Source organism: Haliotis rubra, unplaced genomic scaffold (genome assembly GCF_003918875.1).
Source record: "Haliotis rubra isolate DU_JTF1 unplaced genomic scaffold, ASM391887v1 Scf949, whole genome shotgun sequence".
Taxonomy (NCBI): Eukaryota; Metazoa; Mollusca; class Gastropoda; order Lepetellida; family Haliotidae; genus Haliotis; species Haliotis rubra.
Genome location: NW_025767689.1, coordinates 169883 through 241971, shown reverse-complemented (window position 1 = coordinate 241971; position 72089 = coordinate 169883). Strand labels below are relative to the sequence as shown.

The 72089-nt window shown below is 40.3% G+C and overlaps 3 protein-coding genes and 1 long non-coding RNA gene across 6 annotated transcripts in view; 3 read left to right on the top strand and 1 right to left on the bottom strand.

The window, feature by feature from the left end:
- The window catches only part of LOC124264864, a 4681-nt gene extending 3698 nt beyond the window's left edge, over positions 1-983 (bottom strand). Inside the window, exons 1-2 of the mRNA XM_046699644.1 lie at positions 828-983; positions 469-624 (exon numbers count right to left, since the gene is read on the bottom strand). Of these exons, the coding sequence (XP_046555600.1) occupies positions 469-624; positions 828-983 (312 nt within the window). The remainder of the gene's footprint in view (positions 1-468; positions 625-827) is intronic.
- Positions 984-22821: 21838 nt separating this feature from the next.
- Positions 22822-33964, top strand: LOC124264853 (protein mono-ADP-ribosyltransferase PARP14-like). 3 transcript variants are annotated; one of them, XM_046699635.1, is made up of 11 exons: positions 22822-23827; positions 24907-25004; positions 25275-25491; positions 28077-28200; positions 28629-28850; positions 29134-29218; positions 29477-29679; positions 30974-31385; positions 32400-32542; positions 33116-33305; positions 33617-33964. In XM_046699635.1, exons 5-11 carry the CDS (start codon positions 28644-28646, stop codon positions 33763-33765), a joined length of 1389 nt encoding a protein of 462 aa, XP_046555591.1. In that variant the 5' UTR covers positions 22822-23827; positions 24907-25004; positions 25275-25491; positions 28077-28200; positions 28629-28643; the 3' UTR covers positions 33766-33964. The 3 variants fall into 3 exon arrangements, with proteins under 3 accessions (XP_046555591.1, XP_046555590.1, XP_046555592.1); XM_046699634.1 differs by lacking the exon at positions 28077-28200; XM_046699636.1 differs by lacking the exons at positions 22822-23827; positions 24907-25004; positions 25275-25491 and having other exon boundaries at positions 25988-28200.
- Positions 33965-41552: 7588 nt separating this feature from the next.
- Positions 41553-55303, top strand: LOC124264851 (solute carrier family 23 member 2-like). Its single transcript, XM_046699632.1, has 12 exons — positions 41553-41615; positions 42182-42368; positions 46050-46207; positions 46705-46793; positions 47702-47763; positions 47948-48129; positions 48464-48584; positions 48794-48950; positions 51944-52197; positions 52776-53049; positions 54119-54214; positions 54793-55303. Exons 2-12 carry the CDS (start codon positions 42186-42188, stop codon positions 55005-55007), a joined length of 1791 nt encoding a protein of 596 aa, XP_046555588.1. The 5' UTR covers positions 41553-41615; positions 42182-42185; the 3' UTR covers positions 55008-55303.
- A 1725-nt stretch (positions 55304-57028) lies between these two features.
- LOC124264860 lies at positions 57029-68517 on the top strand. Its single transcript, XR_006895277.1, has 3 exons — positions 57029-57041; positions 64490-64493; positions 68412-68517. It is a non-coding gene; the product is annotated as an uncharacterized LOC124264860 (long non-coding RNA).
- Positions 68518-72089: the final 3572 nt, after the last annotated feature.

Here is a 72089-nt window from a genome sequence, read left to right as displayed (position 1 = left end):
TTGTCCACCACAGTGCACTGATTCTTGACTTATTGTTGTAAGGAGAATGGAATCCTGCTTCCCAGTGAGTTGAAGCTGCTGAGCCGTTGATTTCAATATCATGGTTCGCATAGATCCATCATCAAGGATTGCGTACGTCGATACTGTGCTGCAGGGACCATGTAGGATTACTGGCACAATCTTTAACATGATGAGTGCAGGATGTGATGGTTGATCCATGTAGTAAACTTTGGATGATGTCTGCTGAAGGGCATCATGTAAGACTGTTAGATGCAACTGCTTACAAATGTGACATGGCTTTCTCAAGGTGCATTCCCTTTCTTTGTGGTTTCGGCCACACCTGCTGCATCTGTTTTGACCCAGCCACTTGGAAATCTCACTTAATGACAGCTTCTTGAATTCAGGACACCCATTCAGGAAGTGGTCCCCACTAATACAATATGGGCAAAATGGCTTAGCTCTATTCACAGATGAAGTCTTGGCCTCCCTGGTCAGGAATAAAGCTGTTGGATTAGGTTGTCTATTGCCAAACCGAGGCGGTGGAGGCTTCCGATGCTCTCTTGGGGTCTCCGGCTTGTAGACTGTGGCAGCCTGGCTGGCAATGCGCATGGCACGTGATTTGGTCTGTAACCAGTCGGCTAAGTGACATAACGTATATGTCTGGTCACTGTCTGATCGAAGGATTGAGTCTTTGATACAGTGCTCTACAAAGCTGTCTCTGTAATTGGTGGCAATTTTCCAAGTAATCTGTCGACATGCGAACCGCATTTAAGCTCAGATCCATTTCCACTTTCCACTGACTTCAGCATTCCTACTAAAGAACGTACGGATAGAGCAAAACTGTCAAATGCATCGAGATCCCCGTACCTCAGTACAGGTGTTCCCATAAGGGCTCCTAATTCACTCTGAACAAGCTGTCGTGGCTGTCCATATCTCTCCTTCAATGCTTGGAGTGTGGTTGTGAAGGGCCTCTCGTCGTGCATGAAGCTAGTCTCTTAGGGGGACCTCCAAGCCTGTCAAGTAGAATTTGATATTTGAGTTGCTCTGTCAAGCCTGGATGGACGCTTACCAGATTATCCAGGGCTATTTTCAGTAGGGCAAAATCCCTTTCCTTTCCACTATTGAAGTTAGGTAGGTTTGGCCTTGGAATGAATAGTTGAGACATGATTGGTGTCACTTGTGGGTTGACAGGGTGGAAGTCATAGGGAATTGGATTAACATTCACAGTGTCACTCAAGGTTGAATTAGAGTTTATCAAATTCTGCCTGTGGGTTTCATAATGTGGATCAGCACAGTTTGGTTGTGAGTAACATGGTTGATAAGGGTACTTGTGTATTCTTGGTGATGCTTGGTCAATAAAGTTTGCAAACGATGTCTGGGCTGACATGGCTGCTGGTATGCTTGATGGCATCAAGACATGATTGTCGATCGCATCAGGACCTGGTATCCCAGAGGACATCACGATGGGAGAGTGGACCACACCCGGAGACATCATGACTGGTGTATGGACAGCACAGGAAGCTGGTACACTGGAGGATATCTGGACGGAAGAGTGGACAGCGCTGGAAGCTGGTACACTGGAAGGTGTCTGTACGGAAGAGTGGACAGCGCTGGGAGCTGGTACACTGGAGGGTGTCTGGACGGAAGAGTGGACAGCACTGGGAGCTAGTACACTGGAGGGTGTCTGGACGGAAGTGTGGACAGCACTGGGAGCTGGTACACTGGAGGATGTCTGGACGGAAGTGTGGACAGCTGGGAGCTGGTACTCTGGAAGATGTCTGACGGAAGTGTGGACAGCACTGGGAGCTGGTACACTGGAGGATGTCTGGACGGAAGTGTGGACAGCGCTGGGAGCTGGTACACTGGAAGATGTCTGGACGGAAGTGTGGACAGCACTGGGAGCTGGAGTACACTGGAGGGTGTCTGGACGGTAGGGTGGACAGCACTGGGAGATGGAACAGTGGTGCTCATCACAACAGGGGAATCTTCATTTATCATACAGTTAATGAAACTTGCCTCTTTTAATCTCGGCTTCCGCTTCCCGAATTCTCCTTAAGTGGGTGATCTTGGTTCCTAGTCGCCTCGTTCTCGTTGGGCTTCACGTTCTATCTCGTGAGCCCTCCTCTGCGTCTTTAGAATTTCCATTTCAGCCTCTTCCTGTGCCTTTCGTGCTATGCCGTCACATCTTGTTAATTCCTCCTGTGTGAGGATATCCTCCTCAAATCTTCTTTGCAATTCCTCTAGTTTGGATAATTTCTTTAGTTTTTCTAACCTTGCAGTTTGCTTGTCTGACAGCTGTGAGGTCACAGATCTTATTGATCCTTGGGAAGTTCTGCTACATACAGAGCTGTTGCCAGATATTGTGGATTTTGAATTTTCTGATTTCCTATTTCTTCCAGTTCTATTCACTGATTTCAATGACTCTACTGACTTTCTGCTTCTTTGAGTCACAGATTTGTTTGCTTCTGTTACAGCAACTTCCTCATCAACATCCATAGGTGGGTTTGATAACACATAGTCCTCCCTGAGGTGCAAGGGTAGTTTACTTTCCCTCTGTGACTGTCTTACCGGTGCTATTGGATCTTGAGAGGTGTGCTCCTTTGACGCCATTTTCCACTTTATATATCCGCCTCGCGGGACCATGAAAACACGGTGCAGGTATGCACGGGACCAGGTTAGACTTGTTCAGTGGTTCAAAGGAAAACCAAGGTCAGGTACCATTAACTTTGTATTCTGGTGAAGGGTACAACAGAGGCATGCACCACATGGGTGCCGCCATATTGGATCCTAAAAGTTGGAATGATGCAAAATGTAGGTTGAAACGGAATTGGCATGCTAAAACGAAATAAGATTCATAGATAAAGTAAATGACAATTGTGGTCTTAAAAGGACTTTGTAACAATTTGTGACCTTAAACAGCTGATTCGTATTCATGCGCGTATTGAACCTAACTTCTCCAGCGGTAATAACATAACTACGCTATGGAAATAGTACATCATAAAATCGCTTTAAAATACAACAAAATTATTATGCCTGGAATAATTAATTAACATTTGTTAATATGATAAAAATGATCTTTTAAATATATCATTGAACTTAATACGAGCTAAACATTTATTCGATCAAGTCAGTGCGACGGAACATCGTTCATTCACGACTGACGTGTTTTCTAGTGACGGGTGACGGTGTAGTGTTAAAACACACTCTGGCAAAAACCTGTCAATTTTTGGGAAAGTCAACGGTTTAAAGTTGGGAAATCTAAAAGACAACCATCCCACGAATACATGTAGAAAAAGTTTTCTGTCAAGAAACTCAACAAGTTTGAAGATTAAACAACATTTTGTTCTGTGGAAGGCGTGTTACACTCTCGTCTTAGTAGAGTACAGCAGTTCCAAGAAGGATAACTCTAGTCGGAATCCGAGTCTATGAAATGTGTCAATCGGCTACTGGGACCAACCTCTCAGATTGATTAGGAATGCATGGATATAAAAAGTCATCTTGAAGAAGAACATTTAGCACTGATTCCGGTAAGAAAGGAGCTGTTTTCTGGTTCGATGGCATGGACGCCGTGTCCGACTTACTTGTTACACTTTCAGATAACATCTTTAGTCGGTATCTTGCTGTTTCTATTTCCCCGAATTCAGTTTCAACAACAAACAGGTTGTGGGAATTCAAGGGCTGTAAAATTCTTATCACTCTTCCTATTTGGTCACCGTCAACTTTAACTAGGTAAGTGACCTTGATCGGGGTTAGCCTAACGGCGGCCATGTTTGTTTACAAACAATGCAAACGATTGTTTGGTGTTTTTTTTAAAGATTATATAATTTAAGAAGACTACTATTTATAACGCTGTTATATTCCAAAATAATAACGTCTAATAAAAAGAATATTCATATTCTTTAACCTTAATGTTTTCTTTTTTAGATCTCGGAATGTGTGATTACATTACTTGATGTCAATTTATCAATGAATCGATGAAACTTTATGAATGAACGTAGTGTGTGAAATTAGTTCCGGCATCCAATGAAAATGTACAAATATACGATCAACCAAACAACGTCGAGAATCACTAAATTGCACACTGTGCAAATATCAAAAAGATATTACACGGGGTCTCCTCACCCGTGAGGGTAATAAGTTCCCTTTATAGAGCCTTGTCATTTCTAAAGACGACACTTGGATACTCGGTAATCTGAAATTGTGTAGGGAACCTAATTTCCCTTTATAGAGCCTTGCCATTTTCTAAAGACGACACTTGGATAATCGGCAATCTGAAATTGTGTAGGGAACCTAATTTCCTTTACAGAGACTTGCCATTTTCTAAAGACGACACTTGGATACTCGGTAATCTGAAATTGTGTAGGGAACATAATTTCCCTTATAGAGCCTTGCCATTTTCTAAAGACGACACTTGGATAATCGGTAATCTGAAATTGTGTAGGGAACCTAATTTCCCTTACAGAGACTCTGCCATTTTCTAAAGACGACACTTGGATACTCGGTAATCTAAAATTGTGTAGGGAACACAATTTCCCTTAGAGAGCCTTGCCATTTCTAAAGAGGACACATGGATAATCGGTAATCTGAAATTGTGTAGGGAACCTAATTTCCTTATAGAGCCTTGCCATTTTCTAAAGACGACACTTGGATACTCGGTAATCTGAAATGTTGTAAGGAACATAATTTCCCTTGATCCACACTTAACACGTGAGGATTTGTGTCCGGTATAAAACACTGGGGATCGTCCCTATCCCGCACACAAAGAACGAGATGCTTATTACCCCAGGCTTTACCTCTGAAGGTCATCTGCACAAATGACTGTGCAAGTAGGCAGAGGGATTGATATTACTCCACCAATACTCGTCATCAGTTGCTGAAACGAGATGATTTTTAACACTGGTACTGCCATATAGGGTCTGCTGGAATATCGGGGCTTCCTAAGTGGTGTGTATTTTGGACATTTGACGAATAATATGACCACGTACGCAGGTGATTAGGTGCTACTCAGCTGGACTGTCGACCGATCAAGTGAGTTTTACGTAACGCCACTTTGAACAGTATTGATCCTTTATTGTGGTAACTATGAATGTCAGTACCTGAGAGTCATTAAACCCGAGTCATCCGTTTTCACTGGATGTAAAGGGCAAAACAGTTATGAAATTAAATGGTTGGATCACTGAAAACCAGTGATGACATCAGGTCTTAGACGTTTTCGATATTTTGACATTCAAGATTTCAGAAATGACAGGCAGTCAAGCACCATGATGTAACTAGGGATGCTATTGAATTCGATCCGCCAAATGTTCGGTCCTGGCACGATAAGGGAGACTACTCGAGATGTGCAGAGCAGCGTATGGCCCATTACAGAAAGTGAGTCACCGTTTCTCCTACGTATTTAGTGAACTCGACTATCCAAATGATATGACAATCGCCTAAATTATTCTTGTTCACATTATGCCCAAGGCAGCTTCAGTGCATTGTTTTATGAATCAGCTGTCATAATGAACCAACAGTCTTAGAAGGAAGGACATTTCCAATGGGGCACTGGTTTAATGTAACTTATTTATACCCACTTGAGTTTCCCACTTTTTTGCATTGGATCCTTAATGTAAAACCTAAAGACTGGCTTATAATCACTGTAAGGGATTAGAAGTGGTGTCACAGATTTGGTGAGTTGTATAAACTGGCTTAAAAGACGACAGTACTGAAATGATACTTTCTTGACATGGCAAGACGTAGGCTTTCAGAAGAATCATTTGCATGTATGACATATTGCAACATCGGTACTAACTTGATCAGTGACAACGCGGCTATTGAAGTGAAGTGAAAGATCGGCCAAGTCCTGGAAGACCTAGGGAGACTAGTAGCCGTGATCACTGAATCTTAATTCGTCTGGCAACCAAGATGCAATTCCATTTACCCATCTCATGCAATGGCGAACGGGACTTCCACCCTGCACCAGTACCAACAAAAGGAAATTGCGGGATGCTGGTCCTCGCAGATAGGCACAGGCAGGAACGTTTGACGTTGTGAAGGCACTGCGAAGACCGCATTCTGAGGACATGACTTGTTGAAAGCCGCTACCTTCTACAGGTTACCGACGGCCGTTGTCGTGTTAAGAAGCCGCAACCAGGTATATCACCAGGAGAGATGATTCATGCCACTTAACTATTTGGTGGTGGCTCAGTGATGGTGTGGGGTTGCATTACGTATGACTGCAAGTTGGATCTCATTCCAGTACCTGAGACACTCAGCGGTCACCATTATGAACAGGAACTATTGGATGCCGCCGTCATACCACATTTTTGATAACCGTCACCTTGCCAGTCCTCCGATATTTATAGACTGAACTGAACCCCATCAAACATATTTGGAACACCAAGTTCGAGTCCTAACAACAGTTTAGGAGAAGCCCGCATGGATACTCCAATATGCTCATCCGAGTGTTCGGGTTCGTTCAGAAAAGGGGAGAATGTTTCCATTGACCAACTGAGACTGACACTGAATTCATTCCATAGATTCCTTTTCATCAGAATTGCTACAAATGAGACAAAATGTACTCAGCAAATTTAAGTGAGGGATTGCTCCACTTGTAGCAATATTCCACCAATATCACGACGGTGGACAGTAGAACTGGACACTGCACCATTGTGGGGAATCGAAGTCGGGTCTTTGGCATGAAGAGCGAATGCATTACCCATTCGGCTATCCCACCACCCCAACCAGTATGAAGGACATGCATCCACAGTTTAGTGAGATTTTACTGGAGCCTATGCATTGATCTGTGTCTCTGCACAGACATAAGCTTATTATGTAACCACAACACTATACATCAGAAGAAAACCTGTAACCTTTAAAGAATGTGTTGTGACAGAGTTGCAACACGTGTTTATGAGTGTATGAAACTGAACGAACAGATTACTCAAGCAGAAAGACTCAATACGAATTTGAAAAATATCGTAGTCACTATGATATTGACATTCGAAAGGTCATGGCTCCACAACCAAAGTATTTAAGCACATCATGTCAGTAAATTCTAATAAAGGTTGGTACAATGGTGATAACTATATGACAACACGCCCATTGTTGGTTTAATTTTTATATTACTAACAGGACCCTAATCACTTGATGACACAATACAATCCTTTGCTTTAAAACTAACTCCCAATAGAAATACACATCTCTTCAGAAAACTCATATATGGACATTACAACAGATGTTTAGGTTCATGCAAAAATGGGACCATTTATGAAGAAACCACCGAATACATGAAAGTTTACATGATAATGATCAGGAAAAATAACATTCACAAATAGTTTCTTCTAGAGTAGTTTAATGAAGCAGACAATGTAATGTAAAGGTAATACAAATCTAAACATACACAATTTAATGGCATGCTTGTAGTTCGCAATTGCTACCATTGCCAGAAGCTACATGACGAGCAAGCACTTGTACCTTTGATATTCTGCATCACACAGTACCCATAACCAGTCAATAGAAGGATGAAGAGGACATACACAAATAGAAACATCTTCTGTGATGGTATTACATAGAGGGCAAATAATATAATCACCTTGACCTTTTACTGCAATAAAATGCAGATCTGCATCTGTTAACATTAGGTTAATTTATCCAACTGAATCAGCTTAACATTCAGGTAATCAACCACAATTTTCTAAAGTCCCATCAAATCCAAGCAAATGAAACATTAAGAGCATCATATTTTATTTCCGTATATCACATGGACATCAGTGGACCAAACAAAGTTGTGTATATTTCATATACCTTGTCATTTGACAAACCAACAATAAAACAACTCAAAACAGAAACCAGGAAACCAGATGCATCATTTTCAGGGCTTTTTAAAATGGCTGATGGCAGCTTAATCTGATTTGTGATTAAAATTCTATTAACAAAATTGAAAATACAAAGTCATCATCTCATTCCCCAATTTGAAGACCTCAGAATCATGAACCATTTGATGGAGAATAAGTAAATTTGCATCCTGTTACACCATTGGCACCTAAGTGAGTGAGTGGGTGAGTTAAATTTTAAAGTCACATTTTTTAAATATCAAACATGGCTACATAGCCACCATAAAAGAGACAGAATTTTGACACAACAAAGGACAGTAAAGCAAATAGGGTATTACAGTTAGAGATTTAAATACTACCATGTTACTGAAAAAGGTATATCACTACAGAGGACAATACAATATTAAAACGGGCTAATGATCGCCAGCAACAGAAGGGCCATGTGCACTTATAGTTCGTATGCCACCTGCATAGACCCTAGATTGATTTATATCATTCCTTAAGATACTAGCGATTGGGGACAACTCTAGCCATATATTAAAAGAACATATTCTTCGATCAAAATTGTGGTAAGATGAAATATACTTTGAATTCTTGGGACTTACATACCCTCTCAGGTGGACAATAATTTTACAATACTGTAGATTAATGTAGAATTTTTAAATGTCAAACATGGCTACATAGCCACCATAAAAAAGATAGAATTTTGACACATGTGTGTGAAGTGTGATGAATCTGGTATGTAAACTTTCAGATATGCTCTGGAATAAGTTTCTGGACGAATGGAAGGACGGAAAGACGGAAGGGCAAAATGAACGCTATATATCCGCTATATAAGTCCGGGACACTAACTACCCGATCCCCCAGTTGACTTGTACAACGAGCATAAATTGAAGGGCTCCAGGTCTTACCAATATAACACAATACATTGGATATTGTTTAAAATATGGCGTCATCACTATACTAACAGATCCGAAGGAGGTTACAATCTAACCAATTGACAGACCCCCACAATTATGTTAATTACAAAGCCATCAGATACCCTCCAAATAATATGATCACAAGAACTAATCTAACTGACAATTGATTACAACAAGAAACCATGAATTCATACATGTCACGAATTACACCATCTTAATCATAATATCTCACTGAGATAAGGTGACAAAAGAATCTCATTACATGTAAGTGATAAGGTATTCTGGATAGGCCTGGGTATAATTAAAGATGATGTACATTCCAGGTCCCCTGACTTTGTCTACCACAGAATCAAACTGGATGTGCTTGGATGCATCCCTTTGTGGAGGTACTCTCATCCCGCCTTTTCCTGGACAGTACATCCCGGTCAGCACGCGGGCTTGAAACATGTGCTTGTAACCTTGTCTGTCAGGCACAGAGTAGGTATTTCTGTCTGAATATGAAGCCTGAACTGCAAAGTATACACCCTCTCCTAGTGCAGTGGTTAACAAAGAAAAACATTCATTATGCAGATATAATATAACCAGGGAAGATTTTATTGATGTCAACTTTCGTAATAGAGGAGCATGACGTTTCAGGGTATATATAGCAGATAGCTAATTTGAAATTAAGAAAGATCAGAAGATGTCAAATCAATCGGCCTCTACAAATTTGAAAGAATAAATCATTTGACAGTTACTTAAAGTCTAACGAGACGAGGGAATAGCTGCCTCATCTGTCCGTCTGTAAAGAAGAGTAGTTATTGAGCTATCAAAACAATTTTTTGGAACAGGAATTCATAACTTTGTACTTCTATGTCGTCAAGTCCACACCTATATAAAAGGCAAAGACAAAATACAAATTTCAAAAACCTTTCACAGCAAAAGGCAGCAGTTTTTGTTTGTACACAGTTTCATGGAAGAATACTTACAACTCTTTCAAGATATGGTCCTGACAAACACAATACTACGAACACAGTCAAAATCATACTTACTGCCATTAATTTGTAACAACCAAGTTGCACAAGGCACCATTTGACAAACCTGGTCTTTGTGTGCGCACAGTTTCATGAAAGAATACCGATTAGTTCTAGAGACATGGTGCGGACAAACACCACTATGAACAGAGTCAAAGTCAAACTTGTTGCCATGGAAACAGGAAACAAATTTATTTTCTCAATGCCTGAATAGCAAAAGGCACCACTGCAGCCCTTGATTAATAAAGTATGACCAGAAATTATTGAGAATTTTAGGAATATGTTTAATTGGATTTCTAGTATAAACAACCTTGACCAGCTATCAAGTGCTTGCTTTCATTCAAGAGACAACTCCGTTAATCCTTTTTCATTAGTTTGTGAAGAGTTATCCCCCTTTGTTTACTTGCTAGCAGACGTCATGTTCAGTGATCCTCAGTATGGATGATTTAGAGAAGAGGAAGTTGATTTTAGAGTATTATAACAAGGACATCAGATCAGCTAAAGTGATTTCAAGTAGAACGGGCATCCCTTTGTCCACAGTTTATCGTGTTTTGAAAAATATTGCAAATGGATATGGCATTGAGCACCAGGGAGGTGCAGGTAGGCACAGAATATTGACTGTCGGTGACAGGAGGGGCTTGGTATTCTTGTTTCTAAAACAAACGAAGGAGTTTAAAAAACTTAAGGCTGGATATGATTGATAGAGGAACTGTGGCTGTCTGTAAGGGAACTTTCAATTAGAACTGAGCTGCATGGCAGAAAAGTCGAGGAATTCCATCACCGATCATGGATCCTGAACAAAAGGAGCGAAGGTTGAACTGGTGCTTACAGCATAGAAATTTTAACTGGGACAATGTGATTTTCTTAGATGAAAGTTCTGTGTGGCTGTTTCCTAATACACTGAAACTCTGGACCAAACAATTTGAAAAACCTTTGTATCAGCGCCCAAAGTACAGTCCGAAATTTAACGTGTGGGGTGGCATATCTGTGTTAGGGGCAACGCCCCTCTGTGTATTTGAAGGGAATATGAACAGTGAGCGGTACACAGATATTATCGAAGGACATATATTTCCATCTGCTCACGTGCTCTATGGAAATGTTTTGATTTTCCAGCAGGACAACGACCCAAAACATCGTTCAAAGCATTCACAGGCCTGGTTTCGGACCCAAAATATGACATTTTTAGATTGGCCAAGCTATAGCCCTGACCTAAATCGAATAGAAAATGTTTGGGGACTTATGAAGGAAAGTGTCAATAAGAAAAATCTGACAAATATTGCTGAAATAAAAGAAGAGGTGGTCCGATATTGGGACAGCATGGACGACGACTTTCTTACTTCTTTGATCAGTAGTACGCCCCGCCGCATTGAAACCTGCATTGCTGCCCATGGTGACTTGACAAAATACTAAATGTTCACCTGTCTTTGAATCTGGAGTTATGTTCTGCTAACATTCACTATATAATACGTGAGTAATGAGTGAAAAATTGTTTTTATAATCTTTAAATTCTCAATAATTTCTGGTTGTACTGTACATGTATCCAGCTTGGATGAAATGTGTCTCATGATTTTAAGTTGATCCCCGCAAACAAAATACACCCAACCTCTTTTGAGGATAAAACCAAATCGTTGCCATGGAAATCATGAAAAAAATCAATTCCATAAATCTGCAAATAACTTCTTTGAGTGGCATTTTGAAGTTGGTGTGATGAACAAGGAGGAGAGTTATATGATATACAACTTTTTAAATATAATATGAACGGCGTTTCGGTGTAGCTACTAACACCGTTATCAGCTTGTATATCCATAGAACTCTCCTCCTTGTTAATCCGCTAATAGCAAAAGGCATCACTTCAGGATATGTTTGATATAACTATCAATATTTCTAACAAGATATTTCTAACAAGTGTTTTTGAGTTATACTCCGGAAACGAAATGATCACAAACGGAAGGATGGACGGACAGTCAGACAGACAGACAGACAGACAGACAGACAGACAGACAAGCAGACAGACAAACAGGAATGGCCATGGGAATAACAACAAAATTGACAAGATAAGAGAGCTGGATGCTCAGAAGTCAAAAGTAGTGATGACTATGGACAAACGGAAACAAGCGTAAATCCAGGCATAATTAACACCGTCAGCAAGTTTTTGAGAGGCCACTGCTGCTATCATTCCATTTCTGATGCCCCCTACAGTGATATTGCTAAAGTGACGTAAACCCACACTCATTCACTGCTTTCATCCATGTAAAGTTTCTGCACTGTCCAGGTGTTTCATGTCTTAAATTCATGATATGCTAAGAACATGTTCCAGTCAGTAACAGGTAGATGGACAGAAATTTGGATGGGGGAAGGACTACAGACTTTGTTCCACATGAGTGAGTTAGTTGGCTTTTACGCCGCTTTTATTCCAGCAATATCACTGCGGGGGACACCATAAATGGGCTTCACAAATTGTGCCCATGTGGAGATTCTAACCCGGGTCGTCAGTGTGATGAGCCAACGCTTTAACCATTAGGATACCCCACCGCCCCTGTTTCACATGAAGCTCATCTGAAGCTTGTATCCAGGAGACTGACTGACTGAGTTTGGTTTTACGCCGCTTTTAGCAATATTCCAGCAACATCACGGCGGGGGACACCAGAAATGGGCTTCACACATTGTACCCATGTGGGGATTCGAACCCGGGTCTTCGGCGTATCCAGGAGAGGTGAGAATAAAGCATATGTAGCTTAATCATGTCGCGAATCACCACCAAGATGGAACTTACCATTCTTTCCACAGTAGCTGCGGTTAAAGCCATCTTTGCAGATACTGGGAATGGCGTCTACAGCAGTGCCAAGCCACAACACAGTCTCATTCTGATGACCTGGGTTCTGTGAGTCCAACTGTTGTTTCTTCGCAACATACTGCTGCCACAGGAACTTGGTCTGTACACGCTCAATCTGTCAGACAAAGGAAATACTGCACATCATTAGGTTTTCAGGAATAACACATTGCATGAGATCCACGCGAAGGTGAACAGAAACCTGCACATCTGCAACAACACCCTCCCTGCAGATACCTTGAATCACACGACTAGCTGAGAACAGGGCAACCTTTAAACATTCAACAAACCTCTTTTTCAAAGGTTTTATATGTTTTGGGCTTGTATTACACCAAATCAGAATAGCATCAATGTACCAACAAGGAAACAGCTTTTGAGAGGTGCGGGAGGCTGGACAAATTCAAATAATCTGCAAACAAGTAATTTGAATTTTAACAGTGCTTATTAAATTGTGTTTTTCAGATAACATATTAGAAAGGGTTTGTGACACATGAACCTCTACTCTACATGTGCAGATTGTCTTAAATGGGAATCGGACTCTGCAAATTACATGTTTTGTAATATATCATAATAAAATGATAATAGCCAAAATGTCGACTTTTTGCAAATGAATTTACTTCCGAGACTGTCAACACCTTGTCAGTGGATGCCCATCCATGGCACAAACATCCCATCTTACAAAAATTATGGTATGTCTCGCTGCTTCTTCGCCATGCCTGTGGCTTTGACTCCAAATAAATCTATTTATAAATATCATTTGCAGTTGCAGTTCCTTTGGAAAGCATATGTGACTGGCAAGATTCAGGAAAGCGAAAATGCTAAATATGGCGGACCCCGCATGAAAAAGTTTCGCTTTCATCCCAAGTACACTGTCGTCCAGGCTCCCCAGGGCCATTGTTCTCGGTGCCCTTGGTTTGGTACCTCCTGATCTCTTGGCGCAGATCAGGAGTGTGCCTCGCGTAATCTGAAGGCTGCAGTGTTATGGGGTCTCCACATTCTCTGGAAAGTTCTTGGTGGGTTCGACTAGGCAGCGTTTCTGGGAGAAGTCCCATTCGCTGTTCTGTCAATATATTCTCTTAGGTATCGGAGTTAAACTAGAAGAATGATATGCTCGGGACATATTCGCCCATAACAATCTTCAGATGTACATCATTTTAATGATTCTCTAGTTTATGATGAGTAAGAACATCACAAGTAAAAGACACGAATTTCAATCATAGTTGAATCCCAAGTTGCCTGCAGCACACCACTGCCCCTCATGAATATGTATGAATATACAAGTACACTGTATTAGACTCGCAACATTGATATACAATCAATACTACTTCTTCATAACATTATAGATCATTATACATATATGTTCACAACTGCACACATATTGCTCACATGATCATATAATGGGTATAGTATGTAAAACGCATACAGATCTCCTAGGCTATGCATGGTGTTAACCTTACTATGAGGAGGATAATATACTGAAGACACGCATGCATATGACACGCATGAATACCTGATAAAGCTGTGATACTAATATCTATCAGGACACTTAATAGTTACAAAGTCCGTTAAATATAGCAACAAGACCAGTTATATGTTCATAAGCAATCTGGGAATGTAAATCGATCACGTAAAACGAGTCCCTGGTTGTGGTGACGGTGACATCTCGACACCTGGCAATTTCTACGAGTTCGGTCCTGCCCCATAATACATATCACACATGTGGTCTCACTTTGGTTATACAAATGACTGTTTTCATAATATGCCCCTCTTCACCCAGCAGTTAGTGGGTGCCCGGTGGGATGAGATGATAATGTAACTGTTAACCGTCCTAGCCTCACGGCAGTCTTAGTTATATCTTCCCCTGGCAGTTGAGACTGAACATCGAGTACACGTTGATCATGTGACGAGGGGTAATGATGTTAAAGCTTTTGAGAATGCACTTTGTGTATAGAGGCCAATGTATTATACACATTACATCTCTGCCAAAAGCCAGAGTCGATTATACCGATTCCTGATTATACATTGAGTCATACCATTACTACACAGACATGAATATACATATTTACTGCATTATCAGTTCTTAGACCGACAGGTTACCGAGGTTTGCGGAATTTACGATTAACAATGTAAACATTTTTCTTTTCTGAAGTGCCGAAATTTATGCATTCACCCTGGTGCAAACTTCTTTATCAAACATATGAAATCAAAATGCAAAACTGCATTTTGTGAGCAAGCATAACCTAAATGCGTGTTCAGACAATTTCAGATAATTATAAACTTTTTACTCTTATCAATTTTACCTTTCAACACCACATTTATGGAAACACAGTGACAGAACATCAAGGCAGTAATGAAGTTTAAATACATCAGAACATCATTCATATAAGAAATGTGTTCATAGCCGGGGCCTAGATATACGAAGCTCTCTTAGTGCTAAAGATAGTCGTAAAGTGCCATTCATTAACATTAACTTTACGACTATCTTGGCGCTAAGATGAGTGAAGTGAGTTAATATTTAACGTCACATCGGCAATATTTCAGCCATATCGTGACGAGAACATTTTGATCCTTAGCGCTAAAGAGAGCTTCGAAAATCTAGGCCTGAAACCGTACAGTTGGACAGACTGTATGTCCTGAGTATTGATCCATGCCTTCCGAGAACAGGATTTGGCTTGGAAAATGGGTAACTCCCAAATCTACTTTCGGTTTCTTTCAAATCTTATTGTATACTTTAAATGATGAGTATACAATGTATATTATGCCAGCCAGCTTGCGATAAGGCGCTAGATTATAGAATGGCGGTGTATATTAAATCAGAGTCCATAAAATGCTACCTTTGGCCTTTTATTTGCTGCTCATTTCTTCCAGGAAGAGGTGTGCCATTGGAGACCAGAAGATTTCCTAAACCTACTTTCTTTGTTACATCTTGTGAGGCCAGTATATTTGTACATATACATGCGTGCATTGGTTCCTGCTACACACTCAGCACAGCCTGACATTGGATGGACTACTGACATAATGAATTGTTTCGATTTTACACTACCGTGCTGAAAGATGGACATGTACAACGTTGAGAATCTGAGACTGACCCAGATGTATGTGTGACTCGTATTACAGTATACATAAGTTACAGTAGGATTGTCGTGCTGTGGGAATCGATTGTCAGGTAAGTCGTTTGTGTTTGTTGCTGCTGTGTAACATGGTGCGATGGCATTCAGAGGAATCAGCCACGTTAATCACAAAGTACATTTAATCCTAGAAATAGAGATCTCTATGGACATAATCCCAACTATACCCTGTTTTTATTTGGCCACTTTTTAAATGGCAAATTGTTTATTCATATCTACAAAAGGTTGTTGGGTTTTTTAAATACATCCTAATGAAGCCACGAACAATGCTCAATTTCAGTCTAGAGTTGGAAGCATTCTCGGCGTAGTTGGAAATGTTCTGTCAATATATTCTCTTGGGTATCGGAGTTAAACTAGAAGAATGATATGCTCGGGACATATTCGCCCATTACAATCCTCAGATGTAAGTCATTTTAATAATTCTCTAGTTTATGATGAGTAAGAACATCACAAGTAAAAAGACACGAATTTCAATCATAGTTTACTTGTTGAATCCCAAGTTGCCTGCCTTCCCTGCCCCTCATGACCATATGTATGAATATATACAAGTACTGTATTTAGACTCGGAACATTGATATACAATCAATACTACTTCCTCCACTAACACAACATTATAGATCATTTATACATATATGTACACACCTGCACACATATTTATACATCATGATATAATGGAGTATAGTATATAAAACGCATACAGATCTCCTAGGCTATGCATGGTAGCACCTTACTATGAGGAGGATAATATACTACCGAGACACGCATTACATATGACACGCATGAATACCCTGATAAAGCAGTGATGCTAATATCTATCAGGACACTTATGGTTAAAAACCGTTAAATAGCAATAAGACCAGTTATATGTTCATAAGCAATCTGAGAATGTAAAGTCACGTAGAGTCCCTGGAGTTGTGGTGACGGTGACATCTCGACACCTGACAGATTTCACCACGAGTTCGGTCCTGCTGCCCCTCAATACATATCACATGGCGGTCTTGCCTTAGCTATCTGGAAATGACTGTTTTCATAATAGTCCCCTCTTCACCCAGCAGTTAGTGGGTACCCGGTGGGATGAGATGATACTGTAACTAGTAACCGTCTAGCTCACCGGCAGTCTTGGTTACTATATCTTCCCCTGGCAGTTGGAGACTGAGCATCGAGTACACGTTGATCATGTGACGAGGGGGTAATGATGTTTAAAAGCTTTGAGAATGCACTTTGTGTATAGAATGAATACATTACGTCTACGTCGAAAGGCAGAGTCGATTATGCAATACGATTACGATTTATACGATGAATGTCATACCATGCATTACTGGGGCCGAATATACGTAAAATATTACTGCATTATCAGTTCTTAATTCGACAGGTAACCCAGGTTGCAGAATTTGCAATTAAACAATGTAGCGACATTTTTCCTTTTCTGAAGTGCCCAAATTGCACTCATTCACCTGGTGCAAACTTCTTTATCAGAGCATGTGAAATCAAAGATGCAAGAATACTTGTTTGTGGCAGGCATCAACCCATTTTAAATGCGTCGTTCAGACAATTTCAGACAATTACTCAAGCTTTTACTCTTATCAATTTTGCGCAACACCATTTAGCCAGGAAACCACGATGACAATAGACATCAAGGCCAGTAAATGAAGTTTAAATACTCGTTACCGAAAGCGCCCCAACTAAGGCTACACATCACAACATCATTCTGTATAAAATGTGTTCATAGCTGGGCCTAAGATTTTCCGGCACCCTAGCGCTACAAAGGATTTATCACGTAAAGTGCCATTCATTAACGATTAACTACGACTATGCCCAGCGCTAAAACTAAGAAATCTAAACTAACTCTATCAGTTGGGACAGACTGTACGTCCAGGTATTGATCCATGCAGCCACCAAGAACCGGGACGAAGCTTGGAAAATGGAGTGACTCCCAAATCAACTTTCGGTTTCTTACGGTTTCCGATGGTGTAGCCTTTAAATACATGGTATACAATAATATTGTACGTCGCTTTGCGCACGGGAATATCTATAGAGATGTTATAGAAAGACGTTGCAGAAATAACTTCATAATGGCGATGCGTGAAATCAGATTAATCTGGTAAAGTCGTTTGTGTTTTGGACTTGAACATGTAACATACGATTTTGTATTCAATGTTGGCTGTTACATACATACATACACACGCGCACATACATACATACACAGATTCACATACATTCACGCACGCACATACATACATGCACATGCAGCAAATGCATGTATGGATGGATATAAATACATCATACATACATACATGCATACGTACACACACGCACACGCATGCACGAGACTCATACATACACACACATACATACACACATTCCCATATATATGCACGCACGCATACATACATACATACATACATAGATATATACAACATACGCATGCACGCACATACATACGCGTTTTATACGTTACATGCATGCACGCGCATACGCACACGCGCACACACACGCACGCACGCACGCACACATATACATACGCCATACATACATACGCACATGCATACATACATGCACATACATACATACATGCATGCATGCGCATGCATTTTTACAGCCTATACATACGTATGCTCACCCGCAAAATCCTCCAGATGTGCATCATTTTAGCCAGATTCCTAGTTTATGATGGTAAAGAACATCACAAATAAAAGGACACGAATTTCAATCGCGGATTTATTTGTTCGAATCCCAAGTTGCCCTGCAACACACCACTTGCCCCTCTTGAATGTGTACGTTAATACAAGTACGCTGTAATTTAGACTCGGAACATTGATATACCAATCAATACTGCTTCTGCATAGCACATTATAGATCGTTCATTACATATATGTACACGCATATTGCACATGGTAGTATGGCCGGGTATAGTTATAATAAAGCGCCTGCAGTCTCTACGTGACTATGCATGGTAGCACCTTACTATGAAGGATAATATGCTGAAGACTTGTACGCATGCATATGACGCATGAATACCTGATAAAGGCTGGCGATACTAATATCTATCAGGACCTTAGCGAGTTACAAAAGTCCGTTCAATAGCGCTTTACACGACCAGTTATATGTTCATAAGCAATCTGAGAATGTCGATCACGTAGAGTCCCTGGGTGTGGTGACGGCGACATCTCGACACACGGCAATTTCTACGGAACCGGTCACGCATGACCATATCCACACATGGCCAGATGCTTAACTAGCTTCGTACAAATGACTGTTTCATAGCAGTCCCCTCTTCACCCAGCGGATTGAGTGGGTTACGCCACATACTATATATACAACATACGCATGCGCATTCATACTTACACATTCACATTCCACGCCACATGCACGCGCGCACATACGCTTTTATACTTTTTATCTTTGCATACATATATATGTATGACAGTTCAGCTGCAATAAATGTTGCTGGGCGCAAATAGACCGGTTCCTGGTCCAAGTCGCCCTATTCCACCACACCATTTCTTACGACTTTCATTTCCTGTGTTGAAAGGAACTATGGACGATCATTCGGTGATCAAAGGCATCCTGTATCCACACCTCAGTTACTGAAAGAGCTCTGAAGCTGTATTTCAAGAAATGGCAGTGAGAGATGCACTGCCATGACGATTATTACGCATAAACGAGATGAGGAGATAGCCTTCGGTACATTTCAAAGAGATGTAACTGCTCGTACTCAGCTGGGGACGGCGATGACAGTCAGAATCGGCTGTGCACGTAAATGATAATTACCGGGCTGGGTAGTGATTCGTACATTGTCGTCGGTGGTACACTATATATCTGAGGGTCGGTTTGGATAGGCTGTAGTAAATGCGTACGGCTGATGCGTCACACCATTAGCGGTAACCGCTTGTTCACGATGTTTGGCTGGTCAGTCTGCCATGAAGCTAATCCGGGACAAGATAACCAAATGACTGACATCAAGGAAGCTGATCTACGCGTCTTGGGATACTATGACATGTGTCTGACTGAGCGAAGCCTGACCGCCAAATCCTGTTGTTATTCCGCTTCTTACGACAAGCGTGGGTTAAGCTGAAGATCAGTTATAACGATCTTCAAAGGTCCACGGCAACTGCACAGGCTTTGGTGATATGAGGAATGAAGCAGGGGTTGTCGTTAGAACTGCTTCACTGATATAGCTAATTACTAATTGGGTATGGTGGTCCACTTGTTCCGGACCCTGCAGGTGCAGTTTGTCCTGTGCTAGGCTACGTGGTAAAATATTATAGGTTTGCCATTTGAGATACCTTGAATAGCCAATTAACATTTTGTTTCAGCTGTAAAAGTGAGTGAGTGAGATGGGTTTTACGCCTTTAGCAATATATGATAGCAATACCACGACGGGGGACACCAGAAATGGTCTTCACATGTCGTATCAATGTCGAGGGAATCGAACCCGGGTTTTCGGCGTGAGGAGCGAACTATGTTACCACTGGGCTGCTTCCTCCCCTTCAACTGTAATAAGTCCTAAAAATGATGCACAAAAAATATCTCAAACTTAAGAATTTGTGGAGTCTTTTCATCATTTTATGCAGACGGGTGTCAAATCCAAGTGTCTGAGGAATTTAAAATGATTACGCTGTTAAGAAAGAACTGAAGAACCATACAAACGTCACACTAAAAAATGTCCCAAGCAAAGTTCAATGTAAGCACAGTGGTTAAGTTTAAAACCTTATTAGTTTTATATAAATATTATTGATTTGAAACTGGAAGTTATTAATAATTACATTACCCAAAATGTCAGAAAGCGCACGTAAAATCTCAAAGTAAGTCCGCCCGAGTAAAGGGATAAACCAGTAAATCGACATAGGGATAAAGGGAGGTAACTCGTATCACCATAGTCCACGTCAGTTCTGATGGAGATATCCTTCCTATCATAACGATCATACGGTTTTGTTTTGCGTACCTAGCTTATAGAATCAGTATAAGCTAATTCCATTTTTTAAATAACTATAATGCCATGAATGGTGAGAGATTTAAATACAGACACGTAAGTTTTGTTCACATATAAAGGGCTCTCACGTTTCCACGATTATGTGTGTTTTCTGGCGATCTTACACCGTTTTTGGTTGAGATTTTACGTTGTCCTTCCGACAATCTATGGGAATGTGATAAATACGAGTAGCTACAAGTTTCAATTCAATATATTTATAATAATTAACTAATAATCTTTAAACTTCGACACTATGCTAATATTTCACTTCACTTATGGTATTTTAGTCTGATGTTTGTAGAATTCTTTTCAGCGTATTCATTTTAAATTCTACCACGGATATGGCAGCAAGATTCAGAAAACTGGTAAACACCGCCTGCATTAAATAATGCAAGGATTTTTCAGTTTGAGATAATCTTTGCATATTTTAGGACTTATGACTACGAATTATAGGTCGTTATAACGAGCTTTAAAGTCATTATGACGGGATAATAAGTCCTTATGACGAGATTATGACTCATTATTAAGAGATTATGTGTTGTTGTTTGTTTTGCATACGCAAATGTCCCTTCAGGAGCTTCGTATATTACAGCTGAAGTAAATTGTTATTTTAATTAACTATTTAAGGGGAAATCCCCATTTGTTATTCTGAAGCCGTTGTAAAAAAATGTGCATTGTGAAGAGTATAAGGCGAACAGCTGGTAATAATTTCTATTGGAAATGTTTTCAACAAATCATCATTATGATTATTGTTTAAAACAGTTTAGAAATCTTTAAAAGCAGCAATTTTCGAGTGCTTCAGTAATGTTTATTACCGTTGGAATTAAATAGGAATAGAGTTGTCGTTCGTATTTTAAGTAGTCCTGGTGTTCACACGCCAATATGAATCTCTTCGAGAGGGCGCGAGTCGGTATTCGACTTACTCCTGGAATAACATGAGTTGGTCACGAATGTTGGAAATCAATGGTTGTGACTTTGGAGAATGAGGAAGCGCGGGAATTGCAAGCTTTGGATATGACTCATAACTGGCATAACGTTAATAGAGTATGTTAACCCAAATCACTCACTTACTCTTATTAATGGTAAAATATATTGAACCTCCCTAAATATCACCACATGACGCAAATCGATCTGGGGTGATATCAGAATACTTATGTACATGAGACGTGTGGTTGTTTGTGGGTTCAGGGTAATTTATGTTCATATTCTTTTGTTGATAACGTTTGCGATTTGTGAATCTCTGCGAAAACATCTAAAATATGAAACAGGTGAGGCACCGGTTTACGGCCCAGTTCATTTCTGGTTCAAGTGGGTTAATCCTTTAAAGGGGACAATCAGTTCTCATATTTTTCTGATTTGGCCTTTGTATGCAGTAGGTTTTGTATCGTTGCTCATGTATCTGCATCAGATTCGATATATCCATATAGTGGTAGTGTTTATGTATCCTTGGTTTCCGGAAATATCAAAACAAAAGACATAATCCCTTCTCTATGTCATAATGTCTACATACAATTACTCAGTTCAAAGGTTACATCACTACAACTTAACGTTATTGTATTTCAGTGAAGCCTGACCTTTTGAACAGACTCCACAAGATAGGAGGTGTGACATTCACTTACGTCCTCTCTACCCCGAATGGTTAGGCTTCACCATGCCCATTTTCCTCTCAAGACCTAGATCCACAAAGATGCGTTTCGCTTAAAGCTTCTGAGAGGACTCTGTCGGATTTTCAGAGGCAGCTGCATGGGGCATTTTATGCAACGTTCGAGTTTGATTCAGAATCATCTGTTATCCTAACGTCTTGCCTTACCAAAGACGTTCTTAATGCAAAGAGCACAGAGGCCGACAACTGGAAGCTGAGGTACGAAGAAGTCTGTGTGAAAGAGTTCTTTAGTTCACTTAGCACTGGGCGAGTGGATATATCCCCTAAGGAAATTTGGAGAGACGTAGTTACAGCCATTGACGACCGGCAAATGTCTAACAGGGATGAAGCAGTTTTACACATTCATCCTGAGCGGGAGGCGCCTAGTTGTGGTCGGTCACAAGATCATCACAAGAACCTTTGATGCAAGTGCTGCACGCTATCAAAGAAAAAGCAACGGACGAATTACATATATAGGACAGAGCCTACCACGGTAGTCAAGACGGGTATTTTGTGGCAGTTGCGTTTACTGAAGAGAGTGGATTTTGAAAGGTTGATGTCCACAGAAATATCCAAATCTGAAAACAGAGTTGGTTTCCCAAGAGGCAATAATATTTTCAGGGGCTATGTGTGACGTGGATCCCGGCTTGTAAAGATCTGGAGGATACGATGCTTCCGTTCAGAGAGAAGCGTTTGTCGCTCTTGCCTGGAAGAGTTCAAACTTGTTCAGAAGAGATCCGTAACGGGAATATTATTGAGAAGAAGCTAAAATGCGTAAAAGGGATTTTTGAGACAAGGAAACGACGAGGTTAACGTGTACAGCCCGTCGAGGATGACTCGAGACGTATATCTGAAATGCTCACACATAGTCTGAAGAAGCGGGTCATAAATCTCATGACCCCGAATCTGTCCCATTGGTTGAATCTGCAAAATGGAAGAAGCTGTTGTGCCCTGACTGGACTGCACCGGGGACGTTTTGAGATCACTGTAGGACAAGACCAGATCTCATGTTGTCGTTGCTGCCACGGACGACGTTATTGAAGACGTGACAAAACACTTGGAAACGATCATCAAAAACAACTCTGTTATATGGGGACTCTATCCAGTTCAGCATCAGATACTATCGTTTCCTCGCTACGTATATGCGTAGTAACATGAACAATTTAGCCAGATCATATTCTGTAGACATTCAGGGAAGACTCACCAAGATATTTATTGAAAGGAACTAAAAATGGGGTGAAAAATGTCAAACAAAAGCTGAAAAGAAAACACTTTCCGAGGCGATGAGTGTACAAGTGTTACATGTTTAACAGACCAGAAATTGTCAAAATTACTTTTGTCCAGAGAAAGGAGGCGCGCAGATACAACGCATTGCTGACAATGAGAGGTGCGACATAGAGTACCAGGTGAAGCCCATGGACGTTTCGGTTATGACGAGATCTGTTCCTGGTATTGACGATCGCACACTGGTTCAAGCATTCACCACACCTGTATTACGCAGGACGAAGGTAAGCACATGAAGGTGTCGGGTTGTTGAATGAGTTACGAGTTACAAACTTCAGGTGATGAGGTGATGAAGTTGGGTTTAACGTCGTGCTTGAGAGTATATTTCGCTCATATGACGACGTGCATGCCTGTGTATGTCGTATGTGTGGCAGGCACTTAGAGACTGAAGCTGGTTTTATAGTGCTAGCCTACTGAGATACCATGCCGCAATGAAGCATGAATACCCCTCTCAGACACACATTATACTGACTCCAAGCCGACCAGCCCTTGTTGCACCCATTCATGCCGAGCGCCAGGCAGGGACCAACAAGTACCATATTTTGGTATGACGCGCGGTCAGGGATGGAACCCGCGACCTTCCGCTCTCCGGGCGGACGCTCTAACCACTACACCACGGAGGCGGTCCTATAAACTTCAGCATTACACGCAGTTTGATCCTCTGAGCGAGTGGGTGAAGTGGCAATATCACGGCGGAGGACGCCAAAAATGGGCTGCACACATTGTACCCATCGTATATAATCCGAACCCGGACATTCGGTGTGACGAGCGAACGCTTTAACCTCTGGAACTACCTCACCACCCTGTGATTGCGTTTGAACTTGACAAAAACATCTATGATAATTATTACAAAATACTTTCCTAACATGGATCTATTTAAATGGTCAAAACTATTATCAGGAATGAGATATTGAATAACAATTTACAACACCTTGTTCTCAAGCACAGCTGGAGAAGGGAGAACAAAACATTGAAACACGAATTCGGCCTGGCGAGGTGTGTAAGAACCACAATGCTATAAAGAACACATTCATATCAGTTATAACAGTTGTTTGAACATCTGGTGTCATCACTCTTTCAGGGATCAATTTGTGTGTTTTCCACCAATGCTTTGCGCTTTATGTCCAATGGAATCTATTTGGGCAGATTGATTATTCCCAGGTGTTCTACACGTAAACACCATAAATTACGTTCTGAATTGCAAGCATTCATCCCGCTATAATTTCTGTCGACAATAATAGTGTGTCTCAGTGTTATCTATATTTTGGAATGCACAACCTAAATGTATGATGTTACACTGTAGGACGTTCTCCAAGTGACAATGTACCTTCCGACGCGGGCGCTGAATCAAGTGCACCATTTGAAATAGTCATCATAGATGAAGATATTACGAAGCAACAGGTAACAAGTGTTCATGTGCATTATTTCTCGTATAAATGCAGTATGTGAAATAAGGCCCGTCCGACCGCCCCAGAAGGGCTAGGTTTCTGAAGAACGGTCTAAATTTACAGCTAGCCAGCCCGATGGCCTGGCAAAACATTCCATACATCTGAGTAAATTCACCATAACGTAGTGTTTGGTCTGGTTAAATCCATTTTTCGCTTATTTCATATACTGATATATGTAGAACATTCATTTGTGATAAACACCTTTCATTCTATTTTACAATAGACCGACGTCATAGTGAACAGCGCTCCATGGGATCTTCAACTTAGGAACGGTTCTGTGTCCAGCTCCATCCTTGAAGCTGGAGGAGAGGACATACAACAAGAATGTGACCCCAACGGAATTAAACCCGGAGAATTCGCCATCACTGGCGGGGGGAAAACTCAAGTGTAAGGACGTGTACCACGCCTGCCTCCCAACATGGAAGGAAGAAATGGAACGGGTATGCGAATAATGTAACTTATTAATAACGTATAGGTGCCTGGTGCCTTGGCTATTTATATTGTTACCTAAATACAAGTTACCTACATCTTACTGTATGTATTTCAATTAGTAGCGGGGCGGTGGGGTAGCCTAGTGGTTAAAGCGTAGGCTCGTCACGCCGAAGACCCGGGTTCGAATCCCCACATTGGTACAATGCGTGAAGCCCATTTCTGGTGTCCCCCGCCGTGATGTTGCTGGAATATTGCTAAAAGCGGCGTAAAACCAAACTCAGTCAGTCAGTCAATTAGTAGCATATATTCATACTGATCGAGTTCCAGGCAACGCATACATGTACACACACTCACTTCCAGGGGCGTAGCTACCATAAGAAAAAACAGCCCGGGCTTACACATGATTGTTGCTAAAAAGGCTTGACAAGCCCTCAATACTATCTAAATATGAAGCTTTGTAACCTATCGTGCGTACACGAAAAAAAATGGTGAATGTGAAATGTATGTATAGGTACACATCTTTAACATTTGATAAGTAAAATTCTTGGTTAGATTTCGAACCTGTGAACATATATCTGCTGATGCCGAAAGCGTATTCATTTATATAACGTCAGTGAAAACGAATATCCAGTTTTGACTATCCTCAAAAGTAGATTCCGTAAAGGGTAAAACAGCTGTTCAAAAATAAGAAGAATGGACCACCGGAAATCAGTGACTGTACCAGGTAGCCCTACAGAAACCATCCGCCATTCACACACTTTGGTTCCAAATGTAAGCATTTATAGCGAGACGCCACACGGCAGTGCTCCTGTCATGTGGTTGCAGTCTGTGAAGAAACCAGACAATCGAGTGATCGATGAACTAGAAAGTCTAGTTGTTGATTTTGAATTACAACTGCTGTGTAGAAGTTCAGTGATTCCGATGCTACCAGTAGAGAAAAACGTTGTGGAAACAGATTTGTCTTTACAGCATAGTCGAAGTCAGGACCAAACATTTCTTTTGACGTTGCCTCAGAGTACGTCGTGTTACCTTTGAGGTTCTCTGTAGTCCAGTTTTCGATATGACATATAATCTTTAACCACACTATTTATGATAGAAACACATCCAGATTGTTTTGTATTGCGCTGTCATGGTGTCACAGCAAAACACGATAGTGGGCATCTTATGAATGTATTCTAATGACGGCATAACCAATGGCGAGATATACACAGGACAAATCTTACGAACCGTTGCTATCATAAGTAGGATGCAAGTACGAAAAGAATATCTTACATCCCCTCTTTTTTATAAGCTCAAAACACTAACCAACAAAAGAAAATATTGTTATGTTATTGTCCATTCTGTTATGGATTAAAGCAGCTGACTATTAAACATTGTCATAAACAAATAAAAGTCATTTCAATGTTTCAATGATAAAACGTTCCTGCGGGTATACTGCTACAGTTTTGAGTCATTCAAAGTTTTAATGGCTTAAAGATTGCCCGACTTCTCGATGATGGGTAGGCAATTGGTTGTGGATGGTTCACTAGGACCACAGGCGTAACCTCAGACTGTGGAGATGTAGTCTCTACATGGGTTTTGCTCAGCTGGACTATTGTTGCCTTTAGAAGCCAGATGATCTCCTGGTACACTGGAGAGAATCTCATTCGTGGAGATGCAGAGTATGAACGAGGTGTGTTGGCGTAACCTGTCCCGACACCTGGTGTCAATCCTTTCCTTGTCTCACTCTCACACTGTCATGTCCATTTAGTGCAGCCCTTGGATGTGAACATCTGTCATAGTAATGCTTTTGACGCATTTTAGAATCCACCATTCCCTGTGCACACTTTCACAGCTGATGACCTTTGGTTTTAGTAAATCTGGATGACTGTTGGGCAGGAGATCCCATGTCACTAAATGGAGTGATTCGATATGAAGTAGAGACCAATAAGGATCATCGCCACTTAGCTTAGCTTTAAGCAGTAGTCGTTTCACGGTCTGTACAGATTTTTCAGCTAGACCATTTGCTTGAGGATACAAGAGTGAGGAGGTAATATGTACAAAGTCTCTGAATTCCACTGATGCATACTGCGGCCCATTATCACTTCCGCCTGGTACACCATGCCATGCAAACATCGACTTCATGTGAGTAATGACAGTCTTTGAATTTGTGTTTGACAGTAAAGCAATCTCTATATATCGACTGTAGTAATCAACTACCAGAAGATAGTCAAGTCCATTCAACTGGAACAAAACAGTTGCTACGAACTGCCATGGTAACTTAGGAATTTCACTGGGTATCATCGGTTCCTTGCACTGTTTCATCCTGTGCCACCATTCTCAACAGTTCTCTCAATGTCAGCTATCATACCTTGCACTCTCTCCTTGCACTTGACAATTCCCATATGGCCTGTATGTATCCTCTCTAACAGCTCCTTTCTCATGGAAATTGGAATGACAATTTTATCACCCTTGCAGATAATTCCATCCATACCTCAATTGCTTGATACTGCTTGGATAATCAAATTCTTACGCCATCCATTCATGATTATCTTCGCAAGCATCAAATGTTGACCATCCCCACTAATTTCTTTTCTTTTCTGATCTCTTACAGCTTCTTGTCAGATACTGGTAGGCTGCTTGTTACCATGTGCGCATATGACTCTTAATCAACAGACAGGTCGTCTTTGTTTGACGAAGATTCTGTGAAATGTCTGCTACAGGAACATTCTTCCAAGGTGTGAACTCTACATCTGCATCATTGATCTGAAATTTCATTCTCATGCGTTGAAGTCTCAGGGGAATATCATGTAATGGCTAGCATGGTGGCATGGTGTCACAACAAAACACGACAGCGGGCATCTCTTGAATGTATTCTACTTTGGTGGCATAACCACATGACGAGGTATACACACACTGCGCATGTGTGGTTCCAAAAACTTGTACAGATAAAATCTTACGAATTGTAGGATCCCAGTACGAAACGAATATCTTACCCAGATGGCCGGTACTAAAGTGCATGTATGTTACCCATGTTACGTACATTGGCGGGTGAGGGGGAGGGGGGGATATCAGACGTGGGTTTCTCAAGAAAGAGTCAACGGTTCTTACAAATGTCCTGATATTAGTTTTTTTTACCATTTGTGTTCTGGACTTCTTCATTTAGGTCCTTCGGAAAGTGATGTTAGACTGTCTCCAGAGAGCTTCCCAGGACGCACACAAGACCATTGCTTTTCCAGCTCTCGGTACTGGAAACCTGGGGTACCCAAAGGACGTAGTTGCCCAAACCATGATAGAAACTGCTCAACAGTTTCACCAAAACAACCCTGAATCTCCTCTTGAGAAAGTGAACATTGTGGTGCATAATGATGATGCTACGATATTTGAGGTACGTTTTCAAATCCCTGTGATACACTTTCTATCTGCCAATCACTAACTAAATCATTGTCGGTAAAGCGACCAAGAACATGGATACAGATATTTTTATTTTATTTTAGGTACACTAAGGATTGTAATGTTTGCTTTGCGTTATTTCAATACGATTATCTTCATTCACTTGTTACGCTACAAATTCGTTTGTTAAACTACAAACGTTTCAAACTCACTCAATATCACCGTGATTAATTATTGTAGTTTCCCCAAATTGTAAAGGAATCCTTTATGTGCCTCAGGCTTTCCAACGCGTGAAAGAAAAAACCGACGAAGAAATGAAGAGGAGAATCTCTTTCAACACCCGCAGAAACAACAGAGTCTTTGGTAAGAATCCGCCACCTTTACGTTTACATGCTTATGGGTTTAAACTGTATTGCTGACTTAAACGTCAGGGATGAATCTCCTTTTGTAAACTTTTAATGGAACCATCTTGATGATAGATGAAGGATCCTCATCTTGACGGATCAATTATAGTCTTGAGTAATGCTGAAACAAGTATGTTACGGAAGCGACAGTTAGTATGCATATTTAAAAATATTGTATGTCCAGAATGGAATTTTACCCAATCCTATCCTCCTCCAGATATTGATGCCATGGAAGGAGCTACAAGGGAGACAACTGGGTCACAGCCATCACAACTGGCAAGACAGGTTACTCTTCACGTGTCCTCCGATGACATCCGTCATGTGGAAACAGCTTCCAGACTGTTGGACACGTTTTGTAAAGAAGCTATTACAACACAATGTAATTCATATGACAGTTTGAAAACTATGAATCAACGACAGGTAGGGTATATAGATCATAATCTTAGATGTCCTGCAATATCGATTACTCTCTCTCTCTCTCTCTCTCTCTCTCTCTCTCTCTGTCTCTCTCTCTCTCTCTCTCTCTCTCTCGCTGCTTGGCCTGCAATCAGTATCTGCATTAAATTTTATGGCTATGGGGAGGGAGAGAAGGTCCGTTAGCATTAATATAATGAAAATTGTATACTGACTGAGTTTGATTTTACGCCGCTTTTAGCAATATTCCAGCAACATCGCGGCGGGCACCAGAAATTGGCCTCACACATTGTACCCATGTGGGGATTCGAACCCGGGTCTTCGGCGTGACGAGCCAACGCTTTAACCACTAGGCAACCTCACCGCCCGAAAATTGTATAACTGTATACTACATTGTAATCAACTCATCATACCGACACAGGGTCTCTATTAACTATGCAAGTAAGAAGATGTGTAATGGTCTTAAAACAACTTGATAATTCTCCTTCAGACTTCATTTCATTGAATATATTGATTTATTGATAATATTTGCCTTAAAATCATAACCTTTTTGTGACAGAATATCTTTGGCAACATGTTCAAAATTGTAAAAAGGTGAACTATCGCATAAGTTTCATCCAAATATATCCATCCCCCTACGGCTAACATCCATGACCTCAATTATCTGAAATTTGGTCAGAGTGGTCCATGCGTAATACCCGTGAAGGTCCGGGTTAGAATGAATCTTCAGTAACCCATGATTGTCGTAATAGGCGACACATCCGGAAGATCGGGTTCGTGTCATCAGGAAAGACTTAACAGAAGGTAAAGGGTTCGGGTGGTCAGGCTCGCTGACTTAGGTTGCCACATGTAATCGGTTCCCACTTGCGCAGATCGATGCTCATGCTGATGATCACTGGATTGTCTGGTCCAGACTCGATTTTTTACAGACCGCCGCCATATAGCTGGAATATTTCTGAGTGCGGCGTAAAACTAAACACACTCATTCACTACATATGAAGTGATTATTGTTCTTGTTACGGTGATTTTGAACGACTTTGACAACACTATTTGGATGTGCTCTGTAAATAACAGTATTGGTCATTAGTGAGTGAGTTAATACCTAACGTCAGATCGACAATGTTTCAGCCCGTCGTGACGAAATGGTCTTTACTGAAGCAATGATATTAAAAATAGTTTCTCTTGGAAACATTATACTGTTTCACTAAATATATGATTATGGCCTCAATATATACGAAACACTTCTTATATTAGCTTGGTTGTCTGTGTTCATTTTATCGGATCTGTTCTTTCCTTGCAGCAGGATAAAATTCGGAAACTGAGTTTAAAGCACTCAATTTCTGTTGACTTCGACCCCATGACTGGCGAAGTTAAACTAGAAGGTCTGAAATCGGACGTGATGGATGCCATGGTCTCAGTTCACACCACATGTAACGACATCCTTTTACAAAAACAACGGGATGAAAAGGCCAAACTCATCTCGTCCTACGTGAGGTGGGAATACACTCATGTGTCAGGCACAGGTGCGATTTCTCATTATGATAAATTCATCAACCAAAAGATTGAAAAAGCCTATATGGCCAAGAAGGATTTTCTCTACCTACCAGTCATCGATGGCAACGAGTATGTTCTTGATTTTAAGAAAATGGAAGAAATCGATCGGAATAATCAGGAAGATCGGGTTCGTGTCATCAGGAAAGATTTAACAGAAGGTAAAAGGTTTCAGTCATAATACATACATCAGGTTGGGAGTATTAATATAGAATGCCATTGCAAAAGACTACCCAGTCTTGACTCTTCTTCAGAAACAAATTCAAGTGCAAAATACAGAGTCGTGCAAAAAGTATTCGCCACTTGACGTAATTTACAAAGACTTACATGTTAATTTAGTGTAGCCTAAATAATTTTCATGAGTTTAATTTTCGTAAGATCTACGTCAAATTTTGCATATTTGTGAGGAATCATCTTACCTACAATCACACCATTTCTGTTTCCGTTGCTTATTTATCGAATGGCAACAATTAATCAACATATGTACAGTGTCTTGAACTCCTCTAACATGGCGGCCTAAGGGATTGCGCATTGTGGAACCATACGCAGGTTCATAAATGTGATGTCATTAGTTAAATAGTGGTCGGAAAATGAACTGAAATTACGTGTGCAGAGCAGAGATGATTTCAAATTTGCCTGTCAAATTTTACAAAGATCCATCCTGAACTCACTTCATGAAAATTATTTATGCTGCACTGAAATAAAACTTAAGCCTATGGAAATTACGTCATGTGTCCGAATACTTTTTGCAAGACTCTGTAGCTGTGGGAATCATATGAATGGACCAGTGAAAATCATTGGTGGCACCAGGTGGTCAGGCTGGCGACGTGGTAGATGTATTATTTGGTATTACTGTTGAGTAGACAGATGATCCTGGTGTCAGTCACAGGATTGTCTGGTATACACGCCATTAGCTGAAATACTGTGGGGTGTTAAACAACAAACAATTGCCAACTGATCACATTAATGTGTACTTTTCATGAATGTATTTGTTTCACGTTTGCCTTGTTTTTAATTCATGAGGCTGTTTCTAATTATAATGTGTGTGCAGATCCCATTATAGTTTGGCTGCTGGTTTAAGACTGAAGGCTCATTTGCACGGACGTTATATATGTTTTGCATGGGTTGGATGCATGTACCATCACTTAACAAGCATTTTCGTTTTGGCTTCACAGGGACAATATTTGAAACACCTTCGTACTGGTCTCCAGTGGACACAGAATGTGAAATGATTGAACTCAAGAAGAAAACGAGCGAATACAGGAAAGTTGAGGAGGCATTTTCAAACAGTGTCGGAAGACAAATAACAATCCTCAAGGTACTACATTTAATACAATGTACTTCACACATAGGGTGCCTTTCACTCTTAATACCATCCCTTTTCATTTGTCATCTAACCCCTCTTACCCCGAAGACTACAAAACTTCTTTCGACTGCTGGCAGACGACTAACCCGTAGGTCTCACTGTTAAAGACCACTAAAAGGCTACATTGCTGAGGTAACTCGATTGCGAATAACAGGGTTAAACGTGTGAAGCTCAAGAAAAGGATCAAGAAATTACACCTCTTCTCAATTCTGTTAACGCCATGGCGTCACCGTTTAATTTTCCTCCACTTTCCAATCTTGAAGTCAGAACTGGCTGTCTGGCTTGCAATGTGCAAAAAATAATTACATTAAATCTCTCCTGTGAAAATGGAGGATGGATTCTGCTCAACTAGGATGCGGACACGCCACCATCATTTGAAGAAACCTGTGGACCTTTAAGTTTGTTTTGTTGAAGTCCGTGATAGTTAGAATCAGAACATTTCAGCCATCCCCCGTAATAAAGCTTAGTTTGAGGGCGTTTTGTACAGGTGTTTTTCGTCAAAGTTATATTATCAGTTGTTTTCAGATAAAGCGGATTCAGGCTCAGTGGTTATGGAAACTTTATGTGATAAAGAGACAACATCTAGAAAAACAACAACAACAGAATCCAGCTGCAGAAGTCAATACTGAACGCGTACTCTGGCACGGTACAAGCATGGATGCAATTCCGTGTATAGCAAAGAATGGTTTCAATCGCAGCTATAGTGGAAAGAATGGTAAGTCCCTATCAATATATTCCACATGTATTGGTTGCACTATTCTTTGGTGGTGATGTTTATTTATAATTGATTGCCTGCAACCCCTGGGTGTTGCACGAGGTGCCTCCATGGAATAAAGTGAGTTATCGTATCCCGAATCTTCATATTGACAACTTTTACTGTATGTGTCGGTATTATGAATTATGCATATACAAAGACAAAAGGTGTTTTCCAGAAAACACAGGGACCTCTTCTTATTTTGAAATATTTGAATGAACGTTTTAAAGGTGCCCTGAATATCATAGACGTTGTTTTCAATTAATTTTCAGCGACCGCATTCGGAAAGGGTGTGTACTTTGCAGTCAGCGCTTCTGTCTCTGACAAGGACAAGTATTCTGAGCCAGACAGTCAGGGTCACAAGCACATGTTCCAGGCCCGAGTCCTCACGGGAAATTACTGTAAGGGACGAATGAAATGAATGTTCCACCGATGATAGATTCGGAGAATCAAACATTCTATGATTCGGTGGTGGATAACACCGAAGCTCCCGTCATGTTCATCATTTTCCATGATGCCCAAGCATATCCAGAATATCTTATCACCTACAACTGATACCCCCAGCATATCTAAAATACCATGTCAGTGACGCCCAACATTATCCAGTATATTATATATATATATATAACGAATAAGGGAACACATGAAAGTACAAGTGTTCCTTTATTCTTTTCAGGTTTCTTCACAAGGTATGTTTTGCACAATGGGTGAAATTCTGGAAATAAATAAAGGAACATGTCTACTTTCATGTGTTGCCTTATTCATTTCCATGAGAATATATTATGCACAAAATAGGGATATTTTGCTTTGAAGTGAAATTGCAGGAATATTTACCTATTCAAGTTATCTATTTGAGTCATTTCTGACAAAAAACTCACTCTCAAACTAGACATGGTTACTGTCATCAAGCGCCTGACCTCAGAGAGTGCGTGTAAGGGGCGATATGCCAGATTTACCATTGTGAGTCTGTTGGTAGCTGATACATACTGATTTGTTCATTAAGTCACCCTCTCAGGAATACCTAGTTACAGTACTGACCATGCGAGGTTTTCAGTGTGTTCTGCAGGTATGCTATAAGTGACCATACGTCCTTGGTGTATTGAACGTGAGCGCGGAGATGTTTTTAATGAATCGATGTTAACTTTCGACTTCCATGATCGATGGCACCGAGTTTGGTGACGTTCGAATGAGCGGACGTCAAGGACGTACAGCATGATTGTTATGGGGTGGATTCATAGTGGTGATTGTTACAGCAGGAATCAGATTATATGAGCTTCGCTACCACCAATTGTTATCACGTTACAGCGCTGCTTAATTAAGATCTATCTATGAGTGTCAAATACAATAGCTGTCAACAAAGAGGAACAAAGGGAATCGAACCCAGGTCTTCGGAAAGACGAGCGAACTCTTTTACCACTGGGCTACCCCAGCGCCCCCTCATCACACCAACCATCATAGCCATTAATCTCACCACCAACTCCCAAGTTGATATGGATCAGATCCGTTTTCCCACTATCCCCTACATTTTGGTCATAGTAAATTGTCATCTGTCAATGATTTACCCCAGTTTATCCAGAATATATTATCACCTACAAATGATACTCAAGCTTATCCAGACTATCTGAACATATATCAAGAATGTCGAAACTGATCTGTATAAGAGCATCAGCAGTTTGACCTACCATCAGTGCTGCCTTCCAGTGTGGCACAGTACGCTCATCTTCTTCACGAAAACCCGGCATCATTTACAAGTGATAGTGATTCATAAGACTAAAGCTTATTGTATAGAATTTTATAATGGACACTGCTTTAAGCATGGATACTTGATGAGTATGTATGAACATGCTTCTTGTATTTATTCAGTAAAGGACCTTTTTAGTAATGTTAATTATCATTTAATCATTGATTTTTTAAAAGAGATAGACTTGTTAAATGAATTTTGATATATGTTTTGTAAATAGATGAGGTTTTATAATTGGTAGTTCAGATTTTTTCAACTTAGATTGTTAGTGGCTGTATCCTGAAAGGGGGTTGAAGTAGCGTAAAATTATTGTCCTCCTGAGAGGGTACGTAATCCCCAAAACTTTCAAAGTAAAGTTAGGCTTGCCACGTTTTTAATCGTAGAATATGTGTGCTTTTAATTTATGGCCAGATTTCTCTTCTGTCGCCAATGGCTGAAGGAATGGTGTAAATCTAACTAGGGTCCATGCAGGTAGCGAAAGTAATGTACGTCCCCATGGTTCCTAGTATGGTGATCTAACTTCAGCTGTTGGCGATCTATAGCCCGTTTTTATATTGTATTGTCTTCTTTAATTGGAATGTTTTAGCTTTGTTCGCTAGTTTTATATTCATATCTGTGATAATCTAGTATTTTTACTGTCCTTCGTCGGCAGGTTTTTATAATATCTATATATATTCTATTTCAATGTCAAATGTTCTCGTCACGATATGGCTGAAATACTGCCGATGTGACGTTACACTTGTATTTATTTGCTTATATCAGCTTGATATGTCCTCACAGTTTTCTTCAGTACAGTAGAAGCCAGTATGTCTAGCAATTTCGCATTACAGTTTCTTTTACTCTCCCATGATAATCGTTAGTATTTAAGATATGTTTATATTGACACTCCTTGTTTCTTGCTTCACAACTACGAACATATGATCCATTCGTACATTTCCACCAGTGTCGATACTGAATATTCTCTGAAGATGGCGAAACGTATTTAGTACGTTTTAGTAAGTCATATTAATACAATAATTCATATACAACAAGACAATAATTGAAATTGTTTAAATATTATCATTTCAAAATGAAGCAAAAACAAGGGCGTTTTTGTTTGGTTGATTAGTGTGGTATTGTGCTCATATGTTCTTACATACATGAGGCCATGTATAAAGACGAAGGACGTCAAATGTGTGTCACAACGTGAATGACATAGAGGTGTTGTTCAGAATATAGGCTAAGACGTGTGTTGCCCGATACATTTTGCCGATTTAATCTGAGCGCTTATTGTCTAGAGCACGCGCTGATTTCCCGCTCTGTTCTACATAATCTTGGCTTAGTCACTGGCTGGATCCGAGGGTGAAGGAGAGACGTTGCGGAGATATGAAGTTTTGGGAATGTTTAGTATTGTGACAATCCCTGGATTGTCTGGCCCAGACTCGATTTGTTTACAAACAACACCATACAGCTGTAATAATGCTGAAACAAATATATGCTCATGATATAGTCACAATTGTACAATCCACTCTGCATTTAGCAGAGATTTCTGATGAATGCGAACAGGGTTTTGTCGCTTCTAGAAAATCGTTGTGCCTTGGTAAAACAGAATTTTCATTTTAATATGAGTTGATGTGTGAGTCAGCCAGCGGATGTGTCTAGGATGTGCAGTAACTAGTTACACATCAATAATCATGCATTAAGAATATAATCATGCAGATATACTGTAACGAAAGGGCAGCAAAATAACCAGACTATTCCAGATTGTTTTGAAGACAAATTTTCTTTCTGTATGGGAGCCACTGGTCCAAATTACAGACATATCGAAGTAACTTCTCTGAACGCAATTTAAAGATGCCAGGAAAATTCAGATTAGGATGTAATTACGTAGTAATCATGTTAGCATGAGGTGGATAAATACGTGCATGGACACTAGTAGTTATACGGTGTTTTAAAGGGGGTACTGTAAGACCTTTGTAAATTCCGTATTTCCTGAGGCGAATTTGAGGTTTTGTTAAACGACATTTGAAATACAGAAACATTTTATTTTTTGGATATATTTATTGACACAAACAAATAAGAAATTATGACAACAATTTTATCACTCTGTTTATACTCATAATTGCATAACTTTAAAATTTCAAAGCGATCAGCCGTTTGGCAGTCACATTCCATCTAAGGTCAAGGTCATTCGTACAACCCGTGTAGTGTGTCACATGACAGATTTGACGGGGGGGTACGGTTCGTACACCCTGGCAAATCCACCTACATGGTTTGGTATGCTTTGGCTATCGACCAGTCAGAATTCGACAAATTTATCTTAAGGGTAATAAGTACACATATTTAGCAAATACACACGTATAAGCAAATACACATCGTAGTAATAATATGTGTTAGTGAACTTGTTTTGTATCTTTTGCTATTAAATTGATATAAACAGAGATCGTGTGGTGTCTGTGGTTCTTGTCTGCTCATTATACTTACTTACTTATAAATGTGTTCACTGCACTGCCAATTATGATATATTTACAAATATACATATTTCTACCAGAGGTATCTTCATGACATACGTAATTATGTATAAGTACTATGCATATTGTCTTATTAAGTCTAAAGTTAGGACATAATGTTAAATGCTATGGCACATCGGTGAATCTTCCTGTGTCTCTATCAGTGTGCCTTCTCTTGTAACCACAATGAAGACAGTTCTACATACCTCCTCCCAATCCGTCATAGAATGCAAAGAGTAACGACGTTGGAGTGAAACCTGACACACAATAAGGCAGGTTACAGGGACAGGTACTCTGGCAAGAAAGACTGAGGTGGCTATCATCGTCCAAAAAAGGGTAAAAGATTGGTTCCGCTCTACAAAGTACCCTTGTAAAGGAGATAAGGAAGTGTAGGTGGGCGTTTGTACTGCGCTGTCATCTCTGTTAAGAAGAAAACTCAAAGTAACATGTGGTGTATTTGAGATTACACTTAGTAAAGTACATATTCCAGTACTTTTGTTGGGTTGATTCCCATCCGGGATTCGAAACCACACCCTCAGAGTCAGGCATCTAATCACCAGCACACATAAGTCAGACGCCTATCCCGCTCAGCCACCGAGGCTTCCACTAAAATGGAAACTATTTTAAAGTTTGATGAATTCACAACTGAAAACAAACTTTTTGGAATACGCAGGACTTATCATGCAATTAAATCGTTCATCCATCGCAAGAAAATAAAACTAAACAAAGTGGAACAACCATTTATTCCATATAATTTAAATGTCTTGTATAAGGGGAAAAAGGGAAGTAAAATATTCTATACTACACTATCCAAATGATACACTTCACAAGGAAAATTAAGTAATCAATTAAAATGGGAACGAGATATCAACGAAATTATCCCAGAAGACCAGTGGAAAATTTATAACTACATACCTTTTAGAGCAACACTTAATACACAACTTCGATGGCTACAATTTAAAATTGTCCGGAGAATTCTGACAACAAATAAAAACTATTGAACTATAATGTTATATCACATTCATTGTGTTCTTTTTGTGATAAGGAATCAGACACCATTATTCATATGTTATATGTTATGAGTGCAAACATATTAAAACGTTGTGGAAGCAATTAACAGATTGGATAGACATTGAAACTGGCACACAATTAGAATTGAACATAAAAGAACATTTCTTTTGGATATAAAGAAAGAAGAAACGACGTCTTAAATCTAATGTTAATGTCCACAAAACAATTCATCTATGCAAACAGATGTTAAAACCTATCCCCACCATAAACGGACTAACGCGCCATCTACATACCTTATATCAGGTAAATAAATATGCAGCATACTCAAGATGACAATACACGGGTTTTTGGTCTTTTTCGTCTTCATCTCATAACCTCTTCATATGATCAATTTAAACTACTCATCAAAACATGTGAAATCCCCTTAACATTAAAGAAAATACTTAATGTTCTTTTTTCATTCGATGTCCGCCAATGTACAAATGAAAATATATTATATACAATACTATATTATATGTACATGTATCTCACACTATTCACTTGACTGCGTCTGTAATCATGTAATACCCTGTACATTTCAAAAAGAAATAAAGTGATGAAAAAAATGGAAGTCGGACAACTGGTAGTCAAGATTAAGGACTTTGTGTACCCCTCTGATATTTAAACCATATATTTCTTCAAAAATAGATAGTGTAAAACCGAATATAGACATGACCTTTGAGAACAATCTATCATATAGGAAAGAAGAGCCACTTTCAGACATTTTTGGGCCAGTTGGCTCTGTAAGGGTGAGCGTTTATCTAGATATGGAGGCAAGCCCTTCACAGCCATCTCAGCGTGAAGGGACTTCATTTCGTTTACGCTCTCCTATTGAGCCCCCATGAGTAGCTCACATAATGTTATACAATGGAATTGCAGACGCCCGAGGAACAATTTTAATGGTCTACAATTATTATCACAAGATTTGAAACCATCAGCGTTTAGTTTAGACCTACCTGAAAAGCAACGATAATCTGACTTTAGTCAGAACAATTCATATCATTCGTTTCACTCCAGGTGATGAATCCTCTGGTGGTGCTTCTATTTTGGTCAGGCAGGGTGTTATTCATAGCCATGTCCCTCTTAAAAGCAATCTTCAGGTTGTTCCTGTCCGCCTTTCTTTACAAATAACCTTCACGCTTAGTTCACTGTACATTTCTCCATCTTCGGCTCTTCAGCAGTCCGATCTTCAGGATCTGTTCGACCAGCTTCCCAGACCCTGTATTATCATGGGTAATCTTATCGGGCACAACCCTTTGTGGGGAAGTACCGATACTAACAATAAAGAGAAAATCCTCGAAGACTTCATTTCTAACAATAATTTATGTTATAATTGGGATTACACTTTCTTAGTAAAGTACAAATTCTAGTAGTTTTTTGGGGTTGAGTCCCATCCGGGATTCGAACCAACACCTTATGAGTCAGGCACCAAATCGCCAGCACACAGCCGCCTAACCCGCTCAGCCAGAACATATGTTGCATTTGACCACTTTCTAAATGGCATTGTGCTATAATAATTTATGCATGTTTAATGATGGATCAGGCACTTATTTACATTCTGCTTTTGGAACTTATTCTGCACTTGTTCTGTCTCTTACAGATCCAAATCTTTATGACGAATTTGAATGGTCAGTCCACGATGACCTGTGTTGACCACCTCCCCACAATAATTTCAGCTATAAACCCGAATGATGATCCATCTGCAACATGATGGAATTTTAATAAGGCTAACTGGCCATTATTTCAGACACTGTGTACTGACAACTTGAAATCTGACCTTTTTGACAGTGTTCTGGATTCAATTATTCAAATTCGGATTCAGGTATTCTCTGATAAATTAAAGAATATCGCTGATGAAACTATACCTAAGTCCTCTGCAATTCACATATTCGTAAAACATGGTTTAATAATGACTGTAAACAGGCCAGAAAGAGTAAGGAGAAACCAGAACAATATTTCCGCCGACATCCTACAGTCCATAATTTAGATAAAGTAAAAATTATAAATGACACGCGTTCGATTCCCCATATGGGTACAATGTGTGAAGCCCATTCCTGGTGTCCCCCACCGTGATATTGCTGGAATATTGCTAAAAGCGGCGTAAAACCAAAATCACTCACTCACTCTTACCTTCCATGAAATGTCACAAGATTGTATGTAAACTACTTTACCATGGCCTTCACCGATGACCTTTCTTGCCTTTCACGAAACATCTACTACGTAACTAACTCATAAGCTTAAGAATGTGAGATTTGTTCAGGTGTTTTTCTTCCGGTAATATATCAATTGCTTCTCCCTATACACATGTTAGGAATAGACATTATTTAGTACGGCAAGGTTATGATTATACCACTACTGCCGCGCATTTGTTGTGGCAAATGTTACGTGCACCGGTGCAGCCTAGATATGGCGAAATCTCTGTCATCGTTGATGATTAATACGACTATAACGTTACGCATAACAGTCGCATTGTGTCAGAAAATGTATTACAATGCTTACAATAACCGCCCCTGGGATCTACTCTAAACGAACATAAGGCTTATATGACCGAGACGCATCATAGCTAAAAAATACAGAATATATCAACATGCATGTTTTGTCCCGAAAACACGGGACAATGCGGGTGAACAAAAACAAGAAACAGTCTCTATTTGGATAAGAAATTATCCATGACGATTTCAGTCGACTGCACAAGTGTTGAATTGACTGATGGTTACGCAGTAGCATCTTGCCGTGGCGGGGGCATGGGCGGGAGAGGAGATAGCAGCCGACTGACGAGGAGGGGCAGCCGAGAAAGTGGGAGGGACAGTTTCTGGAGGAGTGGAAGGGTGGAGACTTCTCGTTGGAGAACAAATCCTGCTCGCATGATTATAAACAGTGTCTCTATATTTGTAGCAGCCATATTATTTTCTCTGACTGGACGTGAATTAATACATGTTGTGAGCCAAAGAGCAACCATTCAACGCGGACTTTGTCGTTTGTGAAGGACAGGTGAGTGAGTGAGTTTGGTTTTACGCCGCTTTTTATCAATATTCCAGCAATATCACGGCGGGGGACACCAGAAATGGGACACCAGAAATGTGTCACCATGTGGGGAATCGAACCCTGGTCTTCAGCGTGACGAGCCACCGCGTTAACTACTAGGCTACCCCACCCCGTCAGATCGACACGGCCATACTGAGAGGTTTTCATTTTGATTTCAAAAGTATTTGACAATTATTTCGTTCACACATTTTGACTCACCCGTGAAGATCTGTTTTAGAATGGATTTTCAGCAACCCTTCTCGTAAGAGGAGATTAATGGGATCGGGTGGTCAGGCTCGCTGACTTGGTTGACATATACCATCTAATCCCAGTTGCTTTGTTCGATGCTCATGATGTTGATCACTGGATTGTCACTGGTCACTGGTCCATATTTGATTATGTACAGACAGCCGCCATATAGCTGGGATATTGTTGAGGGCGGCGTTAAACGACAAACAAACTAAACTGATTTCAACATTATTTGACGGGTTCTCAAAACCATGTCCTAACAATGAACTTTTCTCTCCCCACAGAGCAATGACATCTGAACACAGTCCGTGGGTCGACAATCTGCCAAAGGTAATAAATGCCACAACCCCCCTGACATCTGAAGATGAAGAAAATGGTAACCAAATCAACCATGTGCCTCGAACGAAGAAGGCCCTATACGGCATTGGTGATACACCAGGGACGTGCCTGTTGCCTTTGTTTGCCCTTCAGGTAGGCGAACCGTTTACTGTTAACTTTCTCTGCTGTTTAATGCCTCCCTCAGCATTATTCCAGCTACATGACGGCGGTCTGTTAATAATCAGTCCTTGACCAGACAATCCGGAGGTTGACATCGAGCAACGCAATTGGAAGATGGCATGCATCAACCAAGTCAGCGAGCCTGACCACGAGATCGTGGATCTTCGCCGGTCCTGTGTTCTATGTGTACATCTGCGTAGTGTTCAATACTGCGTATTCTATATTACATTCCGTGCTACAGAGGTACGAGTAGGAACACGAAACACACATACGTTAGAGATAGCCATGTGACCGACGCGCCAGTTGCATAATATAGACCCATAAGGGAGGAAATTACCAAACAAGAAGCTCCTCTGGCATATGTTCAGATGTGGCAAAAAAACAACCACATCTTAGTTCATATGAATGTGCCAAACCTCTCGAGTGATGAACTCGTTTAATCATTACTCCCTTCATTATTTTCATATTATGAAAGAAACAAAGTTGACATTTAATGGTACATAATTCATTTATTCCATGGCAAGTGAAGCAAATCAACAACCTTATAATATATTGTAAGAAATTCCATTTGCCGAGAAGAAAGTTCCTGGAATTATTAGATAAAAATGATGAAGGTCGTGTTGGTGGCATACTCGAAACTGTATGAAGCAAAGGGAATAATCCTTTACTGTCTACAGGTATTTGATCACAATAGAATGCGGGTTAGTAGACACAGAAGAGGTTTGATGTTTTGCAGGCAGATTTGTTAAGGTTGCCTCATATATAGTAAAGATTAATGGCTAAACTACTTATCACTTTAACACTAGGACGTCATTAACTGTATTCTGTATGTCGTCTTTCAGTGACAACAATCAACTGTATTTTGTATGTCGTCTTTATGTGACAACAGTCAACTGTATTCTGTATTGGTCATCATACTTGTTTCCTGCAATGCACGTCCAAATTGTTATAGTTTTAAGTCTAAGATACGTGTGTACTAAGACTAACGACAAAAACATATACATAGTTTTAAGCACGTACTCACACTCGTACGTCACTATTTCTAAATTGCAGAATATATGATGAATACTATTAATGCATGCTTCATATGAAGACTCCGTGTTTCGAAGTTAGTCAAGGGAATAGAAATGTTGCCGTTGTAATGGTTACTTTGCATAATAATGATTTATTTCTTCAGGTAATTACTTTTTAACAAACCGTCGGCATTAATTATTACATATTTTTGTAGTTTGTAATCTAGCACAGAAAAGATGGGTGCAAAATAATTGTTAAAACATCAAGCCTCTTCTTTGTCAAGCAGTGTGAATATACGCTAAGACACCTGAACAATTAGGGTGTCTATTGTGTGCGACTGTGATTCATAACCTTTATGTAGTGACTGTTGCAGTGTGTCCACATTCCTTACACTGTGTACATTTAGAGACGCACTTGCATTCCGATTGGCACACTGCAGTTGCATTATACATGTGTCACAAACATAAAAGGAACAAGAATAACATGTCCAATGAGCATATCTAATGCATATTCCAGTTTGATTCAATGGTGGTCCAGTTGTGTCAAGCTACGTAATTTGCATATCCATAGTTCTCTCCCATTGGCACGCCAGACTCCGATAATAAGCGTAACTAATCTAATCACATGCTGAGTATACTTAAATTCTTTGTTAATCAGCCTTAAACCAGTACCCCCATTGGGAGTGTCCTTCCTTCAAAGACTGCTGGTTCATTACAACAGCAGATTCATAAACGATGCACCGAAACTGTCTTGGGCATAACGTGAACAAGAATAATTTAGGCGATTGTCATATCATTTGGATAGTCGATTTCACTAAATACGTAGGAGAAACGGTGATGTCCTTGCTGTAATGGGCCATACGCTGCCCTGCACATCTGGAGTTGTTTCCCCTTACCGTGCCAGGACGGTGATGCCCTTGCTGTAATAGGCCATACGCTGCCCTGCACATCTGGAGTTGTTTCCCCTTACCGTGCCAGGACGGTGATGCCCTTGCTGTAATGGGTCATACGCTGCCCTGCACATCTGGAGTTGTTTCCCCTTACCGTGCCAGGACGGTGATGCCCTTGCTGTAATGATGCCCCTGCTGTAATGGGCCATACGCTGCCCTGCACATCTGGAGTTGTTTCCCCTTACCGTGCCAGGACGGTGATGCCCTTGCTGTAATGGGTCATACGCTGCCCTGCACATCTGGAGTTGTTTCCCCTTACCGTGCCAGGACGGTGATGCCCTTGCTGTAATGGGTCATACGCTGCCCTGCACATCTGGAGTTGTTTCTCCTTACCGTGCCAGGACGGTGATGCCCTTGCTGTAATGGGTCATACGCTGCCCTGCACATCTGGAGTTGTTTCTCCCTTACCGTGCCAGGACGGTGATGCCCTTGCTGTAATGGGTCATACGCTGCCCTGCACGTCTGGAGTTGTTTCCCCTTACCGTGCCAGGACGGTGATGCCCTTGCTGTAATGGGTCATACGCTGCCCTGCACATCTGGAGTTGTTTCTCCTTACCGTGCCAGGACGGTGATGCCCTTGCTGTAATGGGCCGCTGCTGTAATGGGCCATACGCTGCCCTGCACATCTGGAGTTGTTTCCCCTTACCGTGCCAGGACGGTGATGCCCTTGCTGTAATGGGTCATACGCTGCCCTGCACATCTGGAGTTGTTTCTCCTTACCGTGCCAGGACGGTGATGCCCTTGCTGTAATGGGCCATACGCTGCCCTGCACATCTGGAGTTGTTTCTCCTTACCGTGCCAGGACGGTGATGCCCTTGCTGTAATGGGCCATACGCTGCCCTGCACATCTGGAGTTGTTTCTCCTTACCGTGCCAGGACGGTGATGCCCTTGCTGTAATGGGCCATACGCTGCCCTGCACATCTGGAGTTGTTTCTCCTTACCGTGCCAGGACGGTGATGCCCTTGCTGTAATGGGTCATACGCTGCCCTGCATACGCATCTGGAGTTGTTTCTCCTTACCGTGCCAGGACGGTGATGCCCTTGCTGTAATGGGCCATACGCTGCCCTGCACATCTGGAGTTGTTTCTCCTTACCGTGCCAGGACGGTGATGCCCTTGCTGTAATGGGCCATACGCTGCCCTGCACATCTGGAGTTGTTTCCCCTTACCGTGCCAGGACGGTGATGCCCTTGCTGTAATGGGTCATACGCTGCCCTGCACATCTGAGTTGTTTCCCCTTACCGTACCAGGACCGAACATTTGGCGTATCGAATATAGCACCCCTATTGACATTATGGTGTTTTACTGCCTGTCATGTCTGAACTCTTGAATGCCAAAATATTGAAAACGCTTAAGACCCGATGTCATCACTAGTTTTCAGTGACCCAACCATATAATTTCTATTTTGCCCTTTACATCAACTGGAAACGGATGACGCGGGTTTAATGACTCTCAGGGGTTGACTTTCATAGTTACCACAATAATTGATCAATGCTGTTCAAAGCGGCGTTACGTCAATCTCACTTGTTCTATCCAACAAGTAGGACCCAACAGTTAGGAATATAACGTGTGTACGTGTGTACGTGGTCATATCATTCTTCAAATCTCCAAAATACACACCACTTATGAAGCCCCGATATTTCAGCAGACCCCTATATGGCAGTACCAGTGTTAAAAATCATCTCGTTTCAGCAACTGATGACGTGTATTGGTGGAGTAATATCAATCCCTCTGCTTACCTGCACAGTCATTTGTGCAGATGAACTACCAGAGGTAAAGGCTCGGGTTCTCAGTATATCGTTCTTTGTGTGCGGAATCGGGACGATTCTCCAGAACATCCTCGGCGTCAGGTACCTCAAGTTACACACACATCAGCAACATTTTATCCTCACTGTAAATTACAAGGATTTAGGCGAGAAACAGTTCATGGAATGTTAATTTTCAAATAGTTTTGGAGAAAATACCATTGTGCTGGTATCCGGTAGTGTTCATCAAATGTAACTTTGTCACATCTCAAAAACAAGACAAATGAAATTGAAAAGATATTTGTTTTCCATGAATGAAATATTATCACATATATAATTATGGCTTTTGGAACCGGGCTTAATGTGCTTCTGAACATGAAATACTATCAAACTGGCTAAAACCAGAACATGTGTTAAATAGATATTTATTCATGAAGAACGTAGGCATTTCACATATGTTGATGCATATAATACTTGCTACGTGTAGGATAGGCTATACATCTACGCTATAAATCTAGTAGGTATGTACTTCTCGCGCAGTGTTTTATTCCGGTCACAAATCATTGTGGATAAACAGAATTTTTTTCCCTACAACATTTCAGGTTACCAATAATCCAAGGAGCGTCTCCAAATTTTCTGACAGCAATTATCTCCATGATGGCGGCTGACAGGTGGAAGTGTTCAACTGAAAGTAATCTGAAAATCTAAACCTTGAAGTATAGTCCCATGGACATCCTTATAGAGTCCACTGACACCGGGTGTCTTCGCTAATTATCAGCAGCCCGATCATACAGTTTAGATTTTATGCCGGATGGAATCGAAACATTATTCTCTGGCGCTGTCCTTTTATCTTTTAAGTCTGAATGTTCATAATTTCAGCAGAATCATAAGAATGTATGCACATCGGTTTTACGGTGTTTATGTCAGTAGAAGGTCAACCCGAAATTCAGAACAACCACTTGTGTATTAAGCAATGGTATAGTCACAAAATATCATAGTGATGAAATGAGAAGTCTATGATGAAATCCATTCCATTCCTAACAATACTTATTATTATTTCAAATACATTCAGGGCAGAATCTCAGAAGCTAAAGCGCCCAGGACACCGAAGAGTTGATGAATCAAAACACTATTCAACAACATCAACTTGCTCTATGACATAGACAAAAGTGAAAATATCACAACTCATATATGTATGAACAAAGATTACCTGTTCCTTAGTTATCAAACGGCATCTGACCATTACTGTAATTTGTAGAAGCCATCTACCCTGTAATATGTACACATAAAATTATGACGTCACACACACACACACACACACACATATACATTTTCATAGGGACAAACGGAAATGTTTGATGGGTTACTTCGTTCTCAAAAGATAGTTCTACTGTATTCACTATAACACGAACAAGCGCAAGAGTGAACGATAGAATAGCTCATTCAATGGCGTTTTTGAAAAACCCTTAAAGGTTTGTCTCCTTTCCTCGAGACGGTTTTTCTGCCATGTAATGGGATCTCAGTTTCATCATGTCTGCTCGTGATTGTATCGGTGCCACTGATAAATCCGTGCCCTAATTGTGATCATATTGTCTTTAGTTCCTGTATCTCACACAGTCAATGGGACAACTGATCTGCCATGGGTAGTGCGAGTGAGACAGGTAAGATGTCTTCCAAAAATTACCACAACGCCAAACATGCCGTTATATGAAATAGATTATGTCAATATAGTCAACAAATGTTGTCAATGGGTCATATGTATACTATTGTAACATAATGTTGTAGAAAGCGCCAGGAATAAAGTCATAAAATGAATGAATACAATTTCAGCATAATATTTTACAGATCCAAGGTAACCTAATGCTGGCATCTCTGACACAGATTGTGTTGGGGGCAACTGGTGTTGTGGGCTTGTTGCTGAGATTCATTGGGCCTCTGACCATCGCCCCAACTATTGCACTAGTTGGTGTGTCCCTCGCGCCGCTAGCTGGCTCGCTGTGCCAGGACCAATGGGGTGTCAGTATTGGGTAGGAGGTTCTTGGAGACACGTGTATTGGCCTTATATCCGATGCTTCCATTTAGCCTCCTTTCAGCATATCTTTATAGAGACCCATGTGGTTATTTTCCAGATAATACATTCCAGTGCAGTTCAGATATATACTATTTTTGGAAAAGGTTGTTTCTTTGAAACCCGGGACCTTCGTCAGTCACTCGGTTATGCTGTAGTCATGTAATACTATCTGATGGTCAGTTAATGATCGATTGCATCTGTGAATACTGGTTCTCGTCTCAAAATTTACCAAACTTTATGTTGGTTTTCATGTGGCATATTACATGACCGTTTAAAATGTTAACTTACAGAACAATGCTCCTGGTGGTGTGCTTCGCGTTGTTCCCTGGGAAATACCAAATTGCAGTTCCAGCGTATACAAAACAGGAACGGTGCCACATCAATCGTTATCCCCTGTTTCAGCTTATACCTGTAAGTAAATAGATGATCTTTCGGGATTATCGCACAAGTGCAGTTTTTTAAGTTTTGAACTATTCTTCATGTCTGATGATATCATAATAATATCTACCGAACTTTTGTTTGAAATAAGAATCAGGAAAACAAAAGAGAAAAATCAGAATGAATTTCAAAAGGAATTGTGATGGACCGAGTATGACTGACAAGAAAATCTCTTTATCAAGGTCTTGCTATCAATTGCCATCATGTGGATCCTATGTTGTGTGCTGACACAGACAGGCGTGTTTCCTAGCAACAGCACAAACCCTGGTTTCCAGGCCAGGACAGATTCAAGACTCCACGTCGTGAATGATACCTCGTGGTTTAACTTCCCATACCCAGGTACATGTCTTTGAAAAAAATAACAGACCAAAATCTTTCTTTAAACAGAAGTAGGTTAGACTGTCTGTCATGAAAACAAAGTTGGTGAGTTGGGTTTTACGGCGGTTTTACTGGTGACACAAGCAGTGGGGCATCATATGATCATCGGAAGGTCATCTGTTGTGAACAGTTTGCATCGTAGCAATTTTATTTGATAGTGATTCATAAACACATGACTCGTACGAGCGGCTCTTTTTTTCTGTAGAGAAATATTTTTAGTATGGAAAGGGTAATTCTTCCAGATACTATCAAAACTGTGTCTTCTCTCCTATTGTTTGATCAATACTTCAGTGTTATACTTTCTGCTGGCGTACAGAGCATATCATAATTGTGAAATGCATGTATATTTTACAGATTAAAAATAGTATGCAGCAGAGAGGGTTCGGGTTATCCTGGCACAGTCAGGTTGGTAAGGCTCATCATCAGCTCAGGGCCCTTGCCCCCTCTACACGGAGCCCAGACAGCGAATGGTACTTATCCCAGGAAACGCTGCCTAGTCGAACCCAGGAGAATATGTAGACTCCCAAACACTGCAACCTTCTGCATTATGCAGAATGTCAGAAGGCCTGTGCTCCCAGTGGAGAACCCGGGCATTTTCCTGATCTGCGCCAAGACATCAGGGGGCACCAAACCATTTCAAAGGCGACGTGTGCATATATAGCATGTTTTTCCTGAGTCATGTTGCTGTCAAGAGGGACAGAACATTCAATGATAAAAATAAATTCATTGGCTTTATCATAAAGGACAACAACAGGTTTGTTCGCTGGAATTCTTCTGAGGCTGTATATGGGCCTATTCAACAGAAGTTTAAAAGCATGATTTTCCATGACTCCCTGGACATGTTCAGGGTCGTACCACGGATGGACCTCGGAGTCAAAGCAATCGGAGTCTGTAAATTCATTATACAATCGACATTTCATGTTAATATTTTCCTTAAGAATCACATTTAGGCGATTGCGAGTGGGAAGTGGCTGGTCCTGGACAGCAAAAATGAAGCCCTCCGTTTCACATTTAAGACCAGCCGACTTCATCCAGGCAAAGGAGTCGCTTGGATTACTACTGTTCTGTTTCATGCACTGCATGTACACACGATTCAATGGTTTCTCAGAAAGCAACTCTACAAATGACTGACTCGCGCTTAAAATAGAATTCCTTGCTTTCATAATGAGTCTTGTCATGCATCACAAGAGGATCATCCGAAAAATAAATATGTGCAAAATACACGAGAGCGAGAGTGGTGGGCTCTGTTATCAGACAAGATCCTTCTGGACAGACGGCCAAGACTCTGGCTGTCTTGTTTTGTCCAATCAACTACTCCAAAGGAATAGGAAAGAACTGGCACAGCAAATGTATTGGTGGCTTTGACCTTGTTTCGAGCATTTAGCTCTGAGTTCCAGATTCTCTTTAAGCGCACTTTATACTCGGCCCGAAGGTTGTCTTGAATTTGGGCATTCTTGAGCTTGTCTAACTTGGATTCCTAGAGGCCTGATCTTCCAATATCTTACCGATCCATCATAAATTACCTTGCCATGGAGTGCATTACATCGAAGATGTCATGCCAATATCATTAGAAATGGACTTGACAAGGATAACTTGCTCTTTCGAATTGGTATCTCCTTTGGCAAGGAGCTCGATGTCATCTATTTAAAGGAGATCAGTAAGCCGTGTTGGGGTCTGTGCTGAGATGGTAACCTTCCTCTTTATTGAGCAGAAAGCCCAAAGGATTTAAAGATAAACAAAGCAAAAGACTAAAGGAGTCCCCCTGGAATAGTCCCCTTATGTTCGGAATAGATTCCGAAGTCTGCACCTGCCCTTGCGAATACGTTTCAAGTGAGTCGACCAGCAGCACATGAAAGACTTGAGTAAATGAAATAGTCGCTCAGGGAGGTCAACATAATAACGAGACTTCAGAATTCATTCATGACGGACAGTCATATGCAGTTTGTAGTCAATCCAACACATGGAGAGGTTGCGATGATATGTTTTAACGCTTCCAGAATGACTTTTTTGTACAAGAAGTTGATCCTAGCACCCCAAACATCCCTTCCTTGCTGCCTTCTGCCCTCTAAAAATTATATCACTGGAAGAGCAGTAAGACGACACGAAGTTTGTCAAACACCCTGTGAAGATTTATTATTGTGTATTCAAACATATGATAGGGCAGTAGTTTCTTCTTTGGAAAGGAGTAGAGTGCGACCTTTGCAGAACCATGGAGGAACATCGCCCTTGTCCACGAGAGAATTGAAACAGTAAAGTAATGGTGTTTGGACTCAGGGGAACAGTTTCCAAAAATGGTTTGGAATGCCATCAGGCCCCGGAGGTATATTAGATTTGGACTTTTCAGGCAATCTGCTGAGATGTAACAGACAAACAACACAGTTATTTGTCATGCAGTGCATGGAACGGACCCTAGGTGCCTCAAGGTAACAATCACCGGGTTCTGACCACAACTGTTACCAGAACCTTTCATTGCATCCATGGGAGGCCGTTTATCATGCTCAGCATCACCCTTTGTTTTCAGTTGCCTGTAAAAGTGGTTTTCATTATGTCTAAAGAGTGTATACTGTTTGATAAAAGTGTTTTTCTTTTCCATTGTTTCTTTCTTTCAGTCCAAACCTTTATTTTTGCAGTTAGGGAATCAACAATTTGGAGAAGTATCTTTTCTTTCGTTGTTTTGTATTTCAGTTTCAATTTTCCTTTTGCCGTTTTGACATTGGATTCCCTAGTGATCTTAATTTAAGGCACAGCTCAATCTTTGGTGTCTTATTATTAGCATCGGATGTTTTTTCTTTGTGTGAAGTTCCTCCAACGTTCGAGCATTATTAATTCCAGTGACATTACGACGGGTGACATCTGATATCCTCATCAAACGCAGCACCCATGTGGGAAGTTGAACCTGCAGCTTCACCGTGACCACCGAATGCTTCAAATACATTAACTTCTTCATGTTACAGGGCACTTAGGTTGGCCCACTATCAGTGCTGGCGGATATGTGGGGATGTTGGCAGCTACCATCGCCTCCATCATAGAGTCTGTCGGAGACTACTTTGCTGCTGCCCGTGCCTGCGCCGTCCCTCCTCCCCCATCGCATGCTGTAAATAGGGGGATTATGATGGAGGGCCTTGGATGCCTGATAGCCGGCAGTGTTGGTGCTGTGCATGGGATAACATCTTACAGCGAAAACGTTGCAGCTTTAGTTGTAACCAAGGTCTGTGAAACATACCACCTCCGAATATTTAGTGAGTGAGTGAGTAAGTGAGTGAGTGAGTTTGAGGTTACGCCGCCTTTAGCAATATTCCAGCAATATCAACGCGGGGGTCACCAGAAATGGGCTTCACATATATATATATATTGTACCCATGTGGGGAATCGAACCAGGGTCTTCTGCGTGACGAACGAACACTTTAACCACTGCCCTGATTTTAATGGAGAGAAATAAACACTGGGCATTGAAGGATCATTATTAGGAAATGGAAATAGTTCAAGATACCTCTAAGGACTATTCGAAACTAAACATGTAATCTTGCATGGATTGTTTAATCATTTCAAATATCAATTATATATATCATATGTCATATGATATGAACGAGGACATAAAATCATGGTCTATAAATTTCTTTTCTTCTTACATGTATTATTTCACGTAAACCTTTATTAAGGTTGTTAGTAAATATTTAGAATTTGCTTTACATTCCGAATGTATTTATCCAACAAATTTATGCAATCGCACACCTAGTTTGTAAAACATTCACGATCCTTTCACCTTTCGGTTTCTCCTTCTTCCAGGTTGCAAGCAGATCTGTCTTTATCACGGCAGGTGTCATGCTGACTGTGTGTGGCATGCTGGGTAAATTCGGTGCTGTGATCAGCCTCATTCCTACTCCAGTGATTGGTGGCGTGGCCCTAGTGACATTCGGAATGGTGGTCGCTGTCGGTCTGTCTACTCTGCAGTTTGTGGATCTGTCTTCATCGCGCAACCTCATGGTGCTTGGTCTGGCGTTGATGTTGGGCATAATACTGCCACAGTGGGCGAAAAACAACCCCAGAGCTATTGACACAGGTAGGTGGGTGTACGTGAAGGAGACTGTGGAGTGCTTTCAGTTCGTATTCCAACAATACCACGGAAGGTAAACACCTCCCCAGTGTGTTGTTGCACCTCGGGTCAAGGAAGTGTATGGTTAACGCTTCAAATATATGGCGGCGATCTGTAAACAATCGAGTGTGGACCGAACATTCCAGTGACCAACATCATGAGCATCGTTCTATGGAATTTGGATGCGACGACATGTGTCAACCAAGTCAGCGGTTCTCACCACCCGATCCCGTTAGTCGCCTCTTACGACAAGCATGGGTTACTAAAGTCCAATTCTGACCCGGATCTTCACTGAATTACACGCTTCACACTGAATGATAATATACTCATACACCATTGATAGGATAAACGTATATCTCAACAGTACAAAATGATGTTTGTTTTACAGGATTAACACAAAACAAGTAAGTTTAATCAAACCACGTAAGGCCAAAGTTTAACCGCGAAGACATGTCCATTCTTCTTTTGTACTGGGTTCCGACGCCACACAAAACTCCATGCGAGGAGAGATATATTGTTCGGTTCAGCAAATGAAATCATCAATTCCGCGTCTCTAAGATTAACCACAATCCTTAACACAGCCATGGGAGGACTTTATATTTACAGTAAGCATTTCAGACAATGAGAATTTTTACCATGTGTATTCTCAAAACGCAATTGATTTGCTTGACCTTTAGCAATCTCTGAAAGAACCAGGTTCAGTTGTATTATAACATTTCCTTTACCAATATATCACATGACAAACTTACTGGAATACATAATTCCTTCAACCATGGGGCATATGTTATTTTTAGGATGACCGTAGCTGCATGTCATTCCTTAGATTTTTTATGACAATATACACACCCTCATCCGATTTTTTTTCAAGTTCATTTGCTTTTGCAAGTGTTTATAACGTGTGCTGGATATGGGGTATGGTACGTTCACCATTTTTGTTGGTGACAGTATGAGAGTGATAAAGTTGCAATCGTACAATCGACTCTGTCTCTAGTAAAGCTTTGTTTGTAAAGGTTATTATTACTTTTCTCACTTCTAGGTCACGATGAGTTGACCCACATCTTGAACGTCCTTCTTGGATCCCCCATGCTGGTGGGCGGCATGGTTGGGTGCATCCTCGACAACATAGCTCCAGGTAAATTCTAGCACCATCAGGCGTAGAGAATAACATTTTCTCTTATATTCTATTCACGACGAACGGTGAAAGTAGTGAAAACACTGAATGCAAAACAGTTGTTTATCTATTCCAAATAGAAATAACGTCACGTACGATCAGATACATGGGACTGATCTTTATTGCATTCAACATGATAACGTCCACGAATGCGAATCCCAAAGAAAGGATCTTGAAAGATCGCTAGAACACATAGGTCTCTGCCTGTCGTAACGTAACCCACGCCATGGAAACGCCAGCTTTTGGTGGCCGTTAACTCTGGCATACAGTATACCTGAAGGAACTACTGCAGAGTAGGATATTCGGAGGTGGAATATTCCTGTTGTTAAGCTATGTCTAACTTCAAAGAACTGCAGAAGAGATGGTGATGCTGAAATAGTGTTCCAGTAACTAAAGCATCACCTCCCCTCTTCGCACTGTGGAACAGAAGTATAAAAGAAAGTTCCTGTAGCAAAGCTTTCTCTGACTTGCAGGAACTATAAAAACGAACTTGAGCTCCAGTGGAGGTTTCCTGTAACTAAGCGTTGCTTTACTTCCAGGAACTACAGAAGAGAGAGGGATGTTGAAGTGGAGGGAGGAAGGAGTTAGTTGTCAAAAGGATCAGTCTGTTTCACCTGGCGTCACCTCACTGTATGATCTGGCGTTTATTGCAAGGTACCTCCCGAAGGGTCTGAGGTGCAGTTGGCTCCCTGTGTCCCCGGCCTACAACGGAGGATTATGCTGCCGATTTCGAAGAAGACATCAACAACTCTGAGCACAGGTGGGCATATGTCTGTCAACAGTTCCATTGCCTTGTCCAGCTCTCATCATCACCAGTGTTGTCCATAGGAGATGACAAGGCTCTATAATTAAATAATGTATTTTAGTATTTAGATGCATGAAATATAGCTATATATTATCTTTAAGCAGCTGCCAGAATGGAATTGTCCATGAAACATTATGCAGAGAACACAAAAAGCTGGCTTCAGTTTAATCCCACTAAAAGTATATACTATGGGCAGTCATATATATACATTCATTATTGTTCCCTTTTGCTATATATATACTTTCCCTTGAATCAAATGTATCCTAACTGTACAGCAAACTTGTATCTTTTGTGCATTCTCTATCTATAGTCACGATCAGTAGGTATAACATCACGCGGTATGTAGCTGATATAACAATAAATGTGGTTAAGTCGACAGAGGAAACAGCTTAAAGCAACAATTAAGAGTGACTTCATGTAACAATCATTCTCACTCAACTCTGATCCGCACTTTGTCTCAGCAGCAACTTAACTCACTGAGCCGCTGTGCTGACAAACTGCATGACTATTAATGCCCTGGTTTAATGGAGGGTGACATGTAAGACACAGACACATGCTAGAATAGTTTATTCTCGAAACCCACCAGCTGTGGTACATGAGACAATATAAGATTTACAACAATAAATATAATTCAGTGAGTGAGTGAGTTTAGTTTTATCCCACACTCAGCAATATTCCAGCTATATGGCGGCGGTCTGTAAATAATCGAGTCTGGGCCAGACATTCCAGTGATCAACAGCATGAGCATCGTTCTAAGTAACTGGGATACGATGACATGTGTCAACCTAATACATATGTGCAATGGCCCAATCCACTGAAGACGGCGGAATTATTTATTTCAAGAAGAACTAATATATTGCGCAAAATTTACTAATATTATTTCAAAAGGATTAAAAATGTAATTCTGTTTAAAATGTTGTACCCATGTATGTAATATCTGTATTGCTTGATATATTTTCCAAGTGTTTGTGTGTTAACTTTATGAATCAATTAATGTCAATTCTATTCTCTCCGTCTCGTTATTCATTATATTTATGAACCGTGAAGATCCGGGTTATAATATTGATCTTCAGTAACCCATGCTTGTCGTAAGAGGCAACTAACGGGATCATGTGGTCAGGCTCGCTGACTTGGTTGACACATGTCATCGGTTCCCAATTGGGCAGATCGATGCTCATGTTGTTGATCACTGGATTGTCTGGTCCAGTTTCGATTATTTACAGACCGCTGCCATATAGCTGAAATATTGCTGAGCGCGGCGTAAAACTAAACTCACTCACTCACTATTTCCCGTATGGTACCAGGCGACAATACTAAATTAAATAATATACCGGCGCTGGAATATCAACTGATTCAACTATATTATAGCTTTCAATAAAGTCAAATGGAGATGCTATATTTCTTTTCATTTCATTAACAACCATTCTTAAGCTGTTCTAGCAATCGTATGAATCGGCGTTGCTATAAATATCATCAGGAATATCAAAGTCATCATTTCTTTGATTTACTTCATCGTATTCATTTTATTTCTTAAAATAGTTGAAGAAAGTATCGATATCCGTCATAGCTTCATTTTCTGATTGTGAAATATTAAGATTGAAAAGCCTCCATTATTTACAGACCGCTGCCATATAGCTGAAATATTGCTGAGCGCGGCGTAAAACTAAACTCACTCACTCACTATTTCTGAGAATTTCCATTCTATATTTCCGTATATTTCTGTCCATACATTTCTTATCCTTTGCGGATATGTAGAGATTATTACACTTCATTTATTTATTATAAATAACTGACACAAACAACAAAGACAAATATTTCGTTCAATGAATTTAATAAACTCAGAAAACATAGAAAGACAGAAGGAAAATATCACTGTATTAAGTCTCTACATATCCTTCTTTGGTCCTCGGCGGACAGAGGATCTATTATAAGCGGTATTGGTTTTTTTTCTATTTTTCGCTGGATTTAATTGCCGTCTGAATCGTTTAAATTCCTCTCCGAACCATGGTTTATTTTTCTTCGATCGTTTCTTAGTAACATAGCGTTTGTGGGTTCCGAAAGTTTCAGGTGCCGCGTTAGTTAGCGCGTGTGAGATGCTGTCGGTGAGCTTATTCACGATATCCGGGTCGCAGTGACCTACACGCGGTTTACTTGTTCAATTCGATGTTACGAACGATTGATACAGACTTGGATTTATCACACCTTTGGGGCTTTGTACTATGCTGGTAATGTGGTGTAAACTATTTACTTAATTTGGATACAGCAGAAATTTCTACTGATTTCAAGGTAAAGGCGAGGAGGCAATGTACATCTGCATATAAAGGTGAGAATTCCATGACTTCAAGGTCAGTTAATAGGGCAGACATTTCGGTATATTTACATGTTGTTTTTCCGTATCAGTTTATCGTTACCAACTCTACTCTACAATTCGGTCAAATTTGTACAAAAATGATTTTCTTTTTCATGGTCTTGTGTGCCACGTACATTGGGACATGTTTAATTTGTCAAGTATATTTTCAGGGTTAACACATTCATCATATTCGATATTATTTAGGTCAAATTCTTTCAAAATAAATTCATCAAACACCTTATAATCACATATGTTACTAGTTCTTGAATTTAAGTCACCAAGTAGGGTAACATAAGGGCTATTTGGTAGGTGCTTCATAATTGACTGTTCAATTTCATAGAATGTATCAACAGTTGTATATTTAGAACTTTCTGTGGGGTGTAGACAACACCAAGGTACATATATTATTCTATACCAAACAAAGCACCGATGTTCCACATAATCAAGATATGCTGTGCGGATGATAAGGTCGGGTGTATCATCATAGCACCAAAAGCCGGACTATACACCACTGAAATATACGCAAACACAGGAGGAAATACATGCAAGGAAAGCAGTATTATCCAAGCAGACACGTCTTTTTAAGCTGCATTCGCTTTTGCTACCAATATCAGTTACGCCTTGGGTGCACTGATGGGAAACATTGTGAGATGCTTGTTTCGGGTGATTAATGGGTTCAGTGGTGAACAAAAGGTGATGCGCTGCCCCTTTGTCCTCGCAAGTGTCCCTATATATCTATATAGAAAACCCTCTATTTCTCTTGGAGCACAGCCAACTACCCGAGACTAACCAACTCTAATTTCAAAGTCTATTCAGCTCGAACAAGACTACTGTATAAAATATATTTCTGGGAATACTTAACTGGAATATAACCGTGTCTCCTTCCGTTTCCGTTACGCCTTTGCTGTACTAACTTCAAATATTCACGGGGCGGTGGGGTAGCCGAGTGGTTAAAGCGTTGGCTCGTCACGCCGAAGACCCGGGTTCGAATCCCCACATGGGTACAATGTGCGAAGCCCATCTCTGGTGTGCCCCGCCGTGATGTTGCTGGAATATTGCTAAAAGCGGCGTAAAACCAAACTCAGTCAGTCATATATTAATGTTAAATAAATAATGCAAAAGCTTGCGATAACAAACAGTGTCACATCGAATGATTTATTCCGTGAGACATGAAATAAAAAAGAGATTTCATGCCGTATAGTCATTATGTCTGGAGGGTGGCACAGAAGGGAGCCTCGAATGGCGGAGTCGAATTTCAACCTGATGATTTTAACAACTTTTGAGAACTATGATAAGTCTATTTGTTTTGTTGTATGCCGACGACGCATGATGGATTACTTTGATGAATATTGTAAAACATTAAGACTAAATATATATGTATCCAAAGAAATATACTTATATTTGGTGGCTCCTTAAAATATTATAGATACGGTTTCAAATTAGGAAATCATATTTTAGAGAACGCATTTTCTTATAAATACATTCAATTTAGCTGAGAAGGCCACCCAAACTACGTATTAAGCAACGCTTTTTTCTTGTGATTGTCAGTTACGATTATTCGATTGTTTGGTTGCCCCAGTTGTCTATATATATAGCGTTTCGGTAATGATTCATTTTAACATTTCTAAAGGAATTCTAGTCATTAGAAAAAAACACCCCTAAATTCATGGTAATGGGGAGATATCGACTGGAAGTTGGAATTAAATCACGAATGTTACTCTCCTTCTTTTTCATGAAAATCTTCTAAATTTTCTCTCCTCATTTACAAACTACTCTATAATGATACAATCCGTGACACATCTGGCCATAAATAGATTGCCTGTGTTAAGGCCACTTTTACAACATTGCAATGAGTTACATTTGCGCAGTAGATGGAACAGTGAAACAAATGCACGTGCGGTACGTGATGAGCGTTAACTTAGACCAACCCCGCTTGTTCTCGGTGTTTCATGTAATGTGCATACCCCCGTTGTCATACAAACCCATATTAGCGATTTGAATGTATGATCGTTTGTTAAACAACTTTTATCCTAAGTTGAATACAATTCTGAGATTTAAATGTTCAATTGGCAAGGTAAATTTATGAGGATTCGCAATCTTAATTTCACTTTATTTGATTTACTTTTTTGTTTAAAGTGAAATTCATCGGTACGTTTTCACTGCAAACAGCCTATACATTAAGCCGTTTAAATTGGCGATCCACCAACTCAGGTCGCCAAGGGAAATGTCGTACAAGTAAATGCGATAGTCTTTCGACTTTTCTATTTCGACCAGGCTTCTTCGACACATGGCGTCACGAGTGTAAAATATAGATATCAAGACTTTGGCATTAGAAATTGGAGTACCTGTTTCTAAACTTTATTTCTAACCCATCAGTTATTGCAATCTTCTAATGTTCTCCTTTAACAGGGGACTTACACAGTCACCTGCACTAGTGTGTTACATAGCATAGACCTAAGGTAAGACACCCGTTTTTTCTTTGTGTAAAATATACTGAAAGGCAACAGAAACGTCGTAATATTGGAAATGACATTTAAGTATTTGAACCTATTTTTTTTTAAATATACGACGTTTCTTTTGCCGTTCAGTATATATTTGATATACTATTTTCTATATAAAATGTGTAAAGAATTGAGAATTCAAGACAGGTGTCGAGTGTTTGTTAGGAATCTGCTATTATAATGAACCAATAGTCTATAAAGGAAATGTACTTTCATCCCATATGGGGCAACCTTCCAACCAAGAATTCCTAATGTACCCAAGGATGCCCTCAGATTCCTTAGGCTAATCGTACGGCTCTGGTCTGTATAGAGCAGAGAATTCTAGATATGAACAGCAGGTTACGGAGCTTGAAGTAACTGGATTACCGTTGAATCAGACTGGGCTATCCTGTCATGGTATTCTTGTTCGTGTTATGTAAAAGGGATTTGTGTAAATGCAAATGTGTTGCTGCAACCGGAACAATGGTGCGTCTCAATTTCACATAGCATAAACAATGTGGATACGGCAACACCCATCTCATGAATGCTATGAATATATCTTGTAAGAAACAGGAGTTAAGTATTCATGGTTGTCAGTTTCAGTGTACACTGTTTGACAGAACTGCACTCGTAACCTTTTCCATCATCGGATTGTGTAACTACAAACAATGAACATTTATCATAACTGCAACGTTATGCTTATGATTCATATCAGGTAATGTCCGGAGGAAATAAATGACTACTTTGCATATTTACGGCCTGTCTATTCGTCTAGTTCCAGTTCATGTATTCTCCATATCATGTGAATAAATAATGGTAGAAATATTTATGTATTTTATGATGCACAAATACTGAAGTGTGAGTTTACACAAGTGATTAAATTATATTTCTGGTTTAGTTTTGATGATACAGTATTCCCAGAAATTATTGAGAAAGTTGTTTCGGCAAATATCTAATACATGTATATAAACTATAGAAGTTTTCTTACAGTCAAAGTGTCTTGTCAGTACTTTGTGAGACCTCCTTGTCCTGCAATACACGACTGAATGCTCTTATAGGTACACTACTGATCAAAAGTTGTGGGAAATTGTATGACTGCGTATTCCAATATTCGACCACTTCTTTCTTCACATCCTCAATATTTCTAAGTCATTTTTGGTTTATTCTCTTCTTCATTAGTCACACATTCTCAAAAGGGTTAAGATCTGGGCTGTAGCTGGGCCAGTCTAAACCTTGAACATTTTCGTCCGACAACCACTGTTTTGTGTAGCCTGCAGTATGTTTTGGGTCGTTGTCATGGTGGAAAATCCAATTATCTGCATACAGTGTTCGTGCTGTTGGAACGAGGTGATCATTTAAGATGCCAACATATCGTTCCTTTGTCAATTTTCCAAAATACACAAGGGCGTCACTCCACGTGATGGTATCCCACCCCACATGTGAAATTCCAGGCTATGTTTTGGGCGTTGGTAGATAGGTTTCAGGGTATCTTTTGTCCAAATTTTCACACAGTTCGGAAAAAGCCAGACAGAACTTTCATCAGAAAAAATTATTGAAATTTTAGGGATATGTTTAATTGGATTTCATTATCCCAATCTTGATTTTCGTGAGAGTTATCCTCTTTTTTTCAGTGCATCTTTCATCGATGGTGAGGGAATTCTGCGCTTTTTCACCCTTGTTTCTAAAAACAAACGTTAAGTCTTTGTAATTCTTGTCAAAGGGTTTTCACAACATACCAGAGGACTTCCTCTATTAATGATCTCATTTCTGATACCCTCAACGCTTTTCAATTTTCCCCGTACTCACAATCTGACCAATGAGCGGTAGCTCGGCGATCCTTGGTTTCCAGCAGGACAACGACTCTGTTTTGTGCAAGCAACCCCAACTCCTGACGGAATATTCAGTTCTATAGTATGACCAGAAATTATTGAGAATTTTGTTCTGGATATGTTTAATTCTTAAATTCTCAATAATTTCTGGTTGTACTTTCTAGTATAAACAACCTTGACCAGCTAAATCCCATATTGAGTATAAGGAAACAAAGATTTTCTCAAATATTTCTGGGAATACTATACTAAGCAGCAAAAGAAACGTCAGTTTGGAATTTTCCTTCGCAGAAACGGATAACTGTAAACTCATTTCATGTTTTGATTGTATATTTTTGACAACATCTCCAACTTTACCTGAGCAAAGACATTCCTTCCCAAACTGAGAATGGAACCCAGGAAATGGACTCAAAAACGTAACCTGATCTCGGAGATGGTACGGTGTTCTCCATGTTTTTCATGCAACTCATGCTGCACTTGCTGTTCACAAGCACCAGCCCTATAAATGCACCTCCAAACCTGGTTGAAACATTCACATTACAAGGTCAGCAGGATGTCGCGTCTCACGACAGCTCAGAGAAACCAGGCGCTAGGAAGACTTGAAGCTGGCCACACTGCACAAGCCGTTGCCAATCACTTCCAGGTCAACGTTCAGACCTTCTACAGACTGCAGCAACGTTTCCGGCCCACCTACAGGCTGCAGCAACGTTTCCGGCCCACCAACACCACAAATGATCGCCCCGTACTGGCAGACCATATGGGTGACGACAAGACTGCCATGTTGTTCGACAGCATGTACAGAATCCCTTCATGCAGGTATCCGAAACAGCACACCAGACAGTGGGAACACACGGAAGACTAATCAGTACTGATACAGTACGTCGACCTCTTAACAGCGTGAACCTCCATTGCCGTAGACCTTACTGTAGACCTATCCTCACCACTCGTTTTCGGCGTGAACGTCTACAGTTTGCCCTACAACACCAAAATTGGCGATACAGTCAATGGAGAATTGTTCTGTTCACAGATGAGAGTCGGTACTGCGTATCAACTGCAGATGGCAGAACAAGAATATGGCGACGACGTGGCCAGCCTTACTCAGACCATTGTGTTATGGAAAGAGACTCATGGGGAGGTGCAAGCTTCATGGTGTGGGGTGGAGTAGGCCTGAACCAGAGAGTGGGTCCTGTGGTGTTCCAGAACCTTGGTCTTGGGAGAGGAGGCGGCATCACAGCGGTGGGCTACATCGACCAAGCTCTCAGACCCCACGTCATACCACATTTCGCACGTCACCGGAACAACATTTTCCAGCATGATAACGCCCGGGCCCATACTGCCAGATCTACACGGGACTTCCAACAGCAGAACAGTGTCAACATTAAGCAGTGGCCAGCCCTTAGTCCTGATTTAAACCCATCATAACTATAAATCTCATCACCAACTCCCCAGTTGATATGGATCAGATCCGTTTTCCCACCATCCCCTACATTTTGGTCATAGTAAATTGTCATCTGTCAATGATTTACCCCAGTTTATCCAGAATATATTATCACCTACAAATGATACTCAAGCTTATCCAGACTATCTGAACATATATCAAGAATGTCGAAACTGATCTGTATAAGAGCATCAGCAGTTTGACCTATCGTCAGTGCTGCCTTCCAGTGTGGCAGAGTACGCTCATCTTCTTCACGAAAACCCGGCATCATTTACAAGTGATAGTGATTCATAAGACTAAAGCTTATTGTATAGAATTTTATAATGGACACTGCTTTAAGCATGGATACTTGATGAGTATATATGAACATGCTTCTTGTATTTATTTGCTTATATCAGCTTGATATGTCCTCACAAATTTCTGCAAGTACTTCAGTACAATAGGAGAGTGCAGTATGTCTCGCAATTTTGCATTACAGTTTATTTTACTGTCCCATGATAACCGTTAGTATTTTAAGACATGTTTATATTAACACTCTTTGTTTCTTGCTTCACAACTACACATGATCCATTTCCACCAGTGTCGATATTGAATGTTCTCTGAAGATGGCGAAACGTATTTAATACGTTTTAGTAAGTCATATTAATACAATAATTCATATACAAGACAATAATTGAAATTGTTTAAATATTATCATTTTAAAATGAAGCAAAAAACAAGGGCGTTTTTGTTTGGTTGATTAGTGTGTCATTGTGCTCATATGTTCTTACATTACATGAGGCCATGTATAAAAACGAAGGACGTCAAATGTGTGCCACAACGTGAATGACATAGAGGTGTTGTTCAGAATATAGGCTAAGACGTGTGTTGCCCGATAAATTTTGCCGATTTTATCTGAGCTGCTTATTGTCTAGAACACGCGCTGATTTCCCGCTCTGTTCTACATAATCTTGGCTTTAGTCACTGGCTGGATCCGAGGGTGAAGGAGAGACGTTGTGGAGATATGAAGTTTTGAATGTTGAGTATTGTGACAATCCCTGGATTGTCTGGCCCAGACTCGATTTGTTTACAAACAACACCGTACAACTGTAATAATGCTGAAACAAATATATGCTCATGATATAGTCACAATTGTACAATCCACTCTCCATTTAGCAGAGATTTCTGATGAATGCAAACAGGGTTTTGTCGCTTCTAGAAATTCATTGTGCCTTGGTAAAACAGAATGTTAATTTTAATATTATAATAATAATAATAATGGCACTTATATTGCGCTATATCCACGCCATGAAGGTATGCTCAAAGCGCATTGCCTCAAACGATGGAAACAGAGGCAGTTGAGTTCTCCACAGTGGTATGAGTTATGTATCTTTTAGGTATAGTGCTTGAAAAGGTAGGATTTAAGACTGATTTAAAAGTTTCAAGAGATGGAATCAACTTCAGTGATTCGGGTAGAGAGTTCCACAGAGTAGCGGCTGAGACAGAAAAGGATCTGGATCCGAAAGTTTAAGTTTGGTGACAGGCACCCGAAGGAGCTGTTGTTGACTAGAGCGTAGAGTTCTTGAAGGGAGGTATGAGACAGTCAGATCACTCAGATAGGCAGGTCCAGTACCATGGACAGCTTGGTAAGTGAGTGAGAGTATTTTGAAAATGATTCGCTCAGGAATGCGAAGCCAGTGAAGCGAGTTTAGCACTGGTGTGATGTGTGCCTTTATGTTCGTCCGAGTGACCAATCTGGCAGCATAGTTTTGGATGTGCTGCAGACGTCTGATTTGTTGTTTGGTGATTCCATAAAGGAAACTGTTGCAATAGTCTAATCGAGAGAATATCAGAGATCTCACGAGGGAGGCAGCTGCGTCTCTCGTCAGCAAATGTCTGATGGCACTGATGTTCCTCAGGTGGTAATGACTGACCTTGCAGCAGTGGCTCACGTGATCTTCCATGGATATCGAGGAGTCAAGGTACACACCGAGGTTCTTGACAGATGACTTGAAAGTGATGTCAGCTGACCCGATAGACAGATGATCCAAAGTACATTTCCGTAACCTGGATGGAGGTCCAAACAAAATCACCTCCGTTTTGTCTGAATTGAGTTTCAGCTTACTGACATCAGCAATGCACTGTTGCATTGCATGTTTTGCTTCAGATTGACTGGTGGGTGTTGGCTTAAAGCTGTTCTGTACTTGCGAGTCATCTGTATAGAAGTGATGAGGTATATGATGTTCTTCAATACACTGACCTAGAGGTGTTGTATAAAGGGTAAAAGTGCCTTGGCCCCAACACTGATCCTTGTGGTACTCCACAGAATAATCTGGCTGGAGTGGACATCTCATCACCAATTAGGACTGTTTGTGACCTGTTTGTGAGGTACGACCCAAACCACTGAAGCGGTATCCCTGTGATGCCGAAGGTATTCTCGAGACGATGCAATATTATGCTATGATCTATGGTATCAAAGGCGGATGACAAGTCTAGCAATACCAGCATAGCAATATCCCCTCTGTCAACAGACATGTGCACACTATTCATCACACAGTTTAATGCTGTTTCCGTACTGTTGGCCTGTCTATAAGCTTGACTGATACTTGTGAAGTAGATCATTTGAGGTCAGGTGGTACAGCAACTGTCTCTTAACTATTTTCTCTAGGATTTTGGATATGAACGATAGGTTGGAGACTGGCCTATAGTTCTTGAGTAGCTGCGGATCTAAATTTGGCTTCTTCAGAAGGGGTTTGACAATGGCTTTTTTAAAATAATCCGGCACAACACCCGTGGATATACTGACATTGATTATATCTGTGATGGTGGGTAGGAGAACGTCCAGGATCTTCAACATGAACTTTGTGGGTAGTGGATCTAGGCTGCACGATTTTGGTTTGGCCTCGAGGATGGTTTTACGGACTTCATTTTCTGTTACAACCCGGAATGAACTAAACTTGGTGCCCGTGTGTATTGAGGAGATGGTTCGTTGTCCATATCAGAATCAAACTGTTGGCGGATGTTGCTGATCTTGTCCAGAAAGTAGCTGTTAAATTCTGATGCTAGGTGAGCATCTCCACCATGAGGAAGTGCTGCAATTGACTGTTTTCCGAGTAAACCGTGTAGTGGATGTGTGAGTCAGCCAGCGGATGTGTCGTGGATGTGTAGTGACTAGTTACACATCAATAATCATGTATTAAGAATATAATCATGCATATATAGAATACTGTAACGAAAGGGCAGCAAAATAACCAGACTATTCCAGATTGTTTTGAAGACAAATTTTCTTTCTGAATGGAGGCCACTGGTCCAAATTACAGACATATCGAAGTAACTTCCCTGAACGCAATTTATAGATGCCAGGAAAGTTCAGATGAGGATGTAATTAGTAATCATGTTAGCATGAGGTGGACAAATACGTGCATGGACATTACACGGTGTTTTAAAGGGGGTACGGGACTGTAAGACCCTTGTAAATTTCGTATTTCCTAAGGCGAATTTGAGGTTTTGTTAAACGACAAGTGAAATATAGAAACATATTATTTTTTGGATATATTTATTGACACAAACAAATAAGAAATTATGACAATTTTATAACTCTGTTTATACTCATAATTCTATAAACCAACTCCTAAAATTTCGAAGCGATCAGCCGTTTGGCAGCCACATTCCATCCAAGGTCAAGGTCATTCGTACAACCCGTGTAGTCACATGACAGATTTGACGGGGTGTACGGTTCGTACACCCTGGCAAATCCACCTACATGGTTTGGTATGCTTTGGCTATCGACCAATCAGAATTCGACAAATTTATCTTAAGGGTAATAAGTACACGTATTTAGCAAATACACACGTATCAGCAAATACACATCGTAGTAATAATAAAAATGAAGCATAATATGTGTTATTTAACTTGTTTTGTACCTTTTGCTATTAAATTGATATAAACAGAGATCGTGTGGTGTCTGTGGTTCTTGTCTGCTCATTATACTTATAAATGTATTTACTGCACTGCCAATTATGATATATTTTCAAATATACATATTTCTACCAGAGGTATCTTTATGACATACATAATTATATATAAGTACTATGCACATTGTGTCATTAAGTCTAAAGTTAGGACATAATGTTATGGTACGTCAGTGAATCTCCCCTGTGTCTCCATCAGTATGCCTTCTCTTCTCCACAATGATGGCAGTTCGACACACCTCCTCCCCATCCGCCATTGGCTGCACACAACAACGACGTTGGAGTGAAACCTGACACACAATCAGACAGGCTACAGGGACTCTGTACTCCGGCAAGAAAGACAGGTGGCTATCATGGTCCAAAAGGGTAAAAGATTGGTTCCATTCTAAAAGTACCCTTGTAAAGGAGATGAGAAAGCGTAGGTGGGCATTTGTACTGCGCTGTCCTCTCTATTACGCAGAAAGCTCAAAGTAACATGTGATATATTTGAAACTACACTGACTTAGTAAAGTACAGATTCTAGTACTTTTGTTGGGTTGAGTCCCATCCGGGATTCAAACCAACACCCTCAGAGTCAGGCACCTAATCGCCAGCACACAAAGTCAAACGCCTAGCCCGCTCAGCCACCGCGGCTTCCACAAAAATGGAAGTCTGACAACTGGTAGTCAATACCAAGGACTTTGTCTACCCCTCTGATATTTAAACCATATATTTCATCATAAATAAATAGAGTAAAACCAAACAGAGACAGGATCTTTCGGAACAATCTATCATATACAAAGAATAGCCACTCAGACATTTTTGGGCCAGTTGGCTCTGAACAGGGTGAGCGTTTATTGCGAAGAGGAAAAGGGTGACGCTCTCGTTCGTGTCAAGTTCGGGTCAGCTGCCAATCAAGCATTGCAGACACTTGCATGGGATTTCCCAATGCGGTTTAAACTACTTGACATTTATCGGTGGCTTATCGGGCCATACACTCGAGAAGTGTGGTGTTTTGTGATTTGACCAAGACATTTTATGACTGGATTCTGTACCTTCCCTGACCTGTTACTATTTACAGGTTATAATATACTAACGGAAGATGTAACTGTGCATAACACTAACATTGCATAAAATACAAGTCATTTGAAAAGTTATAAAAATAACTATAACTAAACATGAAGCAGAGCACTTTGCATGCAATTTTATGTCACATATCGCGCGTGGCACTTGTACCTTGTGCACAATGAACTTACTCACTTTTTTGCGTGACATTTTACTCCTGAAGTCCACACACCTGATATTGAAAGCCTCTGAATGGTGTGGAAAGCACGTTAATTTCAACCAAAACTGCGCGTACGCCATGTCACGGCTCACAGAAGTGTCTCCGCGCCGTGGGTATGCCTGGGACTGGAATGGCCCAAAATGAAGTGACCAGACATTGTGCTGTCCATCGAAACACGATCTCATCTCCGTGGAGACGCTTTCAATTCAATTCAATTTATTTCGGTAATAGGGGCCATAGGCCCAGAGTACAAACAATCATAGCATTTTGTTTTGGTGGCTCTTAAATAAGAGCGTCAATGGCATAATTATACAAGCAGATACATTGTACAATTGAACAATAATAATTATAGGTTGACAATATGATAATGCAAAAGTTGATAGGGTTAACTCCCTTGCTGTTTGATACAAAATTCTGTCAAGTCATAGCAAATTGTATATGTATATAGTGATGAATGAGCACAGTAATTTGTAATGGTTACAAGTCAAACAATAATTGTAGGTAGACAATATGTTATGTGGAATATGATTGAGTTGTCTCGCTTGCATCAGGTATTGGGGAACTTCTGTCTCACAGCTGAGGCCTTGAATATGTATTCTGCTAATAGTGACTGATTCTCGCACTTCAAGATGTGGATAAAATTCTTTTCGTTGGAGAGATAATGAGGAATATTCAACAGTTGGGATCGAAGATCATGATATTGAGAGCAAGTAATAAGAAAATGAATTTCATCCTCAAGTACGCTACGTTTGTACATAGACAAACAGTTTTTACACACTCTCTCATCTCTAATAATTCCTAACCATCTCCCTGTTTCAATAGCAAGATCATGATTTGTACATCTGAATCTGGTTAGAGCTATTCTATATCTGTCTATTTAAAATATGACTCCATTTCAGATGAAGATTTATACTGGCAATAAAGAGATATTTTGTTGCTTTTCTTAATATTTGCTGACCAATTTTGTGTCCAACTGTCAATAACTCTCTGTTTGAAAATGGTTAAAATAGTGACTTGTCTCCAACTCCTTGGTTTTCCCACACGATACCAAAACCATAAGAAAAGAGCAAACATCTAATAGAAGAGGCCCATGACTTTCTCCCTGCACTGTCCAGACCACAAAGCATTGAATAACATGCTTTTGGATATCTATTACTGGGCATAGCTTGTAGTTTAAACCAAACGTTCAACAATCTGCACATCCGACTGATAAAAAGTGGACACCTGCCAAGTTCTCCATAGATGACTGCATTACTTGTGCTAGATCTGACTGATAAAATCCTTTTGCAAAATTTCAAATGAATGTTCTCTGCACAATACGATTCTTCATAGCCACAGATTTCTGAAGAATAATTAAGTATTGGGACTACCATCCTGTCACACAGAATAAGTATGTCTTTACTTTTCAATTTAAACTTGTTTACAAAATTTAAAAGAAGATACATGGCTTTCTCAGCCTGCTGTGCAAGTGTGTTCCGAGTTAAACTCCATGATAATTTGGAAGTGAAACAGATTCCAAGATACGTATAAGAGCTGACGACTTCGATTTCTTGCGACTTGATATACCATTTTTCACTACTTTTTACAATACCCCCACTTCTGAAAACAATAATTTTCCCAAATAAATTGATTTTCATTCCATATCTGTCACAAAATTCTACTACACAATCAATGTTTTTCTACAATCTTCCAACAGTGTCACTCACGTTAGAAATGTCATCTGCAAACATCAGAGAGGTTATGTTGTCAAATAATTCATTTACAAATGTTCCTTGGCACTTCTTGGCCTTGAGCATGGTTGTCAACTCATTAATGAAGAGAGTGAAGATCAAAGGGCTAATCATACATCCCTGACGGGTGCCAACTGTACAAGTCTGCATGTCTCATATGGAGTAACAAATTCCCGGGCGACGTGACATCCAAAAGGTTTCTGGTAATTATAGATGGAGAATATACCTTTGCTTGCTTGAGCTGCTAAACAGGATTTGGCTTTAGTCCATGACAATTTGGGGGTGAACACAATCCCAAGATATCTGTACATATTCACAACTTCTATTTGTTCACCATTTAAAAACCATTTCTCATAAGAACGGAGAGGACCACCATTTCTAAAAACAATAATTTTTGTTTTGTTCAGATTAACTTTCATTCCTGCATCTGCACAGAATTTTTCAACAATATTAATTTCCTTTTGGAGCTGTAAAGCAGTGTCTGATACAGTTGATACATCATCGGCAAATAATAGCGAAAATACATCAGGAATATGAGTTGATATGAATACACCTCTTCCACCATCTTCCTCCAGCATTTGAGCAAGTTTGTTTATGAATATAATAAAAATCTGCGGACTCAGAGTGCATCCTTGGCGGGTACCAATATTACATTTGAAATAGGGTGATAACCCCGAATCAGTTCTTACACAAGCGCACAGTGTAGAATACATGTTGATAATAAATTTAAGGAATTTTCCCTTTACCCCCTTTTCTATCAAACTCATAAAATGTAATTTATGGTTAATAGAGTCAAATGCCTTGGAAAAGTCAATAAAAAGGCAATAGAACCTTCCATTTTGCTTTGACAGATATTTAGTGACCATAGCTTGAAGGGTGAAGATATGGTCTGTTGTTGAATAATCATGTCTGATTCCAGCTTGTGCCTCTGAAATTGTATCATTATTGTCACACCATTGTTTCAGTCTATTATAAGCAATTGAGGCTAGAACCTTGCTTAAGCAGTTGATCAATGAAATTCCTCTATAATTGTTTGGATCTGTTTTATCACCAGATTTATGCAAAGGGCATATGATGCTTTCCCCCCAACATTTTGGAAAAAATGAACTATCATACAGTTTTTTAAAGAGTTTAGTTAATATAGGTGATATCTAATTCTTAGTAGCTTTAAAGAACTCTGCGACTAATCCATCCGGTCCTGGTGATTTATTATTTTTAATATTTTTCATTTTCATTTAACACACCATCTGGACCAGCAGATGTCCTACCATTGAGATTTCTCAGAGTGAATTCTAGTTCCTGAAAAGTAATTTCACTGCCTAGACCACTATCAAATGTCACCTTTTCTCCCTCTAGACTAATTTCTGCTGCACTATCTGAATACTCCTTCAAAAAGTTTTGGACTTGGTTGTCAAAGTCTCTACCTATATCGAAATAAGTTTCCTGAAGTAAGGTTTTGAAGTAATTGTGCCACTCCTCTGGAGTAATAGAACTGAACTGAGAATTGCATTTTGTAAAAAAATTTGAGTTTCTTCCATAATTCCTTTGTGTCGAGAGTATTGGTTAGCAGAGAATTAGTCACTGAGGAGTTCTGTCGGCTTTCATACAGCCTTTTCTTTTTGCGACATAACGTCTTAAACTTGTTTCTAACAAAACGATATTTTAAAAAGTCCTTATCTATCCCCGTTAAACGAAACTTATCCAACAGATCGTATTTCTCTTTCAGTTGAAAGTTCTAAATCCCACCACGCAGGCTGAGTGATAGAAGATCTGAGATTATTGCGACAAGACATTCCACATTGCACAGCTGAAGATGAAATAACTGAGGTTAGCAAGTGTTGAGCACTATTATTATCTGAACAGCTGATAACATCTTCAAAGGACGGAGCCATGTTGTTAAGATTGCGTGTTAGTTCCTCCTTATATTCACTACACACACTATCTCTCCAACATAGCTTGTCCCACGTGTGTGTGCTGATACAGGTGGGTTGTG

What these genes read in the sequence shown, in the direction of transcription:
- LOC124264853 (XM_046699634.1), top strand. An exon ending in ATGATGCTACGATATTTGAG is followed by an intron (nt 28,851 to 29,133) that starts GTACGTTTTCAA and finishes TATGTGCCTCAG; the next exon opens with GCTTTCCAACGCGTGAAAGA. An exon ending in GACAAATAACAATCCTCAAG is followed by an intron (nt 32,543 to 33,115) that starts GTACTACATTTA and finishes AGTTGTTTTCAG; the next exon opens with ATAAAGCGGATTCAGGCTCA.
- LOC124264851 (XM_046699632.1), top strand. Translation starts at nt 42,186, where the DNA reads ATGACATCTGAACACAGTCCGTGGGTCGACAATCTGCCAAAGGTAATA. An exon ending in CAGAACATCCTCGGCGTCAG is followed by an intron (nt 46,208 to 46,704) that starts GTACCTCAAGTT and finishes ACAACATTTCAG; the next exon opens with GTTACCAATAATCCAAGGAG. An exon ending in CAATGGGGTGTCAGTATTGG is followed by an intron (nt 48,130 to 48,463) that starts GTAGGAGGTTCT and finishes GTTAACTTACAG; the next exon opens with AACAATGCTCCTGGTGGTGT.